Below are 72,089 nucleotides of genomic sequence, written 5' to 3'. Positions count from 1 at the left end.
TACCGATTTTTGGTTTTGGGACGACCTCTCCATGGTGAATGATTTTCACCATTTTTGAGGTCGCTTAAGGTCGCTGGTAAGTGTTACACGCTGCGATATCGTTAATGACGCCGTATGTGCGTCACTAACAACGTGACCCTGGCGATAAAACATTAACGATATCGTAGTGTGTAAAGCCCCCTTTAGATTCTATACGAACATGTTGTTTATTGTTATTAACAACAGAAATATCAACTTATCCAGATAAAGAGTAGTTTAAATAGATAAGGTGTGAATAATATATAAAGGCCAGTATAAAATGAAACATAAGGCCACATAAGACACTATGCCCATATAAATTAAATAAGGGGTAAGCGTGAAAACTACATACTGCTGCGGCTGTAAAGGCCTGGCAAAGCATTAAGAAGGAGGAAACCCAGCGTTTGGTGATGTCCATGGGTTCCAGACTTAAGGCAGTGATTGCCTCCAAAGGATTCGCAACAAAATATTGAAAATAAAAATATTTTGTTTGGGTTTGGTTTATTTGTCCAATTACTTTTGACCTCCTAAAATGTGGAGTGTTTGTAAAGAAATGTGTACAATTCCTACAATTTCTATCAAATATTTTTGTTCAAACCTTCAAATTAAACGTTACAATCTGCACTTGAATTCTGTTGTAGAGGTTTCATTTCAAATCCAATGTGGTGGCATGCAGAGCCCAACTCGCGAAAATTGTGTCACTGTCCAAATATTTCTGGACCTAACTGTATCTCAAAAAAAGTATATATAATGAAAAAAAAAAGGGAAATGATCCAACATGCTCCAAGATGAGTATGATGAGAAGAAAAGGGTCCATGCTAGGCGACCCTGGATAATCAATAATGACTTGGAAAGAAGCCAACAGAGGGAAGGGAATTAGTGTCCATTTAGAATTGTAGTCAAATCACTCAGCTTGAAAAAAATGTTTCTTCTTGATCGGTATCAAGTAATGCATAGATCATCCATGATGCATGAATCTTGAATTATCACAGAAAAGGTTGATAAGATGTATAGACACATTTATAGCTCGCCACCAGAGAATTAAAGTCTGGTTCATCAGGCGTGTTCATAATGGAGTTCAAGATCCCTAAAAAAGAGGGGAAAAGGAAAAACAGAAGCAAAAAGAAAGCCGTCAGCCCAAAAATCCAGTAAACAGTAGGTCCACATTCAGACCCCCTGAAGCCACTGAATTTAAATTATAGATCCATTTGGCCTCATTCTGGAGTAGCCATTTGTGGCAGGAGCCGCCTCTCCCATTACCTACAAATTTCTGCAGTCCTAGAATGTGAATCTTAGAACAAGATCCACGATGGTGTGCCAAAACGTGTGCTGCGACCGGAGTGATGGGATTGCCTTTTTCCTTGTCGGTAGCTGCCAAATTGATAGTGGAGATGTGCTTTTGTGCTCTCCTCCTCAGTTCCTGAGATGTCTGGCCGACATAAATCTTATTACATGGACGAACCAGAGCGTAGATAACATTTTTCGTTTTACAGTTAATGTAGAATTTTAAAGTATGTACTGAGGAGTTCTGTGGATGACAAAAGGTATTTGAGATTGGGTGCATGTGTGACGCTCTGGACTAGCCAGGTTGTCACGGGAAGTCCCATTCACACACAGGCCCCCCATCTTAATAAGGTGACAGCAGCCAAACTACAAAACCCTTGTCACCTCCGTCCGGGTTTGATGTTCACACCAGGGGGGCGGAGCCAGGTGGTTGGCTCCGCCCACCGAGGAATTTACAGGCTCGGAGGCGGGAAAAACAGCAGTCGAGTAGAGATTAGTCTTGACAGTGGAGTGGAGTGAAGTTCATTGGCAGACCTGTGTCCAGGACTGCCATAGTCTACACAGGGGTCTGGGTAGGAGCCCAGTCACCTCTGGCAAGGAGGCAGACGGTGGTGGCCGCCTGCAGAAGCTGGGATTACAGCCGGTGGAACCGTAGGGACTGGGGACTGGCGGTGGCCCACCGGTACCGAACCGGAGAACCGATTGATAACTGGAGCACCAGGAGGAGTACTCAGACCCAGTACGAGGCCCAGAAACAACCGGGCTGAGTCAAATCAACTTATTGAGAACTGGACTTAAGGACCTATCCCACCTAAGACCCGACTGAAGACAACAGCCCAACCATTAGGGTAATGCCACCGCCCAGGCATAGAGACCCGAGGGGCCAGCGTCTGCGGGCAAAGAGGGCTCTCCCGGCACATACCAAGCTGGGGAGCAGACTACCATTGCTCAGCCATAGGAGTCGAGGTCTTCTATATAAGTAAGGTGCAGGAGAAAGGCGGAAACCACCAACCTGATAAGGGGAAAACTGCATCCGGCTGCGGGCACCGTTCACCATCTCGTTTGGTTTACCAGAGATTCCAGCATGTTTGTAATAGTGAGTACAACAGTGCCTTTGGGCCGCGCACGCGCCGCACCGCACCGACACCCCAGCACGCATCCATTCCCCCGCCTCAGGCCCCCGGGACCATCATCTTCCTACCCACGGAGGGGTCAACACCAAGCTGCGCAACACCGTCCCCGGGAGCCTAGACAACGGCAGCAGTGGTGTCCATCCATTCACCACACGTCACGAACTCAAATCCCCTACAACCAACCGCGGCTCCGGCCGTGGACCTCCCCACCGAAGTCCCTACGTGTAGCGCCAACCCCCTTTCAGAGCGACGTGACCCCCGGGTCCGTGAGGAGCTCGAGCCACCCACCGATGAGCACGGATCCGAGCGACTCGGCAGCCGGCCGAGCCCCGGGGCGGTACACATGCGTGACGCCCTGGCAAAACCAGGTAGTCACAAATAGGCCCCTGCATAACACCTTCCCTCATTAGGAAACACACAGCCAACCAGTAATCCCTAGTCACCCCCCTTAGGGAAAGATAGACACACCAGTGGGCGTGACCAGGTGGTTGGGACACGCCCATCCAGGGGTCCAGACAGCCTGGGACTGGAAAAAGGTCAGGCCTGTGTGTCAGGCCTGAAGATGACTGACAGGTAAGAGGGTAGGAGCCCTGGTGCCACTGGCTAGGAGGCAGATGGTGGTCTCCATCAGCAGGAGACACGGGAAGACAGCTCGGTGGAACCGAGGTGGACCGGGCCAGGGTTGGAGCCCGCCGGTAACGACACGGGGAACCGACCCAGAAACCGTAGCTCAAAGGGGGGGTACTCGGACCCTGAAGCCAGGAACCAGAAACAAGTGGAACTGATTAATTAACCGATTGAGGCCAGAACTAGAGGTCCTGTCCCACCCAAAGTCCCTCATAGAAGACAACAGCCCACCAATTAGGGATAAGAGGTCACCACCAGGGCCCATAGATCCCACGGGCCAGCGTCTGCGGGCACAGCTCCTTAGGCCATATCCGGACGGGAGCGGACTCCTGAGTTTCAAACTGGGAAAGTCCACCTTATACAGCAGTGCAGGAAAAGGATAGAGACCAGCAGCCAGGTGGGGGATCCCGAACGCAACCGACTGCGGCACCGGCCACCGCCACCTTGGTTTACCAGAGACTTGTGTGTTTTCCTAACAGTGAGTACATCAGCACCCCCTGCGGTCTTCATCTCCCCCGCACGCACCAACCGGGTTCCGGGGCCACCATCCCTGCCCACGAAGGGGTTAACAACTTGCTGCACAACATCTCCCCCGGGTGCCCCGTAACAGCAGCGGTGGTGTCCCACCTCACCACACACCGTGGGTGGCGTCACGAACTTACTACGGCCTAGCCCGTACATCTACATCCCCCCATTTATTCGGCATGTCCGCGAGACCCCCGGGTTCGGAGACCCTCAAGCCACCACCCCTGAAGGTCCAGGCTCGAGCAGCGACTGGCTTCTGGCACGGGGGCGGCACACATGTATCTATAAATGCTACAGTTACCACAAGGAAAAGATCCCCTGAGTGTAATGCTCTAATTTAATACATAGCTGACTCCCGAAAAATGGCTATTCACCAAAACATCCCTCAGATTAGAGGCTCATCTTGCTGTTAATAGTGGATATGGACTGACCACCTGTGATGTCTGAGTATCCGCCACCAAAATATCCCAATGCTTCTGTAAAATGCTTTTTATATTACCCCATTGGTCATTATACGTGGTGATAAACCTGGTCCGATCATCATTTTTCCTGAGTTTTGGAGTACCCAGTGACAATTGAGATTCTGGTTTGGCCCATTGGAAAGCTTTAGAGATGGTACTCCTTGGATAGCCACAGTCAAGAAATCTATGGGTAAGTTTTTTGCCTTTTTTTTATAATTATCATCATCAGTGCAGTTGCGTCTAGTGCATAAAAATTGGCCAATCGGAATACCTTGCCAGCTGTGAAGAGGGTGAAAGCTTTGGTATTGGAGGAGGCTGTTGGTGGATGTAGCTTTTCAGTACAAGTTGGTGGACAACATATTCCCTTAGTCGACACTTCCAGGTCCAAGAAGGTCACTACAGAGGGAGAGATGGTATGAGTCAAAAATATATTGAACCTGTTGTTGTTCAGAGAAGTGAGAAAGTTCAGACATTCTTCCTCAGTACCCCTCCACACAAAAAAGACATCATCGATATCAACATGGGTACCAAAGAAAGGCAAGGGATAGACAATCGTGGCCTCCCACCACCCTAGAAACAGACTGGCGAAAACGGGTGCGCAACGTGCACCCATGGCCACACCAGAGATCTGTCTGTAGAATTTCTTGTCAAACAGGAAATAGTTATGTTGGAGAATAAACTCCAACAGTTCAATCAAGAAAGAATCATGCATGCGATGGGATCCTCCCTGAAGATCCAGAAAGTATGTGACCACATGCATGTCATCCGTGTGCCTAATGTTGATGTACAGTGATTCTACATCACAGGTGACCAATAGGTCACCTGGAATGACTTTAATGTCCTGACAGATCCGAATAAAATGTGAGGAGTCCTGGACAAAAGATGGAAGAGCACTAACTAGTGGTTGCAAGAAGAAGCCTATATAGACGCTGGCTTTTTCACATAAGCTACCAATACTTGCCACTATAGGTCGTCTAGGCGGCTTAGTTGTGGATTTATGCACCTTCGGCAGCATATAGAAAGTAGGCATTATGGGCTGGTCAAACCATAAGTACTTCTTTTCGCTCTCATTAATAATTCCCAAATGCCAGGCCGAGTCTAGTAGATGATGACATTTTGATGTGAAGAAGTTCGTTGGGTCAGATGGAAGTCTAGAATAGAAACTGCTGTTATTTAATTGTCTGTTAGCCTCTTCCAGATACATTTCAACGGGTCAAATGAACACATTGCCTGCTTTATCCGCTTCTTTGACAAGAAAACTCTTATTATTCTTCAAACTTTGTATGGGTAGTCTTTCTGGCCTTTTAAGATTGGGAGCTCTTGGTGTATGGGATTTCAATTTACAGATATCCGCTTTGACCAATTCAAAGAAAATACGGACAGGTGGTACCAAGGAAAAGGGAGGCTTGGCCATAAATTTGTTTTTGAATGTGAATCTGGGCTTACCTGGACAATTCTCATTTTCTTGTAGTAGATCCAAAAGATTCCGGAAGGTTCTTTGCTCCTCCAACATCAAATTATCAACCACAGCTAGTTTATTATAGATTACCTGAAAAATTAGATTTCTGCAAAACAGATAGAGATCCTTGGTCAGGGTGAATTTGTCTAATGTGTGTGTAGGGAAAATGGTAAGCCCCCTTTCTAATACAGATGTTTCATACACAGTTGGTGTGTATTGAGACAAATTAATGATCCGAAGTTTATCATCCTCCACCTGTGTGTCCATCTGTGATGCAGAAGCAGTCTCCAAAGTAGCTGTTATTGTTTGAACTTCCCAGTGTTCACCCGCTGGGGTGGACGATTCTTGGATCTGGTAAATTTTGGTGTGCGACTAACCCTGCCGGCCCCCTCTTCTGGTTCGGTGTCCGGGTCATTGCCCAAAGAGGTTAAAAAATCACTGTAACTGTTGCCAACTGTTGGTGACTGGCCAACCTGATGTGAGTTATAATTCCTAGAACGTGTAAAGTGTCTAGAAATCCCTCTATGCTTCCACTTGAAGGCAGTTCTATCGTGGCCTGGATGCGCTGCTGCAAAAGGCACGTTTGCTGTGTGCTCATTCCCGTCATTCGCACCTTGTGGCTCATCAACTTGCATGGCTACAAAGGTCTTTCGGCCTACAGGTTACCGGTTAATATGCGATGTGCCAGCATGGTGGAGTTCTACTGTACATGTTGCAGCGACTGTGGGAGCAGCAACGGGTCCCGGCGCACTGTCATGACACATAGCCTGCCACTAATCCACCTCTTGATTTTAAAAATGGAAATGTTGGGCCACATCCTGGTGTGTTGCATGAAACATATCTAAGTGCAGTGTAAAGACACTATCGGGTACTGGGGCGGGGGCAATTGATGCCCCTGTCTCGCTGCCTGCCCGAAATGTTTTTAAATGTTAAGACTACAAGATGGGTCTCCAAGTTGTGTCTTGCTGTACTGGCAGGAGTGTTGGAGCAACTGGCCTAAATCTGTCACTCATTCACCTCTTGATTTTAAAAATGGAAATGCTGAGCCACATCCTGTGTGTTGCATGGGCCATACCTGGCTGCTGTGCAAAGACACTATGAAGCAAAAGGGAGGGGAGGGCAATTGATACTACTATTCTGCAGTCTGCATGAAATGTTTTTTAATGTGAAGACTCCAAGACGGGTCTCCAAGTTGTGACTTGTCTGCACTGGCATGGGTCTGGGGTCTGGGAGCACCAGCCCTAAACCTGTCTTTCATCCAACTCAATATTTCTTGTTAATAGTCTAGGAAGCTAATGGCTGTGCCACAACAGTGGCACTCCACTGTAAAGTGTATTTTTGCTGTTTTGGAAGCTTTTTGATCCCCATAAAGGAGTTTTCTCTGCCTTAGATTTGACCTTCGATTGAATCAAATGGGGTTGGAAAATGTTCGACGAACATTGGGAAGTTCGTCAAAGATCTGGGAACCTAACTTTGAAAGGTTCATTCATCTGTAATTTTGACTCCCAAACTATGAAAGAACATGTACTCAGTGAGAGGCCTAGCTAAAATGTGAAGGAGATGAGATAGCTGTGGAAAGATAAGGTGCAAATAGGGTCTTACCCGGTAAAACACGTGGGAGTGAATGCTGGCAGGTACACTCACCTGGTGCGGTTGTGCCAGTCACAACCCCTTTCTGAGCATGTAAATCACGAGGAGATGGTGTGGGAGGCAGCGGTCCCGCGGTGAAGAGACGATTCAAAGAGCAATGGAAAGCAGGTTAATATACTGTGCCAAACCACAGGAGTCAAAATGTTATTAGTAAATCCCTTTTTCTTTATTTGCACAGGTCTACACGTTTCAGGGACATATCCGTCCCCTTCCTCAGGACAATGTACAGAGAATTAGTATTCTCTGTACAAAAGCGTTGAAATCGTATCATCGGTGTAGCGTCGGTCATTTCCATAATTTCAGAAGGACCGATGTTACGCTGTTGTTCCTCGTTCCTGCGGCAGCACACATCGCTGTGTGTGAAGCCGAAGAAGCTCCTACCTGCGTCCTGCGGCTCACAGCGGCTATGCGGAAGGAAGGAGGTGGGCGGGATGTTTACTTCCCGCTCATCTCTGCCCCCCTGCTGCTATTGGCCGCCTGCCGTGTGACATCGCTGTAATGCCACACGACCTGCCCCCTTGGGAAGGAGGCGGGTCGCCGGCCAGAGCGACGTCGCAGGGCAGGTAAGTCCATGTAAAGCTGCCGTAGCGATAATGTTCGCTACGGCAGCTATCACAAGAGATCGCAGCTGCGACGGGGGTGGGAACTATCGCGCTTGGCATTGCAAGCATCGGCTTGTGATGTCATAGTGTGCAAAGTACTCCTTACAGTAGTTAAACATATGGTGTGTCCCAGAGGATCATGCTACAGTCACACTCTCTTCTGAGCACACTAGTTAAGGTTTATGAATATTGTTCCCCTGCCCATCCTCTGTGCCAGTATCTGTGATTGGTTGCAGACTGCTATACACGCCCCCCCACCCCATGTTCACGTCTGTGATTGTAGTCAATTTGCTGTATAGTAGTGTAAAATAAATAAATAATATGACAAAAAAGACGTAGATTCCCTCCCTATTTTGCCAGTGCGAGTAAAACAGAAGCCTCCCCCTATCAGTTTTACCATGGCTAAATATCAAAATAGAGGGGAAAAAAGACATATCGTCCCCCCTATTTTTGCAATCCAGCCATGGTAAAGCAGACAGTTGGGGGCTGGTGTTATAAGGATGGGAGGAGCCATGTATATTGGTCCGTCGAGCCTAAAAATACCAGTCCACAACTGCCCAGAATTGGCACATCACATTAGATGGGCCAATCCTGGTGATTTATCCAGCTCGTCCTGATTGGTGATGCGATGGCAATCGGGGTAATATGAGGGGTTAATGACAGCTATGATTTGTCAATAAATGACAGATCCCATCAATCCCTAGATCCCTAGATTAGTAATGGGAGGCATTTATGAGACTCCCCCATTACTAAACTTGTAAGTGAAAAGAAATTAAACACAAAAACTGAAAAATCTTTTATTTAAAATAATTTGCCCCTTTATTAACCCCCAAATACCCTTGCAGATCGGGCGAAATCTATACGAAGTCCCACAATGATCCTCAGCTCTGCTACATCCAGAATCTGCAGAGAGAGAAAACATGTCTGTTCTCCACATGCCCCAGGAAACACTGACAGCACTTTCTTTCTTCTCTAGTATTTGAGGTGTACTTGGTGCTTCTTCTCTTGGTTTCAATGGTTCTGGGTATTTCTTCAATTGATCCTTTGAAACAGTTGATGACGTTTTTCCATGATCCTTACTGATTAAGCTGGTGTTCTTGTTGTTAAAATTTGAAGGTAGTACGCTTTAGGGTTCTTTTTCACATTGATCATCAAGTTTGTGAACTTTCCTTTTTCTTTTTAGAACTATTTCTCCAGGTGTTAAACTAACAGCTTGTGCTTTCTTGTTATAGTCTTTTTGTTTTTTCTCGACTTTGCTTTAGGCTCTGTTCAACATATTCTTGGATTCTTTGGTACTGTGTCTGACGATTAGACTCCCAATCAGCATTTGGTGAATTGGTTTCTGGAATCTCAACTTCCATTTCAAGATCTACTGGCAATCTTACAGCTCTTGCGTGTATCAGATATGCTGGTGTACATTTTATAGAACTTACAGAATGTTATTGTACATATCCACTAAGTCAGGTAACTTTTCTGGCCACATGTTCCTTTCTTCTAGTGGTAGGGTTTTCAACAGGTTGATTACCAAATGGTTCATCTTTTCACACATTCCATTTGTTTGTGCATGGAAGGGTGTAGTACGTATCTTTTTACAGTCACACAGGTTGCAGAATTCTTGGAATATTTCGGCTTCAAAAGCTGGACCTTGATCCATCAATACCTGGTCTGGGCATCCGTGTGGTCTACAAAAGTGAGCCTGAAAGGCTTTTGCTGCAGTACTTGCTGTTAAGTCCTTTACAGGTACAACCACTAAGAATCTGGAGTAGTGATTCACCATAGTGAGAGTGTAATGCCCCTGCAACCGGGTCGTTACAGGGCATTAAATGTTACCCCATTTTTCCCAGGAGGGAGAGGAGTCCACACACACACACTGGCAAGAAGGAGTTAAAAGTTATTCAGCATGTAGTTTGAGCCTGCATGACTCATCCTGTCTCCTTAATGAGCAGGTGTGCAAGTCCCCATGACAACCCAAGGGGAGGGGGGAGCCCTGAATGAGTGAGTTTAGTGCAGACCAGACTGAAGTTTTGGTCAGAACGTCAGAGGCTGCAAGAGAGTGCAGACCTCCACAGAACAGCTCCCTGCTGAGGAGATGCCAGAAGAGACCAGGGCTGATAACATCTGAGGAAGGGAATGGAGCTGAGGACTGGGGATCTTTGGAGAGTGTTGTACCCGATGGCGGATGTTGTGCACGCTACCGGAAGAGAGAGACAGAATGGCGGCGGGTCCCCAAGATGCTCCATGCCACGGGGATAGCATTAACGCACCGAAAGAGAGGGACCCCCAGATCACCTCACCGTACCCCTTCCTCCTACCTGCCCGGGACCGACCAGAGTCTACAGGTGGGGAGGACCAGCACCCAGGTGCAATGTGGGACGGACTTTAAATAAAGAGAAACTGGAACCCGCACTCCGTGAATGGTGTGAGTAATGCCGCCGCCCTGTGCCCCCGGTGTCCCTGAGGACTGTTACCCTGGGTCTCATTAACCTCCCGGGGCTCCCCTGCTCCACCTGTGGGGAGCGATTCCATCTGGCTGCTTATAACACCTGCCCCGGAGAGAGACTGTGCAGCAGTGGCTGAACACTTGGCCGCATACCACGGGTGGCGCTGCTAGCATCCCCCGTTCCCGTCCCATACCGTTTCATGGGGGAGAGTGGCAGCAGAGGAGGCCGAGACCTCAGTGGCCACTGTGAGTGATGGAATTCCCCCAGGAACCCTTTCACCCTCCTTCCATCCCCTTGTCACACCGGACTGACTGTCGGACTTTCCCTTTTATTGAAACCCGCCATGGTTATGGAATCCGGGTCGGGCCACTCACAGCCTGACCCCGAATACCACCGGCCCAGTGACCGTGCGAGGTCTGCAAGCACCGGCGTGGGCATTTCAAGAGCGTAGGTATAACCTGTTTGGCTAGGTGTTAACATTATATGGTCCAGGGCGACAATCTCCAAGGGCTGCTTGGTGACAATGGGTTGCAGTGGTGCTTTTTGACTGTTGGCATCTTTCCTTCTCAAAGCACAAGGACCACAGTTTCTGCACCATTCTTCTTTGGTGGTTCTCATTCCGATCCAATAGGATCGATCACGCAGCAATGTTTCCAGCTTCTACCTGAAGTGTCCTGCTTGATTATGGTACACTTCCAAGACTAACTGGACATGTGCTTTAGGTATCACCACTTTACATAGCCTTTCATGAGTTTTAGGGTTAGTAAGACTTCGGCACAATTTACCTAGATAGAAATATAGCCTGCTTCTCTCCTTCCACAACCGTTGGGCTTCCAGTGGAGCTTCGGGACCCAGGTACGAATCTGGTTGGGCTATCAACTCTTTGATCAGTCTTACTGTAGGGTCATTGTCCTGTGCTTCCTTCCAACCATGGTGAGGTAGCGAATCCAGCGTGGTTTCTTGGCGCATGCTGTAAGATTGATGGTTCTGTAGAGTACTTTGATGGTGAAATGCTGGCAACTCGATTTCCTCCAGTTCGTCTTTGTCCTTTCCCTCATCTGACGAGGTGAGGCATCCTGGATAATGCGTCTGCTTTGGCGTTCTTGCCACTAGACCGATACTTGATGGTAAAGTCCTAATTTGCCAGTCCAGCCACCCAACATTGTTCTAATGCGCCAAGCTTTGCCGTATCCAGATGGGTCAGGGAATTTTTGTCTGTGTAGATGGTGAACTTCGCAGCTGCCAGGTAATGTTTAAAACTTTCTGTCACTGCCCAGACCAATGCCAGGAACTCCAGCTTGAAGGAGCTGTAGTTTTCTGGATTCCTTTCAGTAGGATGGAGCTTCCTGCTTGCGTAGGCAATGATTCTTTCCTTGCATTTTTGCACTTGAGACAGCACAGCTCCTAATCCCACGTTGCTGACATCAGTATACAGCACAAAGGGGAAGTGATAGTCAGGATATGCAATAATCTCATCACCTGTTAGGGCCAACTTCATCTGGCTGAAGGAATTTTCTTCTCCTTCACCCCCATTGAAATGGAGGACCAGAAGTCTTGCCCTTCTTGGCCTGGCCTACCAGGGTGCAAGGGTGCTGCCATTTTTGTGTAGGCCTTTATGAATCTCCTGTAGTATCCTACCAGGACCAGGAACTGACGTACCTTTTTGACGGTGGACGGTCTTGGCCAGTTCTTGATGGTAGTAACCTTTTCTGGATCCGGTGCCACTCGTTCTGTGCTGACCACGTGCCCGAGATACTGGACCTTGGGTTTCAACAGGTGACACTTGGACGGCTTTAACTTTATCCCGTAACTTGACAATGCTTCAAATACCTTTGCTAGATGTTCAAGATGTTCTTCGTAGGTCTTCGAGTATACGATCCCATTATCCAGGTAGAGCAGTACGATCTCGAAGTTGCGGTGTCCTAGGCAGCATTCCATTAGCCTCTGGAACGTTCCTGGTGCATTACACAGTCCAAACGGCATGCTGTTGAATTCACACAATCTTCGGCGACGGAGACCTGCCAGTAGCCACTGATGAGATCTAGGGTAGAGAAGTAGTTAGTGTGATGCCCTGAACTAGCCAGGTAGTCACAGATATAACAACACACACACCCCCTCCCCCGGATAGTAACACCAGTCAAACAAAAACCCTTGTTGCCTCCCTCCAGGGTCTGATGTCCACACCAGATGGGGCAGAGCCAGGCAGTTGGCCCCACCCACCGAGGAGTTCACAGGCCTGGAGGCAGCAGAGATCCACTAACTCCTGCAGACGGCCACCACCGTCTGCCGACCTTGCTGTTTGTGTATGGGCCCCTTCGGTACCTATACACCGGGGAGCGGACTACCGGTGGGCAACCACAGGGGTCAGAACATTCTAACCAGGTGCAGGGAAAGACAGCCACCACCACCCTGTCCGGGGAGAGCACAACACTGCAGCCGGCTGCGGGACCCATCCATCCAGCCGTTTGGTTTACCAGAGACTCTGTGCATCTGTTTCTGAGTGAGTACAACAGTGCCATCCGGCACTGCACCGCGCTGCCCCTGCAACCGTGCACCCCAGCCATCCAGCCTTGCCCATTACACCACCGGGCCCCGGGATCACCAACCCCGGACGGGAAAAAGACGGGAAAAAGATGTGCGTGCCTGGCGGAGGAGCACTGGCCGCAGGAGCGGCGGTGCTTAATGACCACATGTAATTAGTGCTACAGAGTGCAGGGACGCCAGGACTCTGCCAGAACACGTTCCTGGATCCAGCAGCAAGATGTGCCAGGAACTCCAGGCCAAGGCCCACTCCATGATGGCGGAGTGGACATCGGAGAAGAAGGGCCTGGTCGCAACCGTGCGGGCATCTGGAGTGGAGGTGGTCTCAGAGGAGTGGGTAAGCGACCCACGCCCCTATGTCCCCGAGGGAACATCCGCTGCGTCTGAGGGGCCCGACCTGCTGCCATCCAATACACCAGCTTCCTCACTGCGCATGCTCGTGGTCACCGCCCCGACTGACCCGTTATCCCTGTCACCGGTAGCGGAGCCCACAGCATCTGTGGGAGCAGGCCCGGACCCTACCATTGTCACCGCCCTGGCACCCGTCCCGGCTTTCATCCTGGCCGCAACAGAGGCGATCCTCGATCAGACGCGAGCACCGCAAGTCACGCTGACCGTTCCCAGACACCCAGCCTCGGCCGAGGCACCGCGGGGATGTAGCTGCCAAGCGGCAGAGCAGGCCATGTCACAGCGGGGCCCCTCCCTACTGAAGGTGCCGGTCGAATCCGGCACGGAGGGACTCCAGCTGGACCCATCCCCCACACCGACTGACCCGGAGCGGCAGCTACGGCAGCTGTGCCATAAGACTGCTGCTTGGAGAAAAAGGATGCTGATGCGGTAGCGGTTCCCGGCTACCTTGCTGTCGGTCCCCGTTGGGACCCTGTTGATGTTCCAGTTGGCCCTCAAGATTAAAGAGTCCGGTCGGAGGAGCAGTCGTACCTGCACCGCCGGCAGCTGAAAATGGAGTCCTGTGAGACAGTGTCACCCCTGAGTGAGGGTGGCATTGGGGACTCGTGCTGTCCGGTGGTGGACTGTGGGAAAGCTACAGGAGGAAGCTGTACCAGAGTCAGGTGTTATGGATAGCCCCTGGGACCCAACTGACGTCCCCGTTGGGACCCTACAGCAAGTCTCCGTTGGGACCCTACAGTTTGTTTGTGGTAGACCGTTGGCTATGAAGAGCCCCGTCCCCGTTGGGACCACTGTTGCACCGTTCCCTGTTGCGTGAGTGACCGCCAGACAGAGACAAGGCTGAGAACTTGCAGGACAACCACGAACTTGTGGCCTTGTAAATAAGTTGTGGGCCGTTTTCCGTTACCGCCTCCGGAGAGGCAGATTCGAGGAAGGACCCGCAGCAGAGCAGGGGGTGAGGGGTGAGGGGTCCTCCTGGACGTGGGATCCCCTGAAGTGACAGCCGGGTGTGAGATACCGTACCCGTTCCCGCTTGGGTGACCTGGAACCGAGTTCCTGCTTTCGGACTGGGGAAGAGGGGTGCTGCCCCTTTCTTAGGGGCAGTATTAGGGTTTAGGTTGCTTGGGTGGGGAAGCGGATGAACATGAACCCGTCCGTTATTATTAAAAATGTTTTCTTTACATATGTTTGCAACGTTAAAGTGCCATGCCTCCCGTAAGGGAAGAACTAAAGATATGCTTGTGTTAAATGTTTTACATGTTAAATTATATTTTTCAGAAAAATAAAACCGGTGATGGACGATCAGCCCGCGGATGGTCTGCATTTCACCAAGGGGGAATGTGACGCCCTGGACTAGCCAGGTAGTCACAGACATAACAACACACACACACCCTCACCAGGATAGTAACACCAGTCAAACAAAAACCCTTGTTGCCTCCCTCCAGGGTCTGATGTCCACACCAGATGGGGCAGAGCCAGGCAGTTGGCCCCACCCACCGAGGAGTTCACAGGCCTGGAGGCGGGAAAAGTGACAGATTAAGTTTGGAGGTGAAAGTGAGAGGTCAGAAACTGTCGGTGTCTGGGTAGGGGCCCATACACAAACAGCAAGGTCGGCAGACGGTGGTGGTCGTCTGCAGGAGTTAGTGGATCTCTGCTGCCGCCTGCAAAACCAGGTCCGGTTCTTGATGGAGCGCTGGGTGGCCGTGATGGAGGAGGTGGCGGCGGCCGTGCGGAGACGCGAGGTGGAGGCAGTGTTGGAGGAGCGGGTAAGCGACCCACGCCCCTATCTCCGAGAAGGACCGGTCGCTGCGGCCGAGGGGCCCGGTCTGCGTCCGCTCACCCTCCTGCCTCCCCCGCCATCGTACCAGTTGCTGTGGCCCTTCCACTCGGTCCACTACCCCCAACATCGGTAGCGGAATCTAACCCGCCCGCCTTAGAGGACCGGCCTGTGGGCGTTGACCGGAGACGGCCCGTACCGATTCCACTGCCGTGGAAGGTCCCTATGGAGGTGCCCGTCCATGGAGCGAAGCCGTCGGCCCCGGAGGCAGCCGCACCCGTGACCGTCCCGGCCCTGGCAGTCCGCCTGGCCGTGGAAGAACCGGCTGCTGCTGGCCCGAAGGCCCAACCGGTGAGGCCAGCTGTCCCTGAATCCCACGCCTCGGCTGAGGCTGCGCGGGGCCGCCACTGCAAAGCGGCAGTCCAGGTCACGTCACCGTAGGACCACCACAAGAGAGTACCGGTTGTGGCCGGTGTGGGCGCGGTCCAACGGGGCCCGACCCAAGCACAGGGGTATGCCAACGCCCCTTACTGGGACAGGGAACCAAGCCAGTTGGGCCGAGAAATTGCCGCCAGGGAGCAGCAGAGGGCCGAAGTGATGGCGCGAGTTATCAAGGAGAAAGACGCTCTCCGCAATGCCACCTTTCAGGTGTGGGGCCCGGTGTATGAAGGCCAAGTCCGGCAGTTTGACCCGCGAAGAGGGTTCGGCTTTATTTATGAACTGGGCCTGGAGGCCAAAGTGTTTGTGGCTCGCCGCGACGTGAACTCGCACCTCCCAACGGGCCACCCAGGTCGCGATCTGTTGCCAGGTGACCTGGTGACCTACACCCGACACTGCGGGGAGAGGGGCTGGTTCGCCCTGGACTTTAAACAGAGGGAAAGCCGCAGTGTGCAGATGCGGCCCCAGCCCCCTCCCCCACCGTGCCGTCCGGATGTCGAGCTGGAGGAGGTCCTTGATGAGTATGACCTCAAGTAGTGGCAGCGGTCCTCCGTTGCAACCAAAGTTGTCCACGTTGGGACCCTCAGCACTTTGAATGAATGAATGAATACAAATCAAACCGAGTTTTCATCTGATTGTCGACAGTGATTATTCCGGCCGTTGCCAGCAAGTTATCCCCGGAGGAACTCTATGTGTTTACCGCCCACATGAGAAACTGCTCATGAACATGGCCGAGAACTGGCAGGCCACCCACGAACTTGTGGGCCTGTAAATAGTTTTGTGGGCCGTTTTCCATCCGTGCCTCCTCCGGAGAGGCAGATTGGAGGAAGGGCCCGCAGCAGAGCAGGTTGGGGCCCGGCCACCACCAGGACCGGTGGCCATCCTCCGGGGGTCAGGGGTCCCCCTGGACATGGGGTCCCCTGAAGTGACAGCCGGGTGCAAGACACCGTACCCGTTCCCGCTCGGGTAACTTGGACCAAGACTGGGGAAGAGGGGTGCTGCCCGTTTCTTAGAGGCAGCATCAGAGATTAGGTTATTTGGGTGGGGGAACGGATGACCACGAACCTGTCCATTTAATAAAAATGTTCAATATATGAAACGTTAAAGCACTGCACCTCCCGTAAGGGAAGACTTGGAAATATACGTATGTTGAATATTTTCATATGTTAATTTATCTTTTACAGTTTGAAAAATAAAACCGGTGATGGACGGGCAGCCCGTGGACGGTCTTCATTTTACCAAGGGGGAGTGTGACGCCCTGGACTAGCCAGGTAGTCACATACATACCAACATACACACCCCCACCCTAGGAAGTTACAACAGTCAGACAAAAATCCTTGTTGCCTCCTTCCAGGGTCTGATGTCCACACCAGGTGGGGTCGAGCCAGGCGGTTGGCCCCACCCACCGAGGAGTTCACAGGCCTGGAGGCGGGAAAAGTGTGAGATCAGTTTTGGAGGTGAAAGTAAGAGGAGTAAACACTTGAGGTGTCTGGGTAGGAGCCCAGGCACTGACAGCAAGGTTGGCAGACGGTGGTGGCCGTCTGCAGGAGTTGGTGGAACTCCGCAGAGCCGTAAGGACCGGGGTCGGGCGTCAGCCCGCCGGTACCGGACCGGGGAATGGAGTGGAGCTAAGCACACAGGCAGGGCCATCGGACCCCGACCAGGCTTGGAGCCGCCGTCAATAGTCAAATCCGAATGTGACCGGAACCCCAGGGGTTTCCTAACAACCAAGTCCCGATTGAAGGCAACAGTTCACCCAGAGAGGATATACAGCCACCGCCACAGGCGGGCAAAACGGACTCCTACGGCACCTATACGCCAGGGAGCGGACTACCGGTGGGCAACCACAGGAGTCAAGAAGATCTTCAAAAGTGCAGGGAAAGACAGCCACCATCAGCTGTCCGGGGAGAGCACCCCAGCCATCCGGCCTCCCCGTTACACCACCGGGCCCCGGGATCACCAACCCCCCTAACCACGGAGGGGACAACATCCTAGCTGCACCCTACCATCTCTCCCGGGATCCCCGTTACCAGCAGCTGTGGTGCCATGGGTGGCGTCACGAACAATCTCCCTAAACATACCACCCCCTTTTCACTCACGGGTGAGGAGAGCTGCTCGAGTCCCCCGGTCCGGTCCACCGCTCGAGCCACCGAGCAGCAGCAGCAGAAGCCCCGGACCCGAGTGTGGCGAGCGCGTCCCCTCCGCCCGCGACAGAGCTAAGAGGGGCAGTTCAACTACAGGTTTAGTCTGCTTCCTCAGTGCAGTCCAGGTTGGTTACTGGAGTACCTGAACCTAAGCTGCCTCTTCTGGAGTAGTTTGCTGGGAATTTCAGTCGGCTTGTTTCCTTCCCAGAGGTATGTAAGTTGTACTTCCGGTTGCGTCCTCTTTCTTTCGGGAGTGAGACACCACAGTGCATGGGTATTGTGGTCTCTCTTCTGAATGGTGACCCACAATCATGGGAATTTTCTTTGCCTCCTGATTCCCCTGTTTGAGCCTGTGAACTTTTTTTATGCATTTGGTCTCATATATAACGATCCTGATAAAGTGTCGTTGGCCGAGTCTAAGATCCCTTCACTTCAACAGGGAAGTTAGCAGGCTGAGGATTACTGCGCTGAATTTCGGCGTTGTTCAGTGGACACACAGTTGAATGACCCTGCTCTCAAGAGCCAATTTTTTCATGGTATTTCTGAGATGAGTTTGCCAATGCTCTGATAATCCGAATAGACCTCCGATTCATCAGAGATCTGATAAGACCCAGCCTATCTGGGAAGGTGTAGCAGCACTTCCATCACCCCCAGAGACCACGAAGCTTGGTTTGACGTCTCAGGCAAGGAGAGAGTCCCCAGCTCCTAGAAGGAGAAATTTATGTTTTTTTTGCTACAAGAAGGGACATTTTATCGGCACTTGTCTCTTGGTGCCGAAGAGAGGTCGCCTGTCAGAAAAATGTTAGACCTAGTGGGATTGGGGGAATCTACGAATCTCCTCCACCATGGTACCTTCCCCTCTGCCTTTAAACATGCAACAGTCACACCTATCCTAAAGAAACCTTCCCTCGACCCAACCTCTACTAACAGCTACCGCCCCATATCACTACTCCCGTTCACCTCAAAACTCCTGGAAGAACATGTCCATACTGAACTTTCCTCCCATCTCTCATCTAACTCTCTCTTTGACAACCTACAGTCCGGCTTCCATCCACATCTTTCTACCGAAACTGCCCTGACTAAAATCATGAATGACTTACTGCCAAAGCTAACAAGCACTTCTCCATACTCCTACTTCTAGACCTGTCCTCAGCCTTCGATAGTGTCGACCACTCCCTGCTATTACAGATCCTCTCTTCCCTTGGTGTCAGAGATCTTGCCCTCTCTTGGATCTCTTCATACCTTTCGAACCGCACTTTTAGTGTCTCCCACTCCCACACAACCTCTTCATCCCGCCATCTCTCTGTTGACGTCCCTCAAGGCTCTGTCCTGGGACCCTTATTTTTTTCTATCTACACATTTGGCCTGGGACAACGCAAAGTCCCATGGATTCCAGTACCACCTATATGCCAATGACACTCAGATCTACCTCTCTGGCCCAGATGTCACATCTCTGCTGTCCAGAATCCCGAAATATCTATCTGCTATATCCTCCTTTTTCTCCTTTCGCTTCCTAAAGCTCAATGTGGCCAAAACTGAACTAATCATCTTTCCTCCATCTCACCTACACTCTCCACCTGATCTATCTATTACAATAAATAACACCATGCTCTCGCCAGTACCCAAAGTTCGCTGCCTCGGAGTGACCTTTGACTCTGCCTTGTCCTTCATACCACACATCCAATCCCTCACCACCTCATGCCATCTTCAACTCAAAAATATTTCCAGAATCCGCCCTTTCTTCAATTCGCAATCTACAAAAATGCTAGTGCATGCCCTCATAATCTCCCGCCTCGATTACTGTAACATCCTCCTCTGTGGCCTCCCTGCTAACATGCTCGCCCCTCTCCAGTCCATCCTTAACTCTGCTGCATGACTGATCCACCTCTCTCCTCAATACCACCCCGCTTCTCCTCTCTGCAACTCCCTCTACTGGCTCCCAATCTTCCACCGTATCCAATTCAAACTACTAACACTGACCTACAAAGCTGTGCATAATATGTCTCCTCCATATATCTCTGAACTAATCTCCCACTACACTCCAACACATCACCTCCGGTTCTCCCAAGATCTCCTTCTCTCCTCCTCTCTCATTCGCTCCTCACACAACCGACTCCAAGACTTCTCCCGAGCATCCCCAGTCTCATGGAACTCGCTGCCTCAACACGTCAGACTATCTGCTATCCTTGCAAGCTTCAAATGGAACCTAAAAACTCATCTGTTCAGAAATGCCTATAATCTATAATGACCTCACTCCTTCACCACCGTGCGGAGCTGCCGCTCGACCACCGTGTGGAGCTTCCGTCCGACCACCATGCGGAGCTGCCGCGCGACCACCGTGTGGAGCTGCCACCTGACCATCGTGCGGAGCTGCCGCTCAATCTACACCCCACCTACTGTCTCCACCCCAAAATCCTATAGAATGTAAGCCCGCAAGGGCAGGGCCCTCTTCCCTCTGTACTAGTCTGTCTACTGTAACTTGTATATGTATTCTGTATGTAACCCCTTCTCATGTACAGCACCATTGAATTAATGGTGCTCTAGAAATAAATAATAATAATAATAATAATGGTATCTCAGTGCCTTTTACCTGTCAAGGTAAAAATAGGGGGGGCAAGAGGTTGTGTAGCGCCCCTGAATACATCAGGCTTCTACAGGGAACTGCAGGGTGCAGGGCCTACCCCCCCAACAATGGTGTCACTAACATCCGCACTACAAATCCCAACCACACCTCAAACCATGACCTTTACAGACACACCAGTGGGTTGGTCAAGTTGGAGCAGGGCCACCCACTTAGGGGTTAGGCAGACTGGTGGGAGAGGAGACAGCCAGTGGAGTGTTAGCCCTCAAAGAGTGAGGAACTGGGGATTTGTTAGTCCCAAGAAGGCGACAGGTTGGGTCGCAGACGGTGGTCCGGGACCACAGGAGTCGGGGACCGCTAGCAGGGACATTGGACAGGGGTGTGATGGACGTAGTCTAGGAGGACTGTCGACACCAGAAAGCCCAATTACCTTACCTGTACCGAGAACGACGGGGTACAGGACCCTAGGTCAGGAGCCAATTCAACGTCCTGGCAATTACCCTGCAGAAGAAGGAGACCTTCAGGGACCTTCTCTGGAGCTCAGAGATTGAAGGCGTCAGCACAACGCAGGGGATATGGTTCACCAAAATACACAACCCACTAAAATCCCAAGTGCCAGCCATCAAGAGCACAGCTACACTACACATAGTGATCGGGGCCCCGAAAGCTTCAAGCCGAGGGGCCACAACGGTCAATCAATTTGTGCACGGAGGCAGGGCTCCGGACTTACCAAGTGACACCAGTGGTAACGGGACCTGGACGGGCTCCCCCGCAGAAACTGCGGTACCTAGAGACTTTGGTTTACCATCTGTGTGAGTGTCTGCTTATTCCACATAATCCAGCATCAAGACTACCGCAGTGAGTAACTTGACCCCTGCACCCTGCTTTCCCAAGGCCAAGCCACCGGCTCACCAAACCCCCCACTGTCCTGGGCCTTGCCTACCTGCGGAGGGACTTACACCTTGCTGCCCCACACCATCTGCCCCGGTACTCCCTTTGGCAGCAGCGGTACCTCCCTTACTGCAATCTGCAGGTGGCGTCACGAACATTTATCCTCTGTAAATACCCCTTACATTTGAGTGGCTGCAAGCCCCCGGTCCGGAGACCCTCGAGCCACGGCAAACCCCGGATCCGAGCAGTTCGACTGCTGCAGGGGCGGCACAGTTGCTATTAAGGTGTTTCTTTATAGTGGTCCTGGGGCCAATATTATCGATGAACAGTTTGCTCGCTTCCCTGGGTTAAGGGTTGACGAGTTACCCAGTCCTATAGCGATTTTTGTCACCGACTCGTCACCTCTCTCCCAAGGGGTCTTCAAGGAGTGTGTACAGAGGTTGTAACTCTGCATTGGGGTACTCCATTCTGAGTGAATTACTTGCCATGTGCTCAAGGACCTACCTGCACAAATTGTATTAGGGTTCTCACGGTTCATATTACACAGCCTGATAGTGAACTGCCATCGAGAAAAGAAAAAGGACCATATAAAGGCCCATATAGAGAAAATAAATAATGCAAAGAAAATCCTCTTTACTAAAATCGAAAATCTTTATTTATCAAACAATAATATTACAATATTACAAGCGGTTAAGAAAATGTTTTTGACACATACCAAAATATATGGTATAGTCACAGGTGCACAGAAAAGAATCCGAAAAAGACCTCATACCAGTCAGCACACCCATGGTTTAAGTCCTACAAGTCCATTGTAATATCCATATAAGTAAATGGGTCTTCGGCATAGACATCTTGATCACTTGTCTCACCACAAAATAACCACTAGATGGTGCCAGAGGTTAATGGGTGTTCTGCATGGCGGGGCGCGTCATCACCATTCAGCACACCTATAAAGTACTCCCTGATTCTGTGACTTATGGTTAGTTCACCGATCCCGGCTTTGTGTAATTGTTATTTTTCCTGTACTAGTTTTTAGTCCTGAATCACCTGCATCGCTATGCTATATATTTGTGCGTGTGTCTGTCGCGGGCGGGGAGGATGCCGTCGCTACTGCGCTCTTGCTAACGCTTGGGTCCGGCGCTGCCACGGCTGCTGCTGCTGTTCGGTGGCTCGAGCAGGGGGCCGGATCTGGGGGCTCGAGCGGCGCTCCTCGCCCGTGAGTGAAAGGGGTAGTTGGTTTGGGGGATTTAGTCCGTGACACCACCCACGGGTCGTGGAGAAGATAGGCACCACCGCTGCTGATGACGGGGATCCCGGGAGCGATGGTAAGGAGCAGCTGGGATGTTGTTTTCCCCCTCCGTGGGTAGGCGTCGGTGGTCCCGGGGCCCGGTGATGTTGTTGTGACGGGGAGGCAGGGTTGGCGAGGTGCAGGGTTGCAGGGACAGTGCGGCGCGGTGCCGGATGGCACGGGTGTACTCACTCAGCAAGAAAGCTACAAAGTCCTCGGTAAACCAAAGGGCTGGATGGACGGGTCCGGCAGCCGGCTGCAGTGCTTCTCCCCAGACAGGTGATGGCGGCTGTCTTTCCCTGCACCTTAATGTTCTTTTTCTGACTACTTTGGATTCCCAACGGTAGTCCGCTCCCCGATGTATGGGTACCGGAGGAGCCCGTTTACCCGCAGACGCTGGCCCTTGGGTCTCTAGCCTTAGGTGGTAGCTGTATACCCTCACGGTGTGGGCGGTTGCCTTCAATCGGGACTTTTGCTGTTGTGAAACCCCTGGGGTTCCAGTCACATTTGGATCTGACTATTGTCGGCGGCTCCAAGCCTGGTCGGGGTACGATGGCCCTGCCTGTGTGTGCTGGCTTCACTTCGCTCCCCGGTCGGTACCGGCGGGCCATCGCCCGTCCCCGGTCCTACGATTCCGCGTTGCTCCACCACTCCTATTGGGGGGTGCTACTGCTATGGACAATAAGAAACACGCTGCCACTTTAAGAGACAGAAACCTCCCCGTGTTGAGGGGTAATGGAATGTTCTGCTCCCCCTGCAGAAAGTGTGCTAATGGACAGCCCGAGTGTAAGAAGAGAAGTGAGTTTCTGTTTTGATTTTAGAAGCGTGTGAAGGAACACACAGGCGGTGTGTCTCGGAGGATTGGAGTTTTTCTTCTGAATCGAGAGAGAGACTTGCAGATAACAGGGAACCAGCGAGGAATCTGAAGCAAGAAGAAGATTTTGATCTCCTTAACCCGGCCCAGGAGACGTGCGCACCTTCAAATGAGACTGTTGTTGGAGGGCCCCCGGGACTGGATCCACGTCCCCAGCATCACTGTGAGTTGAATATTGTGCACATACTAGGGGCTAAAGTAGGCTTCAGTAGGTAGAACACGGCATCCGTGTGGCCCATTTAGCAGAAGCCAGAGAAGGTTACGTGTAGAGTAGAATTGTACCTGACTGGTTTTGTGTTTCTTGAACCTGTAATAGTTGGAGCACCGTGCTATTGAGCGGACCAGCTAGAGAATACAAAAGTGTTGTTAAATCACGTTTTGCCACTGTATACCCCGTGCCTGAACCTGCCTTCTCCACATCTTTCCCCGCCTGTTAATAAATACACCCTTGTTGTTCGCACCTCGTCTTGTGTACTGTAACCTACCCTGCACTGCGGTGGTCCTCTCGGCCATCGCTTCAAGTGGCGCTGCGAGCAGGGTACGGTCACCAAGATGGAGGCAGCAGACAGCAACGGCGGGAACGCTAATATTAATGGGGGTGCTGTGGGCAATGGTGGAACTCCTGCAAGGACACTTCCAATGGGCACCATATTTAGTGTGCTACCAAAATTCGATACCAATAACATGGCACTGTGCGACTGGGTGTCCCGGCTGCAGAGCACCCTGAAAGTGTATAACATCGGCCCAGAGCTTGAGGTGGACATCGCTTTGACTGCCCTAGAGGGAGAAGCACGTAGAAATGTCTGTCTACAACCAGAACCCACCCGTAGTACCCTGAGTTAGTTGGATTCTTGGAAGAGATCTATGGCGAGACTGATAGCGCGGGACATCTTCGCGCCAAATTTTTTTCGAGGCTGCTGCGGGAAGAAGAAGGGATCTCTCAGTATGCAACAGCACTACAAGAAGTGTTAGCGGAGGTCCAGAGAAAGGAGTCAGATGGACTCGGCGGCATAGGCTCTACCGACCGGATACTCCGGGAACAGTTTATTCTGGGATTGCATAGCGTATCCTTGCGGCGAGCCCTGGCAGAACGGGTCCGAGCGAATCCGGCTCTTACTTTTCGTCAAATCCTAGCAGAAGCAGTAGCCCGAAGTAAAGAAGAAAGTTGCGCATCTGGAGTGGTGCGCGTCCAAATCGCCAAACTGCCAGGTGGGACTGGTCCAGGTGGTGCAAGATTTACAGAAATCCATTCTCAACGTACAGGAGAAGCTGACCCAGATGGAGCAAAGAATGAGGGACTTGTCTGGTGAACATCCCTACCCAGCTGTATCCTCCTCCTTCCAATCTTTCCCATCATACTCACGCAACAATTCCTCGGCTCTACCAATGGGGGACTGGAGGCTGCAGGCTTCTTCTCGTCAGCCACCAGAGGCACGAGGTATTCCCCAGCGAGGAGAAGACATCCACTGCTGGGGATTTGGAGGTCGGGGGCATATTGCCAGGGGGTGCCGGAATAACACTCAAAGCCAACGGAAGCCATCGTTAAACTACCAACCCCCGCAGTAGTGCGGCACTCTGCGGGGGAGGCGAGAAGGGAGGTCGCTCCATATCATAACGAACATTTGATCGCTGGTTGTCCCATCCTACGTGCTGAATTCGAGAGTGTCCCAGTGAATTGCTTGATAGATACTGGGTCACAAGTGACGACGATGCCAGAAGCATATTTCAATCAACATTTCCAGACACTGGCCAGGCCAGAGAAAGAGACCCTGATCCGGGTGATTGCTGCTAATCAACAACCGATCCTGGTCACAGGAGTTGTGTGGATGAATGTTCGAATCTGTGGGCAAGAAGTGGGGAAAAAAGGGATCCTACTAGTCCCCGAGCCCATCAACGAAGATGTACCTGTAATATTGGGGATGAATGTCCTACGTGAATTAGATCAGATTATGTTCACCAAACGGGGACCCGGATACTGGAAGCAAGCTACTACACATAAGCCTACACAGGAAGCACTTCAACGGCTGATCCGCGTCTGTGGGACGCAGAAGAGTGTGCCATCTCATCAGATGGTAGGGGTCATCAGGGCTCCTGGGAAGGAACCTATAATCCTGCCTCCCGGCCGAGAAAGTATATTACACCTCCCAGTGGGAACCTATCGCAATCTCGATGAGATAGAAGTGATTGTTCAGCCTGTAGCAACTGGAAGAGTGGACCAAGAAGTTATGATAGCTCGTACGGTAGCTGTGGTCCAACAAGGACGCGTCCCTATCAGAGCCTTGAATGTGGGCCCCGGTGAGGCCACCTTGCCTCGAGGGACGGATCTGGCCCTGGTGTACGTACATAAAGGCGAGGTAATGAGTCATGAAGAGATATCCTTATCGCCGATAGAAGGTGTGGGGTGGACCCTAGCAGTCTCTGCGAGGGCCAAAGAGATGCCATCCCCAGAGTGGAGTGGAAAGGCCATCCTCAATCAGATGGAAGTGGATGTGAATTCGCTGGGCCCTGAGCGTGTGCAAGCAGTAGAAGCTATGCTGTGGGAGAACCAGGCCGCATTCGCTCGCCACGCTGAAGATTTCGGCTGCACTGAAGCCATCATGCATGAGATACCGACCGGGGAAGCTCATCCGATTCGAGAACGGTACCGACAGATCCCTCCCAAGATGTACCAAGAGGAAAAAGACGTTACTGAAGCAGATGCTGGATTCAGGAATAGTGCAGGGCAGCCAGAGCCCTTGGGCGGCCCCGGTGGTACTCGTCAAGAAAAAGGATGGAACCATCCGGTTCTGTGTAGACTACAGAAAACTCAACGCTTGTACCGTTCGCGACTCGTACCCATTACCACGAATTGAAGAATCCTTGACGGCCTTGGGGAAGGCCAAGTACTTCTCCACCTTGGATCTAGCAAGCGGGTACTGGCAAGTACCTGTGGCGGAAAAAGACAAAGCCAAGACCGCGTTCATCCTCCCGATGGGATTGTTTGAGTTTAACCGGATGCCCTTCGGACTCTCCAATGCTCCGGGCACGTTTCAACGGCTGATGGAAAAGTGCTTGGGAGACCTAAATTTTGAAGCGACCCTGATCTATCTGGATGACATCATCGTGTTCTCGGCCACGTTCAAAGAACACCTTGACAGGCTTGGACAGGTACTCGGGAGACTGCAGGCTCATAACCTGAAGGTGAAGCCCAAAAAATGCCACCTCTTCAAGAGAGAGATCGAGTACTTGGGCCACACAGTGTCACAAGATGGAGTCCTACCCTCCGCAGAAAAGGTGCCGGCCATTCAGAAGTTCGTCAAAGACTTCGCAAAGGTGGCGGGTCCTTTGAACGAGCTGTTGAGGGGGACCGCCGGAGTGTCGAAGAACCAGGGCATCTCTTGGGCTCAGAGACAAGATGAGGCTTTTCAGGCTATGAAGAATGCCCTTACTTCAGCCCCGATCCTGGCCTATGCGGACTTCGACCGACAATTCCTGCTGTACACAGATGGTAGCCTTCATGGACTCGGTGCCGTATTGTCTTAGATGCAAAATGGACATGAGAGAGTCATTGGCTACGCCAGTAGGTCCCTGCGGGACAGCGAAAGAAACCCACACAATTACAGCTCCTTTCGAAAAGAGCTCCTGGCCCTAGTGTGGGCCATGACAGAGAAATTTTGCTGGCTTCCTGACAGGAACCAAGATCCAGGTCCGGACAGACAATAATCCTCTGGCCCACCTTGAGAATACCAAATTGGGAGCCTTGGAACAACGGTGGGTGGCTCGCCTTGCAAAGTTTGACTTTACCATCTGTTATCGCCCTGCTACCGAAAACGCAAATGCGGATGGGCTGTCAAGAGTGACGGTGGAGACCCCAGTGGGGGATCTCGATGAACGATTAGAGGAGGAAGAAACGCCAGACTTTAGCAAGTTTGGGCCCTCGGTGGTTGCGTCCCAGTTGAGTAGGCAGGCTTGCACACTGCCCCGGTCCCTGGGGAGAACCAATGAAGAATGGGGACGTGCTCAAGATGCAGACGAAGGGCTGCAACAGATGAAACACTGGGTAACTGAGAAGCAGAAGCCAGACAAACAAGAAAGAGCTAACCTGGACGCCGAGATGAAGAGTGTCTTACACCAGTGGGATAGACTGGAAGTTCGAGGATCAGTGTTATATCGTAAGAGACAACAGCCAAAAGATATAGAAGCAAGATGGCAGGTGGTCATCCCCGGAAAAATGTCTCAAGAGGTAGCTAAAGAAGCTCACGAGTTTGGCGCTCACTTTGGACCTGCAAAGACCTACCAATGGTTACAGCAGTACGTGTACTGCCCCAGGATGGAGTCTTTGGTGGAAGAGGTTTGCCGGCAATGTCGAGTATGCGACCTCGTTAAAAGCACCGAACAAAGGGCACCCGTTCAGACCATACAGACCAAAGAATCGCTAGAACTGTTGATGATTGATTATCTCCTCGTGGGACACTCCACTCGGGGACTACAATACTGTTTGGTTATGACCGACCATTTCTCCAAGTTCGCTGTAGTCACCCCGACTAGAGATCAGACTGCTGAGTCGGCGGCACGGGCCATCTGCCAAGACTTCATCCGGGTGTATGGATGCCCGAAGCGGATCCTCAGCCTTCCGGAAACGGAGATCCCATGGATGAGCCACTACTGCCACGGGAAGAAGAGACCAGCCAAGATTCCACTGCAGCTCCCACAGCAAGTGTTCCTCCGGAAGCTAGTCAAGCCGGGCCTGATAGTCAAGATCTTAGAAGATCTCAGAGGTCTACTGCAGGGGTTCCACCAATCCGATATGTTGAACAATGTACTAGGTCTGATGTACTGCCATTGTTGTCTCCTCTACAGGTTTGAACCTTCCTTCAAAACACAGTGGGCTCGAAGCTGTGATGGCCGAGGACGACCATCATTAAGTGGGGAGGCATATTGAGGGGTACTACTGCTATGGACAATAAGAAACACGCTGCCACTTTAAGAGACAGAAACCTCCCCGTGTTGAGGGGTAATGGAATGTTCTGCTCCCCCTGCAGAAAGTGTGAACCTGTAATAGTTGGAGCACCGTGCTATTGAGCGGACCAGCTAGAGAATACAAAAGTGTTGTTAAATCACGTTTTGCCACTGTATACCCCGTGCCTGAACCTGCCTTCTCCACATCTTTCCCCGCCTGTTAATAAATACACCCTTGTTGTTCGCACCTCGTCTTGTGTACTGTAACCTACTCTGCACTGCGGTGGTCCTCTCGGCCATCGCTTCACTCCTGCAGACGGCCACCACCGTCTGCCAACCTTGCTGTTAGTGCCCGGGCCACTACCCAGGCACCCAAGTGTTACTCCTCTCACTTCATGCCTGTGAACTCCTCGGTGGGTGGGGCCAACCGCTTAGCTCCGCCCCACCTGGTGGGGACATCAGACACTGGAGGGAGGCAACAAGGGTTTTTGTTTGGCTGATGTCCCTGTCTGATGGGGGTGGGGTGTTTGTATGTTATTTGTGACGACCTGGCTAGGCCAGGGCGCCACATGTCAAACACATACTCTTAAGGGTGCTTTACACGCTACGACATCGCTAGCTATAGCTCGCATTGTCGTGCAAGATAGCACCCGCCCCCGTCGTATGTGCGACATTTGGTGCTCGCTGCCGTAGCGAACATTATCGCTACGACAGCGTCACACGCACATACCTTGTCAGCAACATCACTGTGACCGCCGAACAATCCCTCCCTCAAGGGGGAGGTGCGTTCGGCATCATAGTGACGTCACTGTGGCGTCACTGAGCGGCCGGCCAATAGAAGCGGAGGGGCGGAGATGAGCGGGCCGTAACATCCTGCCCACCTCCTTCCTTCCACATTGCTGGTGGACGCAGGTAAGAAGATGTTCATCGTTCCTGCGGTGTCACACATAGCGATGTGTGATGCCGTAGGAACGACGAACAACATCGTACCTGTGCCAGCAGCGATATTAAGGAAATGAACGACGTGTCAACGAGCAACGATTTTTCACGTTTTTGTGCTCATTGATCGTCGCTCATTTGTGTCATACGCTGCGATGTCGCTACCAGCGCCGGATGTGCGTCACTAACGATGTGACCCCGACGATATATCGGTAGCGATGTTGCAGCGTGTAAAGCACCCTTTAATCCTCTTGTATTATTATTGTTTGATAAATGAAGATTTCCTATTTTAGTACAGCATTTTCTTTGACTTATTTATTTACTCTATCTTAGCCTTTATATGCTTCTTTTTCTTTTCTGGAAGACGGAGGACATTGTTCACTGGAGCTCTTCCTGTAAGAAACGCTTCCTGGGGACCTGTGTCTCCTCCTTAAAGGGAACCTGTCAGCAGAAATTTCGCCCAAAACCTAAAAGATTCCCCCTCTGCAGCTCCTGGGCTGCATTCTAGAAAGGTCCCTATTATTATTGTGCCCCCTGTGAGACCAAAATAAAGACTTTATAAAGTGGTACCTTTTTGTATTCAGATACTGTAAATGTGACACGGGGGCGAGCTTTCTGGCGTCCGTTATTCTGCCTCCTGGTCCTGTATGCCGCCCCCATCGCTCCTTTCCATAGCTGATGCACCGCCCAATGCTCCAGCCAGCCCCGCGCATGCCCAGTGCCAGTCTCACGGGACTGCGCAGTGTGACCGCTGGTGATGTGTGCGCGCAGGCAAGTGATTATGGGCGGGGCTGTGATTGTTATCAGCAAGTACCCGCCCATAATCTCATGAGCGCGCAAACCTCACCAGCGGTCACACTGTGCTCAGGTTAGTGCTAGACTGTATGGGCTGCTTCCAGGGATGACGTCCCTTTTGTCACATGATAGTATTTTGAACACGCCCCTATCACGTGACAAAAGGGACGTCATCCATGGAAGCAGCCCATACAGTCTAGCACTACCCTGAGCACAGTGTGACCGCTAGTGAGGTTTGCGCGCTCACGAGATTATGGGCGGGTACTTGTTGAACTTCTCCTCTGCTGGAGCTACTGTGACGCCCTGAACTAGTCAGGTCGTCGCAGGTAGTCACACACACACACCACCCCCTCCCCGATTAGGTGACAGCAGCCAACCTAGAAACCCTTGTCACCACAATCCAGGGTTTGATGTCCACACCAGGGGGGGTGGAGCCAGGCGGTTGGCTCCGCCTACCGAGGAGTTCACAGGCCTGGAGGCGGGAAAGCAGACACACAAGTGGTAGTGAAGAGTAGAGAGAAGTCTACTTCAAGGGCAGACCTGTGTCCAGGCCTGCCAACAGACTACCCCGGTGGCTGGGTCGGAGCCCAGTCACCTTTGTCAAGGAGGCAGACAGTGGTGGCCGCCTGAAGGAGCTGGGATTACAGCGGATGGTTACCAGCGAACATCGGCTCCCGGCACACATGTGCAGGGAGCCGGCATACGCTGCGGTCAATAATGAAGTGTCATGCAGCGGTGAAAGAGTTAAAGACACTGCAAGACACTTCATTATAGGCAGCGGGCACCCCCAGAAGAGAGAAGACAGAAGAAAGAAGACCCCTCAGTCATACTCACCAGACGCTGACCGGGAGCAGGTGAGCGCATCAAGGTCCTGCAGCGGCGGAACACACACACACGCACACACATAAGAACAGAAACACACACATCAGATCATACTCACTCACTCTCACACACACCTCACACACACATCAGATCGCATCCACACACTCACAACATCCAGTGATATCGCTTACTTCTCGGCGGCGATACTGTGCGTGCAGTGACCTTCCAGGACCTGCCGGAGGATCACATGGCCAGAAGCATGTGGTATCTCCGGATGTTGTGAGTGTGTGAGCGCGTATGTGCGATATCGTCAGTGTGTGTGTGCGTGTATGCGATCGGATGTGTGCGTGTATGCGATCGGATGTGTGCGTGTATGCGATCGGATGTGTGCGTGTGTTCTGATGTGTGAGTGTATGCGATCGGATCTGTGAGTGTCGGCAGAAGGCAGAGGAGCACGCCGTGCAGCACAGCTGCTGGGACCGCCCTCCGGAGGGCACAGGGAGAAGTGGGGTGTGAGTGTATGCGATCAGATGTGTGCGTGTATACTGTCTGATGTGTGACTGTGTAGCATGATGGGGGGTGCGCAGCATGGGGGATGGAGCACGATGGGGGGTGCGCAGCATGGGGGATGGAGCATGATGGGGGGTGCGCAGCATGGGGGGTGCACAGCATGGGGGATGGAGCACGATGGGGGGTGCGCAGCATGGGGGATGGAGCACGATGGGGGGTGTGCAGCATGGCGGATGGAGCACGATGGGGAGTGCGCAGCATGGGGGATGGAGCACGATGGGAAGTGCGCAGCATGGGGGATGAAGCACGATGGGAGTGCGCAGCATGGGGGATGGAGCACGATGGGTGGTGCGCAACATGGGGGATGGAGCACCATGGGGGCGCGCAGCATGGGGGATGGAGCACGATGGGGAGTGCGCAGCATGGGGGATGGAGCACGATGGGGGTGCGCAGCATGGGGGATGGAGCACGATGGGGGGTGCGCAGCATGGGGGATGGAGCACGATGGGGGGTGCGCAGCATGAGGAATGGAGCACGATGGGGGGTGCGCAGCATGGGGAATGGAGCACGATGGGGGGTGCGCAGCATGGGGAATGGAGCACGATGGGGGGTGCGCAGCATGGGGAATGGAGCACGATGGGGGTGCACACCTCCCCTCAAAACACGCACACAGCGCCACACGCGCACCGCACAACACACCACACTCACACTAGTAACCACAAACACCGCCCTACACAGACACCCACACACAGACTACGCCGCACATACACAACACCCAACACACAAGCACCGCGGCATACACAAATATACGCACATACCACGCAACACACACACTGCACAAAACATACCTCCCCCAAAACACACACACGCACTCCACACCCACACAAACCGCGCAACACACACAGCACCACACACAGACATCACTGCAGACACACAGCGCTCCACAAACAACGCAACACACACAACGCAACACACATACAACACCGCTCTCACACACCCCCACATCCAGACAACACCCAGAACATTTACAGTGCCCTACACAAACACTGGGAACTACACACAACAACATCGATATATATAACAAAAAACATACATTAACTACACAATAAATTCTAGAATACCCGATGCGTTAGAATCAGGCCACCTTCTAGTAATATATATTAGTGCTCACTTCAGTTATCCTAGTTAGTATTATGTAGTTTTTTTCTGAATGTGAACACAGCTCCGCCCCTTTCGGCCATGTTTTTTCCATCTCCTATATAAGAAAGTCCTTGGTTACCCCTCTCCACACATAGCAGTTTTTAATTGCAATGAGATGACACACAGTTAGGGTCATAAAGCTAAGGGGGTGGGCCAGGCGGTTGGTCCCGCCCACCGAGGAGTTCACAGTCCTGGAGGCGGGAAAACCAGGCAGAGGAGTTGAGGAGTGGAGAGAGATCAGTTGAGGAGTGAGGAGAGGAGGCAAGTGGCAGTTAAGCAGCCTGAAGTTGGTCCGGGTGTGTGGCCCGGACGGATCAGCAAGGTTGGCGGACGGTGGTGACCGTCTGCAGGAGTGGCCTATTGGAGCTAGCCGTAAGGACCGTGGACGGGCGGTGGCCCGGCGGTACTGGACCAGTACGCAAAGAGAAGCCAGCACCATCCGGCAGGGGCTTACGGACCCTGGCAAGGCTAGGAGTCGCCGTGAATTTGCCAAATCCGTTAGCGAAGGGAACCTCCTGGGTTTCCCAGCAGCCAAGTCCCGACAGAAGGCAACCGTCCAACCGTTAGAGGGAAACACAGTCACCGCCAAGGCTAAAGTTCCCAGGGCCAGAGCCTGCGGGCAAAAGGGGCTCCTTCAGCCCATATCCAAGCTGGGGGAGCGGGTTACCGGTGGGAACCCATTGGAACCGTACACACTTTACACAGGTGCAGGGAAAGGCGCTCACCATCAACCTGCCGGGAGGAGAAACACCGCAGCCGTCTGTGGGACCCGTCCATCCAGCCGTGTGTTTTACTGAGAACTGTGTCCTCATCATTGGCTGAGTGAGTACCACCGTGCCATGCGGCACAGCGCTGCCCCTGCGACCCTGCACCTCGCCAGGCCCCGTAACCCGCCTGCCATCCATCCCTACCCCATCACTGGGCCCCGGGACAACCAACCCACGGAAGGGAGAACTAACATCTAGGCTGCTCCCTGTCATCGCTCCCGGGGTCCCCGTCCGGAGCAGCAGTGGTGTCACCAATATCACCACAACCGTGGGTAGCGTCACGGACAATAACCAAATCCCCACAATCCAATCCCCACCCTTTTCACTCGCGGGCGAGGAACGCCGCTCAAGTCCCCGGGATCCGGCCCACCGCTCGAGCCACCACCGAGCAGCAGCAGCAGCCGGACCCGAGCAGTGGGAGAGCGCAGCGTCCCCTCCTCCGCCCGCGACACGGGCCCCGTTCACCACCCCGTTTGGTTTACCAGAGACTGCAGTGTATTGTGTCATAGTGAGTACACCAGTGCCTTCGGGCCGCGCACCGCACCGCACAGCATCAGCACCCAGCACGCACCCGCTCCCACGCCTCAGCACCTCCCTCGGGCCCCCGGGACCATCGCTCCCCTACCCATGGAAGGGTCAACACCAAGCTGCGCAACACCGTCCCCGGGAGGCCTAGTTAACAGCAGCGATGGTGTCCATCTATTCACCACAACCCGTGGGTGGCACCACGAACTTACATCCCAAAACCAACCACTGCGGCCCCGGCCATGGAACACCCGTCAAGTCCCTGCGTGTAGCGCCAACTCCCTTGCAGAGCGACATGACCCCCGGGTTCGTGAGAGGCTCGAGCCACCACCCACTGTACGAGCACGGATCCGAGCGGCTCGGCGGTCGCAGCCGAGCCCGCGGGGCGGTACACTACACTTAGCTCCAGCCTCCACTCCTCTCAACTTGAACTACAACTTCATTTGTTTGTTTTCCCGCCCCGGGCTGTCTAGACCCCTAGGTGGGTGTACCCTAACCGCCTGGTCCCGCCCACTGGTGTGCCTGTCTTGCCCTGAGGGTTTCAGGTCGGCTGTATGTGACCTAGGTGAGGAAAGGTGTTATGCAGGGGCCTATTGTGTGACTATCTGGTTTTGCCATGGCGTCACATTAAGCACTCACTTTTTGGATTAATCTCTATTATATACGCTAATTAGCAGTAGCTAAACTGATAGATTTATTTATGTACCTATACTGCTGACATGCCCAGCTCCAGGGCCGGGGGTACTCGTTACCGGGCCGGACTAGTTTGGTGATGTCGCGGTGGCGTGGCCCGCTTCCATGACCCTGGCCGTGTCTTTCGATAACAAAGGGATGATTATTGTGATGATGGGAGTTGTAGTTAAGAGTATAAGTTTGTGATGCCACCTGTAGTACTACAGCTATGTGGGCCGCCGCTGCGCTGTTTATTCCCCGGGGCAGATGTTGATGGTGCAGCTGAGGTGATATTGCTCCCCACAAGTAGAGCTGGAGGTCCGGTAATCATGGGAGGGTGCGGGAAGGACATAGACGACACTGGGGGTTGCAGTCAAAGTCTTTACTCACAGTACCAGTTCCACAGGTGTACAGTAAGCTGGAAATCCCCCGCAGTATGCTGGGATCCATCGTGATGGGCTCCCGCCGATCCCCGGCAGGTCAGAGGTCAATACAGTGCACCCCTCAGATGTGCCTTTTGTGCCGCCCCTGTGCCAGCAGCCATGCTGCTCGGATCCGAATCTGCGGTATGGCTCGAAGGACTCTACCGGACCCGGGGGTCACGCGGACACTTCGAATAAAAAGGGGGACGTATTTGTATGGGGGTTGTTAAAACTGTCGGTGACGACACCCATGGTGTGTGGTGAGATGTAGCACCACCCCTGTTGTTGTGGAGCTCCCAGGGGCGATGGGCTGGCAGCTGGATGTTAACCCCTCCGTGGGCAGGGATAGATGCCCCGGGGCCCAGTGTCTCTGTGCAGGGGATGATAACGGCAGGGGGCCGGCGCACCCGGTCAGTTAATGAAGGAGGGAAGACCTCGCATCACCTCCCATAGGTGCTCAGGAGAAATTAGACAGTCACTTAAAGGTTAACTCCGGCACACTATTAATTTCCCATAAACCAAAAATAAAACACAGTAATTGGATGTCAAAATCCTTTTCTTTTATTTTGTTAGTGCAAGACGTGAAAAAAACGGTGCTGTACAATTGTCCGCCAGGTGTCGACGTTTCGGCTAACAAGCCTTCATCAGGTCGGACAGGCTGAATACATTATATACAAAATGAGAAAACAAAACAAAGAAAGGAGATCAATCAATTGTAATAAATGGCTGCATTGTCAGGGTACACAAGGCTAAAATTGTACATCAGATTACATAGGTAATGACAAAACCATAGAAACAAAGGTACATGAATAAGTGCATACAGTTTAAACCTGGAGAAAACCATGCATAAAGGTTCACATAACCTGTTGATTGTTATTGTACTGTAACCCAGTGGATATAGGATGAGGAAGCAACGTGGAGTGACCGTAAGGTATGAAGAACATGGTAAGAATGCTCACCTTGACCTACACTGGAATAACCAGCCTGGTGAATATGTAGGATGGCTGTAAGAATGTAAAGACCTCCGTGTGGAGACAGCTGAAGGAAGAAAAAACAAATATAAGGGAAAAGGAAGAGATTATGATAAAAAGAGAAAAAGAAGGTGTCTGTTGAGACATACCCTCTGTAGGATCCCTGGGCGATGCCGGTGTGTGGGGTCCGGCCCTAGGAATATGTGTGGGTCCTAATGAGGAAGTCTGGAACAGAGAACATGAGATATACTCAAAGAGGTATGGGAATTGGGGATGACCTATTAGGTTAAGTAACAGAGTGGTACTGATCCATAGGTAGGGTCCATCAGGGGAAGTAAAGTGTTAATTACTTCAGTAGTAGTATATGTCTCTTGCTGGAGCGTCCAGATGCTTGGAAAATATGGCGACCACAAGTGTGTCAGAGAAAAGGTAGCTCCTGTAATGTGATATCAGTGTCCAAAGCTCATTAAATGGAATAGCGGGTAAGAGACGGGAGAGAGGAAAATGAGTAAAAAGCAAAAGTCATGTTACCTATTGACTTCGGTGATATGATCTGGTGTATGGTCCGTTGGGCTCAAGAAGTACTATACTCATAAGATTGTCAAGGGCAGCTCCTGCGGTATGGAATCAGGGTCCAGGGCTCATGCTAAGAATCAGGAGATTGTGCCTGATTGTTATTTGGCTGCACCAAATGAGATGACATTAGGGTTGTTAAATGGTAACCATAGAGCAAGGAGTAGAAGAGAAGAGGGGGGGGGGGGAGATAGAGGAGAGGAGAGAAAATGAGAGACATGTTACCTAGTGGCTTCAGTGGTGTAGCCTGGAGGAAGATCCGTAGGGTTAGGAAAACATATCACTCATGGGAGAGTCAAGAAGGGCAGAGAGCCCCATAGGGGTGAACAGGCCCATGACGATCGGGAGGGTGCAGGGTAGTAAGGAGTTAAGGGTTTGGTTAGGATGGGGAGGTATATGGGGGCATAGGATTGGTGGATGGTACTGGAGGGGGGATTGGAGGAGAGCAAGGAGGGGGTGGGGGGTACTAGGAGGTATAAAAGGAGGTGTAGGAAATGTTACCTCCCTTTTGTCGCCGTGAACTTTGTGCCCCAGGACGTCCGTGCTGCATCCCCCTGCGATGGCTGACCTGGCCGCTTTGATGGACTTGGTGCGTGGGGCATCAGAGGTCCTGGGTGTGGACGTGCTGCGGGAGCAGCTGGCGGCGGTCTGCGGTGCTGGAGCAGTGATGCCTGCTGCTCCTGCGCCCGGGCCTATCCTAAGTGCTCGGCGGGCGCGGCCGCCGGAGCGCTACTCCCCCAGCAGGAGGGGGAGCAGGAGATCAAGGAGCCCCTTCGGGGACCCTCCGGGGCAAGGGAGCCCCGCATCTGCTGCTGTGGAGCTGCCGGCCGCCGGGAGGAATCCTCGCCGGAGATCCCGCGGGTCGGAGGTGGGCGGAGCTTCGGCGAGGCCTACTTCCGGTCCGCGGCCTGCCAGGCCCCGGACCAGAGTAGCGGCAGCCCCCGGTGATGTGCGGGCCGGGGGTGGAGCCCAGCGTCCCGGATCAGCGGTGGAGACTCCCTGCAGGCAGCAGGGGAGCAACTCAGGATGGGCAGCAGATGTGGAGCTCGGCGGCAGCCAGAGACGAGCGGGGGAGGAGTACGGTGGCCCGGAGGGCCTGCTGCGGTCCCGGATTACGGTCCCCTCCGGCGATGATCGTGCTGGGGGGGTTCCCAGCGTGTGTCAGGAGCAGGACGGCTTTCCTGCAGTCGGCAGGGAGGGAGCCCACTGAGCGGGGAGGACGCAGCAGCGGCGCAGCAGTTACACAGGAGACCGGCAGGGATGGACGGCGGTAAGGCGCCACGTCGCGCCAAAAGAATGAGGTCCAGCAGGAGACGCCCGGAGGAGCGGGGTGTGGTGACCGTAGGGGTCGACGGCCGCCAGGTGCGGGCTGTCCCCTCGCTGGTTTCCCCTATGGCCTGCGGCGGCAGTTCAGACTCCGGAGAGGAAGAAGGGTCGATGGCAGCGGCGGGTCGGACGGAGCGGCAGCAGGAAGATCGTGGTACGGCTGTTCCGACGTCGGTTCAACGGCAGCCTGGTGAGCGGACAACAAAAATGTTTAATGCTGTGGGTAGTGCGGGCGGGGGTTCCTCCGCAGGAAGTGTTACGCAGGGGGAGGGTGCGGTCGGACAGTCAGGTTTACCGGGCCCGGAATTTTGGGGGCAGCTTTTGGGGGTGTTGCAGGGGTTGTCTGCGGAGCGGGTGAGTCGGAGTGGGCCTGGGGCTCCGGTGAGGGCGTGGGTGGGCCCCTCGGATGTGGTGCAGACAGAGACGCCGGTGCGCGAGGATGCGGCGCAGGACACTACCTCGGCGGCAGGTGCAGGACAGGTGGTCGGTGGGGCGGCTGAAGTGGGTGCGAGTAAGGAGGCGGAAAAGGAAACAGACAAAGAGGATGAGGTTGTGCGGTTGGATGATAGGGCACGGAGTGAAATTTATGTGTGTTTTGAAAGTCCGTTAGGGGTCCATTTGAGAAAAGAGGTGAGGGAAAAGATATGGAAAGGGGAGTATGTGGAAATTTTTTCCCTGCTTCCCTTGGAGAAGTTTAATTTGGATAAAGTGAAGCCTAGTGATTCAAAAAAGGAGAAAGAGGACGAAGAAAAACGACGGTATAGGTTGATCCCGAGGACGTTTACTAACTGGCTACAGGCCTTTGCGATCTTAGCCAGCGTGATCGGGGAAAAGGAGCCGGAGCATTGTTCCGCCCTATTTGGATATATGGACGCGATAGGGGAGGCGTATAGGGTGTACGGTGGTTTAGGGTGGTTAAGATATGACGAGGAGTTCCGGCAACGGAAGGCTCTGTGGCCTGGTGTCCGGTGGGGTCACAAGGATATTTCCTTGTGGATGCGGTTAATGACGGCTCCGGCTCAGCCCTTTTGAGGGTGTGCCGGGAGCCCGGGTGCGAGCGGCGGGTCCCCGGCTGGGCAAAAAAAGGGGGCTTGTTGGCAATATAATGAGGAACAGTGTAAGTTCGGGGCCTCATGTCGGTTCAAACATGAGTGTTCCGGATGTGGAGGTTCCCACTCCTTGGTCAGGTGCTTTAGGAAAGGTAAAGGAAAGGCGGGGGAGGGGTCTGGAAAAAGGGAAGACGCCAGTGAGGGTAGAGGCGATGCTTCCCTATTTAAATAGATACCCGGATGTTCGGGCGGCAGAGTTGTTGGCAAGTGGTTTTACTGAAGGTTTTCGGATTCCGTTTGAATCTGAGGCGCCGGTGTTTCGCCCGGGGAATTTGAGGTCCGCAAAAGAACATCCGGAGGTAGTGAAGGAAAAGCTGCAAAAAGAGGTGGAGTTGGGGAGGATGGCGGGCCCATTCCAGGACCCGCCATTCTCCAACTTAAGGATTTCCCCCCTTGGGGTGGTACCTAAGAAGGAGCCGAACAAATTTCGGCTCATTCATCATTTATCTTATCCGGCGGGACTGACGGTGAATGATGGGATATCACCAGAGTTGTCGGCGGTATGTTATGTATCGTTCGATAAGGCCTTGGAGTTGGTAAGGGTTGCAGGACGGGGGGCCCTGATGGCAAAGGTGGATGTAGAAGCAGCTTTTCGTTTACTCCCGGTGCATCAAGAGAGCCTTCATCTCTTAGGGTGTATGTGGGATGGGGATTACTAGGTGGATCGTTGCCTGCCGATGGGCTGCTCCATTTCGTGTGCTTATTTTGAGGCATTCAGTACTTTTGTGGAATGGGTAGTCAAGGATGTGGCAGGAGTCCATTCAGTGATTCACTATTTGGATGATTTCTTTTGCGTTGGTCCGGCGGGCTCTTCGGTTTGCTCCTTGTTGTTATTTACGTTAGAGCGGATCGCGCGGAGCCTAGGTATTCCATTGGCGAAAGAAAAAACGGAAGGGCCGGTGACGGCTCTGTGTTTCTTAGGTATCGAAATTGATACACTGGCGATGGAATGCCGGTTGCCGGAGGGGAAGCTTCTGGATTTGAAGGCGTCAGTGCGGGCTAAGAAGGTGCGGCTGCGGGATTTGCAGTCAGTGCTCGGGAAATTGAATTTCGCTTGTCGCATTATGCCGATGGGGCGGATATTTAATAGGAGACTGGCGAGCGCAACCGCGGGGGTGAAAGCTCCAAATCACTTTGTCAGAGTGACCAAGGTGATGAAGGGGGATTTGTTGGTTTGGGAGGAGTTCTTGGATATATGTTGGTATAACGGTCGGACCCTTTGGATGAGCGAGGCATTGTCCAATAGCCAGCTGGAATTGTATACTGATGCGGCTGGCGCGACAGGTTTTGGAGCAATTTTTCAGATGCACTGGTGTGTGGGAAAGTGGCCACGGCTTTGGGTGGAAAAAGGTTTGGTAAAGAATTTGGCGCTGCTGGAACTGTTTCCCATTATTGTGGCGGTGGAGTTGTGGGGCCCCGCTTTTTCCGGAAGAAGGGTTTGCATGCATTGTGACAACATGGCGGTGGTGCATTCCATCAATGCGCTGTCGGCAAAATCCCCACCGGTTGTGGGGTATTTAAGGCATTTGGTGTTGCGTTGCTTGGAGTTAAACATTTGCGTGGTTGCTCGGCATGTGCCCGGGGTTCAAAACGAGGTGGCTGACGCGCTATCACGGTTTCAGTTTTGCAGATTCAGGAGGCTGGTGCCGGGAGCGGACGCGGATGGAGAACCCTGCCCGGAATGGCTGTGGGACCTGGCATCAGTATAGAATTTGAAGGAATTAGGAGATCGGTGGCCGAGGCTACTTGGTGCCGATATCAGACGGTTTGGAAGGAATGGGCAGAGTTGGAAAGTGGGGACTTCATGGAGCCGGGTTATAGGGGCCGAGTGTTGGGGGTCCTGACGTTGATTAGTGGGGACTTTTCGTCAGGTCGGTCCGTTTCGGTGATTGGTTACAAGTTGGCGGCGTTGGCTTTCTTGTTTCAGATGCAGGGGGTTCGGGATGCGACTAAGGATTTTCTGGTGCGACAGGCAATGAAGGGTTTTCGTAAAGGGGCCCAGTCGCGTGACATGAGGCGGCCGGTGTCATTGCCATTGTTGGTTCGTTTAGTGGGGTGTTTAAGGGAGTTGTGTTCGTCCCCTTATGAGCGGGTGTTGTTTTCGGTAGCTTTTGTATTGGTGTTTTTTGGGGCCTTTCGCATTGGTGAATTGTTCAGCCCGACTAAGCAAGCGATGGGTGGTTTGCTGTTGGAGGATGTACTGCTGGGGGAGGACAGGGTGGAATGTCGGCTTCGTTTTTCAAAGACGGATCAGAGGGGCCGGGGGCGCTTAGTAGTGTTGTTTGCATTACCGGGGCACCAGTTATGCCCGGTGGTACAGGTTTCAGAGTTTTTAAGGGTGCGCGGTGGTTACCCCGGCGTTTTCCTTCGGCATATGGATGGATCTGCTTTATCGCGTTACCAATTCATTGCGGTGCTGAAGATGGCTTTAGCACGGGTGGGGGAGGAGCCAAGTGAGTACGGGTCTCACTCCTTCCGGATTGGGGCGGCAACGGAAGCCGCCAGGTGGGGTTTGAGTGAGGATTGGATCCGGCGGATTGGGAGGTGGGAGTCTTCCAGGTTTCGCTTGTACATTAGGCCTCACCTGGTCAGGTGATGGTTCGTAGGTGGGGGAGTTCTTGTTGGCGTTTTGATTCTGGTATGCAATGTTTTTCTTCTTCTGTTGCTGTTTTTATTCGTGGTTTTTTGTATTTTATAGGTCCATGTCTTGTGTGGATCCTCGGGCACTCCTATGTGTATTGGGGAGTGTTGCGGGCGGACGTTCGTCGCGACGGTCGGCAGCTCGGAGTGGCGGTGACGGAAGCCCGAGTAAAGTGGCTTGGAATTCGGGGCATGACCTGGGGTAGAGTGCGCCCCGAGGTGGCTTATTATAGCCGCATGGATCGTGACCCGGATGTGTTGATTTTACATGTGGGAGGGAATGATTTGGGAGTGAGGTCGGCGAGAGAACTAAAAAGGGACATAAAGCTGGATCTGTTACATTTGTGGAGGGCGTTCCTGGGCATTGTTATTGTTTGGTCGGATATCATAGCTCGGACGCAGTGGCGTTTTGGTAGGTCTGTGGACCGTATTAACAGGGCTCGGAGCAAATTAAACCAGGCGATAGGCAAGTTTGTGGCACGGAATGGTGGTTTGGTGGTTCGGCATAGAGAACTGGAGGAGTCGACTGAACAGTATCTAAGGCGAGATGGGGTCCATCTCCGGATGTGGGTTTAGATTTGTGGATGTTGGGGTTGAGGGATGGTCTGGAGCAAGCGCTGGGGGTGTGGAGGGCCCGGGCCAAGTAAGGTGTCACTTGGCCGGTCTGTGGCGGGGTGATAGGTCCGTCTGAGAGGTTGGGAGTACCGACAGTCGGTTTGTTGGTACGAAGTCGCTCAAGGGGAGTGGCTTCGGATTGGATGGGAACTTGTGGGCGGAGGTCCTGCAGGTTCTGGGTGGGGGTAATTAACGATGGAACGTTATTACCCCTCACCTCGGGCCGGTTGGTCACGGCCGAGGTGGTCCTCTGGGCCGGTTGGAGGTTACGGCCGGGGGGTTAAGAATGATGGTTTCCCTCTCGGATGGATCTATCGGTGGTTTTTGGTTATAAGGGGGTATATATGTATAAGGTTATGTTTAACAATGGGTGGCATGTTTGAGCCACGAGTTTGGTATACATATATACGGTTAAAATAAAGCTGTGGCCATTCCTGCAATAAAGTCGTGGTTATCGTCTTTATTTAAGTAAATAGGGTACGGGGGGTGTTTAACATGGTAAACTGCTTATCCCTTATAGATGCGTCAAGAAGGGCAGAGAGCCCCATAGGGGTGAACAGGCCCATGACGATCGGGAGGGTGCAGGGTAGTAAGGAGTTAAGGGTTTGGTTAGGATGGGGAGGTATATGGGGGCATAGGATTGGTGGATGGTACTGGAGGGGGGATTGGAGGAGAGCAAGGAGGGGGTGGGGGGTAGTAGGAGGTATAAAAGAAGGTGTAGGAAATGTTTCCTCCCTTTTGTCGCCGTGAACTTTGTGCCCACCCGCCCGCCCTTATATATAAAAAAAAAAAAATGGAAAAGGATATAAAAAAAAAGAAAAGGGTGATGGTTTTTATAAAAAAAAAAAAAAATGGATGGTTTTTGTTTTGTTGTCACAGCGGGGTGATAGGTCCGTCTGAGAGGTTGGGAGTACCGACAGTCGGTTTGTTGGTACGAAGTCGCTCAAGGGGAGTGGCTTCGGATTGGATGGGAACTTGTGGGCGGAGGTCCTGCAGGTTCTGGGTGGGGGTAATTAACAATGGAACATTATTACCCCTCACCTCGAGCTGGTTGGTCACGGCCGAGGTGGTCCTCTGGGCCGGTTGGAGGTTACGGCCGGGGGGTTAAGAATGATGGTTTCCCTCTCGGATGGATCTATCGGTGGTTTTTGGTTATAAGGGGGTATATATGTATAAGGTTATGTTTAACAATGGGTGGCATGTTTGAGCCACGAGTTTGGTATACATATATACAGGTTAAAATAAAGCTGTGGCCATTCCTGCAATAAAGTCGTGGTTATCGTCTTTATTTAAGTAAATAGGGTACGGGGGGTGTTTAACATGGTAATCTGCTTATCCCTTATAGATGCGTCATGTAGAGTGCAGCTCCTACAGTACAGAGACAGGGTCCAGGGCTCACGCTTGCAATCAGGGTGATGTGCCTGATTGTCACTTCAGCTACATAAATGAAACCAGGGGTAATAACATGGAAACTGCGGGGTATGGAGGAGAAAGAATAGAGGAGAGAGAATATAGAGGATAAAATAAGGATGAAGTTACCTAATGACCTCAGAGGTATGGCCTGGAGGAAAGTCCGTGGGCATGGAGGGAGTCAAGGCTATGGAGAAGAGGGAATCAGTAAACAAATATCCTAATGTAGTGTTGTGGGTCCAGTAATGTCCAGGTGAGTCACCTTACCATGAGCCTGTGGTGCCGCAGAGGTAGATCGCTCGTCCTGTGGGATATGTGGTTAATGGGAAAGCTTCCTTTTAACATGAAAAGAGCCGCGACGTCACTTCCGGTTTCGTTAGAAGTGGTGCATGATGGGGCGTGGTGCACTGCGCATGCGCGAGTGGTTGATCCAGTGTTAGGAGTGGAGAGCGCGTCACTGCTGCTGGTGGAACGCGGAAGTGAGGTGTTGGAGCGCACATGTGACAGGGAGGGCGTGTTAGTGAGTCACATGACCGTGTTGGTGGAGGATCCAGGTACGGAGATCACGTTTCAGTGCAGGGGTGTGTGACAGGCTGGATGTGGTTGTCACAAAGTGGTGCTAGTTCTGTAATACAGAAAGAGAGAATTAGGATACCATATAGTAAAATAATCGCGTATATAGATGGAGGTTATACTGTGAGGTTATATAGTGAAATAGCAATCTCAGCATAGTTAGTCGTATTAATCATTAATGTTGATAGGGGACAGTAAGCAAGTTATTCATAAGGTGACAACACTCTAAATCCCAAATGTGGGATGACCATAGTTCTATATAGGTACTCACATGTACTTAGAGGAATAAAATGGGTACATATACGTATTCACATATATATCAACATTTACAATAATGACATAGGGTAAATCATAGAAAAGAGATGGGAATAGATGATGGTGATTATTATAAGGAGAGGATTATTAGAAAACCTGTTCATATCTCCGGTTCAAGCCGTGAGGTTCAAGGGAGCCCAGAGTGTGAATCCATCGGGCTTCCCTTTCTCGGAGGATTTTAATCCTGTCACCACCTCTACGGTTTGTGCTAACCTGATCGATGACCTGAAACTTGAGTTGAGAAATCCTGTGACCCGCTGTTATGAAGTGAAATGGAACGGGTAGTAAGGTGCGACCGCATCTAATGTCGGATTTGTGTTTATTGATGCGGTCTCGGATATGTTGGGTTGTCTCCCCAACATATCCGAGACCACAGGGGCACTTGATGTAGTAGACAACAATGGAGCTGTCACAAGTAAAAGAGTCCCTGATGGGAAAATATTTTCCAGTTCTGGGATGTGTGAAAGAGCATCCCTTGGTGATATTGGAACATTGGGTGCATCTAAGGCATGGGAAGGTGCCAAACTGTGGATTGTTGAGGAATTTTTGTCTGGGGGTGTGATGGTTGGAGCCTATGTCTGCCCGAACGAGTTTGTCCCTGATATTTGGTGATTTCTTGTAACAGAATAAAGGGGTGTCTTAAATTCACTGATTTGTGGATAGGAAAGGCCAAGGAGTGGCCAATGCTTTAAGACAATTTTTTTGACCAATGGAGAAAGGGGATGGAATGTATTGATCAGGGGCATACGATCGGATTGCGTTGGTGACTTATGAGATGAGGATCTCGTTTTGGTAGCTATGTTGTTGGGATAACCCCTCTGTCGGAACCTGCTGCTCATTTCATCATGTCTTACCAAGCGACTATCCTTGTTACTGACGATCCGGTCGACTCTCGTATGTTGGCTAATCGGCAAAGAGTTTTTCGTGTGTTTCGGATGGTTGCTGGTGTAGTGGAGAAGGCTATTCTTATCCGTGGATTTGGTATAAATATCGGTTGTGATGGTACCGTCACTATTTTTGATAACCCAGCAATCCAAAAAATGTATCTTGTCAGTACTGTGGTTGATGGTAAAAGTTAGACCGGGTTGATACGTATTGACCTCTTCAAAAAATGAGAGTAGAGAATCTAGGTCACCGTCCCAAATCAAGAAGATATCATCAATGTATCGACGCCATAATAAGGCGTGGCGTAAAATCAGAGGATGAGAATGTATATATTTATCCTCAAAGGAGGCCATGAAGATGTTACCGTAGGGGGGCGCGACGTTAGAACCCATCGCGGTCCCCCTACGCTGCACGTAAAATGTATCCTGGAATAAAAAGAAGTTTCTTTCCAGGATAATCCTGAGTAGATCCATACAGAATTTCCTGTTTTCAATTGGTAAAGTGGTGAACTGTTCGAAGAACCACTGTACCACTTCTAAACCATCCTCATGGTTTATGCTGGTATACAGCGAATTGACATCAAGTGTCACTAGTAGAGATGTATGTGGAATCTGATGTAGATCCATTAATATCTCTAAGAAATGGGACGTGTCCTTGAGATAAAAGGGGGTCAGGGGGATGAATGGTGAGAGAATTTTTTCCACTGTACGGGCCAGTGGAGAAAGGACCGAGTCCGTTGAGGCCACTATGGGTCTACCAGGGGGATGAGTGAGGTGTTTGTGCACTTTTGGGAGTGTGTAGAAAACCGGGGTAATCGGATGTGGGTTGCTGAGAAAGTCTCTTAATTTGTGATCAATGATGCCACCCTCAAAGTGATATTGGGCCGTGGTTTTGATCAGAGAGGCAATTTCAGTTGTTGGATTATGGGAGACTGGTTCATAAGTGGACCTATCAGATAGTTGTCCTATGATTTCTGAAATGTAGTATTGTCGGTCAAGGACAACGATGGCTCCACCCTTGTCGGCCGGCTTCATGATAATGGTCTGATTGTCCTTCAGGTTTTTTAGGGCCCTGGACTCGTCTATGGATAAATTATTTTTAATGTGAAATGTGCCTGCATGAATCTGTTTATTCAGATCCTCAATGTCATTGGAAACCAGTGAGAAAAAGGTTTCGACCGGATGATATGACCTCGGGGGCATGAAAGAGCTCTGTGTTTTCAGCTGTAGAGATTTAAGTGAGAAGCAGGGGGAAGTAGTAGATGAGACCGTGACAGCATTATTTCCATTATCGGCAGTATTAACATTGTTAAAGTGCACTTTCAGTCGTACAGATCGAAAAAAACGATCAAGTTCCTGTTGTACAGAGAAGGTGTCATATGTCGGAGTAGGGCTAAATGAAAGCCCTTTCTGGAGGACCAAATATTCAGCAGGAGACAAGTTATATGCAGAAATGTTATAAACTAAGTTTGCATTACCTGTGACCTGGTCCATACACGGTCTACCCGATGGTTGCGATTGCCACCTGTGTCCCCTCCTCGTCTTCTTGTGGGAGGTCGTCGCTGGCGTAAAAAACTTGGCTGTTGGCGTTGGGGACGGGTGTCGAAATCCGAACTCCCGGATGAAGAGTAGCCTGTATAACGAGAAGGGCGTCGTGAGAAGGAGGAGGACTCCCCTGAGCGCCATTTATAGACGGTCCCCTGGGAGTAGTCCTCCTGATCTCTAAGGAACTTGTTACGTTTTTTTGCCTCTAATGTTCTCCTGAAATTTGAAATATAGTCGTCGGTTTCTTTTTTGAGTTGTTCAAGGTCTGTAGCTGATAGAACTTGTTTTAGTTGAATTTCGGTTGCTGAGATATTAGCGGAAAGTTGGTCGACCTCTTTTTGCAGGAAGTCGATCATCAAGGTGATGATGTCCATTGAACATTTGTTTAGAATTGCTTCGAACCTGTCACAAAACTCATTGTTGTCTGCAAAAATCGTTGGTCTTAATGAGACCCGTAGGCCCCTTGGGATGCGCTTGGTCCGATGATATTCGCCGAGAGTGGTCAAGTGGAGGTCTAGGGAAGCGTGTCTCTGTAACATCTTCTCAAGATCCCTTTTCTTGGTTTCTTCAGCTGGTATGTTGAGAAAAGAACTGGGCTTCGTGACCCTTGATACTATGCTGTTTGTCTCTTCTTCGTTATAAGAGAATGTGGTGAAGCTGGATTGCGACATCGGCAGGTCCAGAAAAAAGGATGGCCTTGTGGGGAAATGAGGGAGCTAGGTCAAAAATTGGTCAGTTAATGAAGGAAGGAAGACCTCGCATCACCTCCCATAGGTGCTCAGGAGAAATTAGACAGTCACTTAAAGGTTAACTCCGGCACACTATTAATTTCCCATAAACCAAAAATAGAACGCAGTAATTGGATGTCAAAATCCTTTTCTTTTATTTTGTTAGTGAAAGACGTGAAACAAACGGTGCTGTACAATTGTCCGCCAGGTGTCGACGTTTCGGCTAACAAGCCTTCATCAGGTCGGACAGGCTGAATACATTATATACAAAATGAGAAAACAAAACAAAGAAAGGAGATCAATCAATTGTAATAAATGGCTGCATTGTCAGGGTACACAAGGCTAAAATTGTACATCAGATTACATAGGTAATGACAAAACCATAGAAACAAAGGTACATGAATAAGTGCATACAGTTTAAACCTGGAGAAAACCATGCATAAAGGTTCACATAACCTGTTGATTGTTATTGTACTGTAACCCAGTGGATATAGGATGAGGAAGCAACGTGGAGTGACCGTAAGGTATGGAGAAAATGGTAAGAATGCTCACCTTGACCTACACTGGAATAACCAGCCTGGTGAATATGTAGGATGGCTGTAAGAATGTAAAGACCTTCGTGTGGAGACAGCTGAAGGAAGAAAAAACAAGCTGTCTCCACATGGAGGTCTTTACATTCTTACAGCCATCCTACATATTCACCAGGCTGGTTATTCCAGTGTAGGTCAAGGTGAGCATTCTTACCATGTTCTTCATACCTTACGGTCACTCCACGTTGCTTCCTCATCCTATATCCACTGGGTTACAGTACAATAACAATCAACAGGTTATGTGAACCTTTATGCATGGTTTTCTCCAGGTTTAAACTGTATGCACTTATTCATGTACCTTTGTTTCTATGGTTTTGTCATTACCTATGTAATCTGATGTACAATTTTAGCCTTGTGTACCCTGACAATGCAGCCATTTATTACAATTGATTGATCTCCTTTCTTTGTTTTGTTTTCTCATTTTGTATATAATGTATTCAGCCTGTCCAACCTGATGAAGGCTTGTTAGCCGAAACGTCGACACCTGGCGGACAATTGTACAGCACCGTTTTTTTCACGTCTTGCACTAACAAAATAAAAGAAAAGGATTTTGACATCCAATTACTGCGTTCTATTTTTGGTTTATGGGAAGTTAATAGTGTGCCGGCGCACCCGGTCAGACCGGGAAAGTTACTCACTGTTCAATCAATCACACTAGTCTTTTGGTAAATCAAGGTGATGGGGGCCGGCTGCCGCAGATGGGTGTATCTGGTCCCACACCCGGGCTGATGGTCACTACCCCTTTCCTTTGCACTTTGTGTTTTCTTATGTAGACTTCCCGGTGTGTAATGCAGGAGTCTGCTCTCGGTCCTCCGGTTGGGAGCCGTGTCCGTCAGACACTGACCTGTGGGATCTACCAGACCCTGGCGGATGCCCTATTTCTCTCTGTGGGTGGTTGTCTACTTTTCGGGACTTAGGTTGAGACAGGACCTGGAATCCTGCCCTCAATCGGTTGATTAGCTAGGCCGTCGGTGCCGGTCCTGGCTGCAGGGTCAGAGTGCCCCCTTTTGTGCACGGTTTCCGGGTCGGTTCTCAGATGTCAGTACCAGCGGGCTACAACTCTGCCCCGGTCCACCTCGGATCTGCCGACCCATCTTCCCATCTCCTGCTGGCAGTGACCACCGTCTGCCACCTAGCCAATGTGTCAGGGCTCTGACCCTGACACCTGTCAGCTTCTCCTCCTAACTCCTCTCCACTCAACTCCACTTCACTCAACTCCTCTTGAACCTGTTTTTCCCACCCCGGGCTCTCCAGACCCCTAGGTGGGCGTTTCCTTTCCACATGGTCCCGCCCACTGGTGTGCCTGTCCTTCCCTGAGGGGGGTGGCTAGGGTTTCAGGTCGGCTGCTTTAACCCTGTGTGGGAGCGGTATTATGCGGGGGCCTATTTGTGTGACTACCTGGTTTTGCCAGGGCGTCACATCTTTCCTGGTCGTCTCTACTGCACTGACTCTCGCACACCTGTCTTGCGCCTCCGCACACAGTGCCCTGAGCCAGAGGCCGTGGACCTTCAACGGGTTTTCTGCCTGCTTGGTCCCCTGATCCTCTGTGGCCCCCTTCCAACGGATTTGTGTGCTGATTATTGGCCCTGGATGCTTGTAGCCACCCAGGCCCACAGTGTTACTAAAGAGTGCGTTAGTTTTCTTTTAGTCTAGGGACCGGGTCCCCGTTTTGCGGCCAGATCCTTCCACCCCAGTGTTCTGTGGCAAGCCCATGGGTGCTTCCCGTATTCCCGTGTCTCTAGGATCCCTTCTTCTGTGTCACCCGGGTCGAGCAGGATCCCCAAGTCTCTACGCTCTCTGTGAGACGCCCCTGGACTATCAGGTCGTTACATGGTACTACACAAGCTGCCCTTCTGTGCAGTATTCCACCTCCCTATTGCTTCTGGGTCCCTAACTAAATGGTGTTGCCTCCAACAGCAAATCAAATCCTTAATACACCCTGCACCACACCCACCAGACACACCAGTGGACGGCTTGAGTGGAATAGAGTCACCCACCTGGGGGTCGGGGAGGGGAGGTGAGGAGTGTAGTCAGTGGAGAGTGGAGACTGTAGAGGAGAATTGAAGGAGAGAGGTTGGGAAGTAGCCCCCGAGCTGTGAGGAGCTCAGAGGAAGTCGGGAGTGGTGACTCCTGAAGGCACTGTCTAGGTTGCAGACGGTTGTCTGGGCCTAGAGGAGTCGGACCCCCGGTCGCAGGGGATTGTGGCGAGGTGCTTGAACCTGTTGAGGAGGACAGCTGGCAGCCTAGCACTATCACCGGTCTGGGACCAAAGGCACGATGGGGTACACGGACCCTAGGTCGGGGAGTAGCTTCAAGCAACCCGATAATTTACCTGAGGAGAATGGAGTCTTTATGATCTGTTCCCACCCACTCCAGAATCAGGGCACTAGCGCAAAGAGGGAGATAGTACTTTCCAAATCCAAAAACGGTCCAGAAAATCCCAAGCGTGAGCCCTGAGAGCAAGCTCCCATACTTAGCCATAGTAGGGAGCGGGGCCCGGCTAGTTCCATGCTAACAGGCCATCAAGTTGAAGTCAAACTAGTGCCAGGAGGCAGGTTACGCATCACCAGGCAACACCATTGGGGACGGGACCCGGACGAGCTCCCCTCAGTGGCAGTGGTACCCAGAGACTTGGTTTACCTGGTTGTCAGTGTCTGCTTATGGACTGAGTGAGTACGAGAGTGACCCCTGCACCCCACGAAACCCCTACACTGAGTCATTCCCCTAACCGTGGAGGGTTGCTAAATCTTGTTTCATCACCTCGGGTACTCCCAGCGGCAGCGGCGGTACTCCCCAACTTACTGCACACCACGGGTGGCATCACGAACTATATACTAACTCTCCTGTAAATATCCCCCTTACATTTGAGTCCGGAGACCCTCGAGCCACAGTGAATCCGGATCCGAGCAGCTCGGTGGGGGCGGCACACCTCCTCACCACACCACTAACTGACACTGTCAACGTCAACTGTCAACTCAGCTCCACCCACTCATCTCATACACATCCACCCACTAAGCTCCACCCCCGTACTGGCTTCGGGGATGGTGTTAGCCACTATACAAGTCCAGCTGCACTTGGCCCTAACCACAGTTTAGTGTTGTGATGAGTCTGTCTGTGTGCGTGTGTCATGTGAACCGGTGGATGACCCCTTCCTTACCCTGGGATGGGATACCACACCCCTGTATCAGGTTCAGTACCTCTGTGGCGATGGAAGCCTCAGGGGCGCCACACTGCCACCTTGTGGTGAGCTAGAAATGTGTATGTATTTATTAGCAGCAGTGAATTAGGCAGTAACTGCACAAAAACATGCATTATTGTTACTATCTGAGGGTTTTTCAACATAATAGCATGTCTTTTAAATCTGTGGGCTTGGAATGCTGCACATTGATATACAAGGAAATCTCAATAAGTTAGAATATCAGCAAAAAGTTAATTTATTTCAGTAATTCAATACAAAAAGTGAAACACATATATAGAGGCATTACACACAGAGTGATCTATTTCACTTGTTTATTTCTGTTAACGTTGATGATTATGGCTTACAGCCAATGAAAACCCAAAAGTCATTGTAGCACCCCTGAGGTACCAGGTGCCACAAATGGAACCCGTGGAAACCAAAACCCCGGAATATCCGTGCCAGAGTAAACACACCAGCACCATCAGGCCACACACACAACCCCAACACCAAACTGGGAGACTGCCTAGTAACAGGTAAAATGGGAGGGCACTGATTGGACGGTAGCCACTCAACCTGAGGGAGAGACCCAGCGAGGGGGAGGGAGTTTGAAAAGGCGGGAGGAAGTGGTGTGCACTCAGTCAGAGACGGTTAGAGAGAGAGAAGGAAGTGAAGGAGAGAGGAGTAGTAGTGAAGTAGTGGAAAGTACTGAAAAGACCTGCAGTAAGAACGGAGTGCTGTAAAAGCAGTGAGAAATGTGGAGTATGGAACGGGACTCCAGGCACCGTGGGTTACCTGTGGAAGCAGCAGACTCCAGGTACCACGGAGGGCTTGTGGAAGTTTGCAACCAAGGCTCATGGAACTCAGCACAAGGCGGGGTGCAGACCCTAGGACAGTGGGACACTTTATGGTCAGCTGTTAACTCTGCCAGGCGAGAAAATCTCCAGGGTCCATCGCCAACCCAAAAAGTCTGAAGCACAAGCAGCAAAAAGGGGACCAGAGACTGAAGCCCTTAAATAGTCCAGGCTGCTTGCAATAGGACTAAGACAGAAACAGAGGGGTTCCCAAGTTGCTCTAGCTCACGGACGCCCATCAGCAACAAGTGTGCACGGAGGACAGCCAACCCAGGTCACATCTGGCACGGAGAACAAGGGGAGCGGATACACCTGGGACTGGCACTCGCGGATTCATGTACCACCACAGCAAAGTAAACAAGGCAAGTTAAACTACAACACTGGTGTGGACTGTTTCCTTGACGGCGTGCACTCACATAGACTGTTTTCCCACTACAACCTCCATCATCCACAGCTGGGGCCTTTCCCTGCTTGTGGAGGGCTCTAACCATCCAGGCTGCATCACTCCATCAGCCCCAGCAGAAACCTTCACTGGCGGCCTCAAATAACCTGGCCGCACACCGCAAGTGGCTTAGTCGACAAAAAGTATTTTATTTCTATTTTATTTTATTTAAACCCCCTTTTATTATTTCAAAAGACACCACCAGGGTCACGGAACTGGACCCCGCCATGGCTGACGTCCCCGGACTAGTCCGGCCCGTTTCTGAGTCCCCCGGCCCTGGGGCGGGCGTGTCATCATTATCTCGGAAAACTAGAATAATTACCACAAAACACCTGCAAAGACTTCCTAAGCATTTAATATGGTTCCTTAGTCTGGTTCAGTAGGCTACACAATCAAAGGGAAGACTGTTGAATTGACAGATGTACAGAAGGCAGTCACTGAATCACTCCACGAGGAGGGTAAGCCACAAAAGGTCATTGCTAAAGAAGCTGACTGTTCAAAGAGTGCTGTATCCAAGCATATTAATGGAAAGTTGAGTGGAAGTAAAAAGTGTGGTAAAAAAAAGGTGATTCACAAGGAGTGCTGCTGGAGTCAGTGCTCCAAGAGCCACCACACACAGACATATCCAGGACATGGGCTACAAGTGTTGTATTCCTTGTGTCAAGCCACTCATAACCAATAGAGAACGTCGGAAGTCTCAAACCTGGACAAAGGAGAAAAAGACTAAAGAAAAAAATCCCCTAAAAAATACTTTATTTAATACTAATTAAAACAGTATACCCTAGAACCATCAATATAGTCCCACCAGACTGTGGTCAAGTGAAGGGGGGTGCAAAATACAAAAAATAAGGTACAGGAGAAGGGGTAGTGGTGAAAGGGATAACAGTATTCACCGATACTTTCAAGAATTATGATGGTTATAAGGGGCGCTATATCTGACAATTAGCCCTCACTGTCACCTACTTACCAGCGGAGTTGCACCATGATGTTTTGGGTGCCCCCACTCCTCGTCGACTCTTCCCTATCTTACACTAAAAGAATATTTGCCAAAGATTAACCCCCATCACCATAAATAATTGTGGAAGTGAATCGTTCCAAAAATCTTCAGAGGTCAAAAAAATGAGGCAATAATTAAGTGCTCCTCAGTTGTTAAAGACTCAAAGTCAAATTGCCTCAGTCTACAAATTAGACTAATACTCGTAAAGCACAAACACCAGATGTATAAAGTATAGACGGATAATATAATAATATAAAATTTCCCAGCAGGGACTTATCTGCCAGTATCCGCAAAAGCCTAGTCCCAACGCGTTTCCTCCCCCAGACTTCTTGGGGTTTATCAGGGAACCTTCACAGGACAATAGTCCAGGAACAAAAAAGCCATCTAGTGGTGTCCATTCCAGGAGCAAGCAAACAATACAGGTGCCTGGATAAAGTCCCAGGATTGACACTATTTCATGCCCACAGTGGGATAATGGGACACTCCAACTGTCAGGTAGACAATATCAAGGAGAAAAAGAAATAAACTGTTGCTCAGTGGTCCAAGGTGTTGTTTTCAGATGAAAGTAAATTTTGCATTTCATTTGGAAATCGCGGTCCCAGAGTCTGGAGGAAGAGTGGAGATGCCACAATCCAAGCTGCTTGAGATCTAGTGTGAAGTTTCCACAATCAGTGATGGTTTGGGTGCCATGTCATCTGCTGGTGTTGGTCCACTGTGTTTTATCAAGACCAAAGTCAGCGCAGCCGTCTACCAAGAAATTTTACAACACTTCATGCTTCCCTCTATTGACAAGCTTTTTGGAGATGGAAATTTCATTTTTCAGCAGGACTTGGCACTTGTCCACGCTTCCAAAAGTACCAATACCTGATTGAATAACCACAGTATCACTGTGCTTGGTTGGCCAGCAAACTTGTGGGACCTAAACCCTGTAGAGAAATCTATGGGGTATTGTTAAGAGGAAGATGAGAGATACCAGACCCAACAATGCAGATGAACTGAAGGCTGCTATCAAAGCAACCTGGGCTTCCATAACACCTCAGCAGTGCCACAGGCTGATCGCCTCCATGCCACATTGCCGCATTGATGCAGTAATTCCTGTATAAGGAGCCCCGACCAAGTATTGAGGCATTTACTGTACAGACTTTTCAGTAGGCGCCAATATTTCTGAGTTTAAAATAATTTTTTCATTTGGTGTTATATAATATTCTAATTTTCTGAGATAATGACTTTTGGGTTTTCATTGCTGTAAGCCATAATCATCAAGATTAACATAAATAAACAATTGAAATAGATCCCTCTGTGTGTAATGACTATATATACTATATAGAAATAGATCCCTCTTTGTGTAATGACTCTCTATAATATATAGAAATAGATCTCCCTGTTTGTGTAATGACTCTATATAATATACTAGACGGTGGCCCGATTCTAACGCATTGGGTATACTAGAATTTATTGTATAGTTAATGTACGATTTTTGATATATATATATATAGATGTTGTTGTGTGTAGTTGCCAAGTGTTTGTGTAGGGCGCTGTAAATGTTCTGGGTGTTGTCTGGGTGTGGCGGTGTGTGAGAGCGGTGTTGTTTGTGTGTTGCGTTGTGTGTTGCGTTGTTTGTGGAGTGCTGTGTGTCTGCAGTGTTGTGTGTGTATGGTGCTGTGTGTGTTTCACGGTTTGTGTAGGTGTGTGTGTGGGATGCGTGTGTGTGTTTTGGGGGAGGTATGTTTTGTGCAGTGTGTGTGTGTTGCGCGGTGTGTGCGTATATTTGTGTGTGCCGCGGTGTTTGTGTGTTGGGTGGTGGGTGTGTGCAGCGTTGTCTGTGTGTGTGGGTGTCTGTGTAGGGCGGTGTTTGTGGTTCCCAGTGTGTGTGTGTTGTGTTGTGCGGTGCGTGTGTGGCGGTGTGTGTGTGTGTTTTGGGGGGAGGTGTGCACCCCCATCATGCTCCATCCCCCATGCTGCGCACCCCCATCATGCTCCATCCCCCATGCTGCGCACCCCCCATCGCGCTCCATCCCCCATGCTGCACACCCCTATTGTGCTCCATCTCCCATGCTGCGCACCCCCATCGTGCTCCATCCTCCATGCTGCGCACCCCCATCGTGCTCCATCCTCCATGCTACGCACCCCCATCATGCTCCATCCCCATGCTGCACACCCCTATCGTGCTTCATCCCCCCATGCTGTGCACCCTCCATCATGCTTCATCCCCCCATGCTGCACACCCCCCATTGTGCTCCATCCCTCATTGCACACCCCCCATTGTGCTCCATCCCTCATGCTGCAGGGGGCGGGGCCGAGCAGCCAATGTGTGCGGGGGGGCGGGGCCGGGCCGAGCCGAGCGGCCAATGTGTGCGCGGGGCTGGGCCGGGCCGAGCGGCCAATGCGTGCTGGAGGCGGGGCGGGGCCGGGCCGAGCCGAGCGGCCAATGCGACGGTTGTCACTGTAATGACGTCATTTTGGAGCAAGACAGACAGACAGACAGAATAAGGCAATTATAAATATATAGATAATACACACATGAAATAGATCCCTCTATAATGACTCTATATAATATATAGGATTAGATCATTCTGTGTGTAATGAGTCTATATAATATCTATATAATATATAACATGTGAAATAGATCACTCTGTTTGTAATGACTCTATATAATATATGCATTTTCCTTTTTGTATTGAATTACTGAAATAAATTAACTTTTTGAGTATATTCTAATTTATTGAGATGCACTAGTAAAATAAGGAGACAAAGGCTTGGAGATAACCCAACTATGGGTAAATATTAAGATTACCTTATATATTCTTTACGCATGGATTTCCTTGTGTATGTAAGGTATAGCAGGTTTGCAAGCACTGATATCCACTTGCTCAGTTTAAGTTGTTGCTGCATTTATTATGTGAGGTTTGCCATAGAGATCTTTATGTACACTGCATGTGTGCTGCCCCTGAAGCAGATCGAACCGCTCGGATCTGGGGGTGGTGATTACTCGTGGCTCAAGGGTCTCCGGACGCGGGGGCCAGAGGCCACACTTAAATGTAAAAGGGGGTTATTTACAGGGGAGAGGTATAGTTCGTGACACCACCTGTGGTGTACGGTAATTGGAAGTACCGCCGCTGCCGTTGGGAGTACCCGGGGTAATGGAGTGGGGCAGCAAGATGATGTTACCCTCCACGGGTAGGGGTAAGCCCCGGGACTCTGGATAGGAAGGAGGGGCTGCAGTGCAGGAGTCAGTCGGTTACTCACTCAGCAATGAAGCAGACGCTGACAACAGGGTAAACCAAGTCTCTGGCTGCCGTTGCCTCTCGAGGGGAGCTCGTCCGGGTCCCGTCACCTGCGGTACTGTCTGGTGGTCCGTAACCTGCCTCATGGCACAAAAGTTTAGATTGTCTGTTGTGGCCCAGTAGCTTGGAACTTTCCGGGCCCCGCTCCCCACTGTGGCTAAGTGAAGGAGCCTGCTCTCAGGAGCTCATGCTTGGGATTTCAGTGGGCCGCTTGTTTGGAAAGCCCTATCCTCCTCGTTGCACTAGTGCCCCCGATCTCTGAGCTTGGTGGGAACAGTCCATAAAGGCCCTGTCCTCCGCAGGTTAATTGCCGGGTCGCCTGAAGCTTCTCCCTGACCTAGAGTCTGTGTACCCTGACATTCCTTCGGTCCCGGACCGGTAATAGGATCAGGCTGCTGACCGTTCTCCTTGACAGGCTCCAGGCACCTAGCCTCAATCCCCTGTGACCGGGGGTCCGACTCCTCTAGGTCCAGACCAACGTCTGCGACCTAGTTTACTTCTCCCCTGGGAGCTCCAACTCCCAGCTTCCTCAGAGCTCCTCACAGCTCGAGAGCTACCACTCGACTCACTTGACACCTCCCACCTCCCTGCCTGACCCCTAGGTGGGCGGCCCTATTCCTGCTTAAGCAGCCCACTGGTGTGCCTGACAGGTGTGGTGCAAGATGTATCTAGGATTTGTGAATGCTGGTGGAGGCAGTACTGCAGGTTAGTTTCCCAGAACCATGGGGGTTTGAGTCCTGCCCGGGAAGGGCAGATTGTGCAGAACCCTGTGACAACCTGAATAGTCCAGGGCGTCACACATGCATTGGCTAATATTCGTATTGATACCACATGTAGTGGCTAATATCTATATTAAGCACTTGCACTTGTCGCGGGCGGAGGAGGGGACTCTGCGCTCTCCCACTGCTCGGGTCCGGCTGCTGCTGCTACTGCTGCTCGGTGGTGGCTCGAGCGGTGGGCCGGATCCCGGGGACTCGAGCGGCGTTCCTCGCCCATGAGTGAAAAGGGGAATGGTTTTGGGGATTTATTGTCAGTGACGCCACCCACGGTTGTGGTGAGGTTGTGACACCACCGCTGCTCTGGACGGGGATCCCGGGAGCGATGACTGGGAGCAGCTTGGATGTTGGTTCTCCCCTCCGTGGGTAGGGGGTTGGTTGTCCCGGGGCCCGGTGAGGGGATGGGAGGACAGGCGGGTTACGGGGCCTGGCGAGGTGGAGGGTCGCGGGGGCAGCGCTGTGCCGCACGGCACGGTGTTACGCTCACCGAGGAGCGGCGAACGTCCGGAGGTGGACCCACTGGACCGTGCACCGGACTCCCCTGAGAAGACGGCCAGCAGCGAACCCCTATACAGGGACTGTGCGGCGCCTCCCCAGAAGGCCTAAATGCACGGCAGCCAGGGACCGGAGGTAGGAGTCTCTGTACGGCCGGGCGTGGCTCGGGTACGATGTTCGCGGCAGGCGGAACACGGAAGTGGCACCGGAGATGTTTCACAGCAGGTGACGTCCACAGCCGGTACGGTACAGATAGTGTCCACGGCAGGTATGGCACGGTGACGTCCACGGTAGGAATGGGTGGTGACGTCCACAGCCGGTACGGTACAGATAGTGTCCACGGCAGGTATGGCAAGGTGACGTCCACGGTAGGAATGGGTGGTGACGTCCACAGCCGGAATGGTATGGATGGCACTACGGTGAGACACAGGATTAGAATCAGGAACAAATGTACGGATCATAAACAATAGCATAAACAGATTAGGACACTGGCAATGCACTAATAGAGGCGTTGCTCGGGCGCCTGCTGCCGGGGGAAGTGAACTTAAATACCTATTAGGCAGCAGGTGACCTCTGAGATCACTTCCAGGATTTGGGGCATGCCACTTTAAGAAAGGGGGCGTGGCCTCGCACGCAGCCTAGAATCACCTACAGCAATTCTGTGTGAGGAGGAAACTGCAGCAGGCCTTGGAGTGGGAGCAACGTCTGCAGAGCCCTGGGGCCGGTAAGTGGAAGGCCTTCTCTGCCTGGGAGTGGGGGCAGGAGTGCATGTGGAAGCCATGCTGGGACTGGGCAGATGTGAGGGAGAGCTCCCCCCCTGGGGTCTGGTGGGACCAGGCGTTACAGTACCCCCCCCTGAAGCCCCCTCCTCCTCAGGAAGCTCCGGAGGAGACGAGGAGCATCCACGTCCTCCGCAGGTACCCACGTCCTCTCCTCAGGACCGAACCCCTTCCAGTCCACCAGATAGTAGGTTTTACCTCGGACCGCCTTAGCCGCAAGGATGGCTTTTACCTCAAAGACGTCATCATCACCAACAGGAGGAGGCGAGACCCCAGGATCACCATGGAAACGACTCAGGACCACCGGCTTGAGGAGGGACACATGGAAGGAGTTCGGGATTCGAAGTGTCGACGGCAGCTTCAACTTGTAGGATACCTCATTGATTCGGCGGAGCACTTCAAAGGGACCAATGAAGCGGGGACCCAGCTTGTAAGACGGCTGTTTCAGGCGGACATACTTGGACGAGAGCCAGACTTTATCACCGGGCCGGAAGAAAGGAACATCCAGACGTTTCTTGTCAGCGTGTTTCTTCATGCGGACAGAGGACCGTTCCAGAGCCGACTTGGTCTCAGCCCAGACGGCGGAGAAGGACCTCACGAGGTCATCAGCCGCAGGGTTGCCTGAGGAACTCGTCACAGGACACAGCACCTTGGGTCGCCGTCCATACACCACCTGGAACGGAGATTTAGCAGAGGACTCACTTACATGGTTGTTATAGGAGAACTCGGCCCATGGAAGCAGTTTGACCCAGTCGCTGTGGTGTTCGTCCACGAAGTGGCGGAGATAATTAGTCAGGATTTGGTTAATGCGCTCCACTTGCCCATTGGACTGAGGGTGGTAGGCAGAAGAAAAGTCCAATTCTACATCCATCATCTTGCAGACTGCTCTCCAGAACCGAGCGGTGAACTGGACCCCTCTGTCGGACACGATATGGAGAGGCAAGCCATGAAGCCGGAAGATGTGTTGGATGAAGTAGTCAGCAAGAACCGGAGCGGACGGTAGCCCGGAGAGTGGTGTGAAGTGGGCCATCTTGGAGAACCGGTCCACTACCACCCAGATGACTGTGCAGCCAGACGACTTTGGCAGGTCCGTGATGAAATCCATGCCGATATGTTGCCATGGAGCGGATGGTATCGGTAAAGGCAGCAAAGGGCCCGCCGGAGGGGTCTTCGGGACCTTGTTTCGGGCACAGGAGGAACAGGGTGAACAAAAGTCCTGGACGTCTCGACGTAGCCCTGGCCACCAGTAATATCGGGATATCAATTGCAGAGATTTCTTTTGACCCACGTGACCTGCTATTCTGGAAGAGTGTCCCCACCGGAGTACGCGTTCTCTATCGAACTCAGCAACAAACGTCTTGCCGGGAGGAAGGTGATGCATGCCGACTGGAGCCGCCATTAGTTTGGAAGGTTCAATGATGTGCCGAGGTTCATCCTCCTGGTCCTCTGACAGGAATGATCGAGATAGCGCATCGGCTTTTAGGTTCTTCTCGGCTGGACGGAAATGCAGAACGAAATCAAAGCGGGCGAAGAATAATGACCATCGGGCCTGTCGAGGGTTTAGCCTGCGGGCTGTCTGAAGATATGCCAGATTCTTGTGGTCAGTATAGATGGTAACTGGATGCAATGTCCCTTCCAGCAGGTATCGCCATTCCTCCAGAGCCAGCTTGACTGCCAGCAACTCACGGTCTCCGATTGAGTAGTTTCGTTCTGCTGGGGAGAAAGCCTTAGAAAAGAAGCCACAGGTTACAGTCTTACCCTCTGACGTTTTCTGTGTAAGGACCGCACCGGCTCCGGATGAGGAGGCATCTACCTCAAGGATAAACGGCTGGGTAATGTCGGGTCTGTGTAAGGCTGGAGCAGAAGCAAAGGCACGTTTAAGGGACAGGAACGATTCATCAGCTTCCGGTGTCCATTTCTTTGGGTTCTCCCCTTTGCGAGTGAGAGAGGATATGGGGCGCACCAGAGATGAGAAATGTGGAATGAATTGCCGGTAATAGTTGGCGAATCCCAGGAATCGCTGGATAGCCTTCAACCCTTCCGGACGGGGCCATTTCAGTACGGCTGAAACCTTGTCAGGATCCATCTTCAGGCCGGTATCCGAGACTATGTGGCCAAGGAAGGGTAACGAGGTCAGCTCAAACAGGCACTTCTCGAGTTTGGCGTAAAGGCGATTCTCTCTCAATCTCCGCAGGACCAGACGGACATGTCTTCGATGGGTATGCAAGTCCGGAGAGAAGATAAGGATGTCATCTAAATACACAACTACGCAGGTGTAGAGAAGATCACGGAAGACGTCGTTCACAAACTCCTGGAAGACCGCCGGTGCGTTACTGAGCCCGAAGGGCATCACTCGGTATTCATAGTGCCCATCACGAGTGTTGAACGCGGTCTTCCATTCGTCTCCCGACCGAATGCGAACCAGATTGTACGCACCCCGGAGATCTAGTTTGGAAAAGATCTTGGCACCTCGGAAACGGTCAAACAGTTCCGGTATAAGGGGTAGTGGATACCTGTTTTTCACCGTGATCTTATTCAATCCGCGGTAGTCAATGCAGGGCCGTAGACCCCCATCCTTTTTTCCCACAAAGAAGAAGCCCGCTCCGGCGGGAGAGGAGGATTTCCGGATGAAGCCTCGTGCTAAATTCTCCTTTATGTAGTCAGACATGGCTTGGGTCTCTTCACGCGACAGTGGGTAGATGCGCCCACGAGGAGGGGTTGTACCTGGGAGCAGGTCGATGGGACAATCGTAGGGTCTGTGTGGCGGCAACGTCTCAGCTTCCTTTTTGTCAAAGACATCTGCAAAGGACCAGTAGGCAGGAGGTAACCCGGGAAGGTTGACCGGTTTGACTGGTGGGTGCGGAGGATGCACTGGTGTCAGGCAGTGACTGTGGCAGGAAGCACCCCATTGCAGGATGTCTCCGGAATCCCAGTCGAGCACAGGCTTGTGTGACCGAAGCCAGGGTATTCCCAGAAGAAGAGCATGTGCCATGCCAGGGAGCACGTGAAAGGCGATTGTCTCAGAGTGTAGCAACCCCACTTGCATAGTACAGTTCTCAGTGATGAACCGGATGGGTTCGGAAAGCGGTTTTCCATCCACGGAAGACAGACTGATGGGGGTAGCAAGACATCGGACGGGAATCTGATGTAGATCCACCATGGACTGCTGGATAAAGTTCCCGGCGGAGCCTGAATCCAGGAACGCATGTACTGACAACCGGATGGAGCCGCAGGACAGGGATACAGGCACCTGGAGAAAAGGAGAGGACTTGGCATGACCTAGGGTGGCCTCTCCGATGGACCCTAGGCTCTGTAGTTTCCCGGCTTTACTGGACAGTCTTGAATCAGATGTTTGGCACTTCCGCAGTAAAAGCACTCTCCTGCCATTCTCCGATTCCTCTGTCGCAGTCTGGACTCAGTGACGCGGTCGACCTCCATGGGCTCGTGCGGAGCAGTAGGCCTGGTGGAGGAAGGTAACATCGGCCTTTGGAAGGTGGGCGCAAGGCGCGGGGTTCTTCTTGCCCGGGTGACCTCTCTGGCACGCTCTTGGAAGCGGAGATCAATACGGGTAGCCAGAGAGATCAGCTCTTCCAGGGTGGTAGGTACATCCCGGCCGGCCAGTTCATCCTTGATTTTTCCGGATAACCCTTCCCAAAAGGCAGCTACCAATGCGTCATTGTTCCACTTGAGCTCGGAGGACAGAGTGCCGAACTCGATTGCATACTGTCCCACGGTGAGATTCCCCTGGTGGATTCTCATGAGTGAAGAGGCAGTAGATGAGAGACGGCCTGGCTCATCGAACACCTTACGGAAGGTGGTCAGAAAGACGGACAGGACTTGGACGGTCGGGTCATTCTTTTCCCAGAGCGGATTCATCCAAGCCAGAGCCTGACCAGTCAGATGAGACATGATAAATGCGATTTTCGAGCGATCGGTCGCTTGCTGCAGTGGCGACAGCTCAAAGTGCAGGGAGCACTGGTTTAAGAAACCGCGACACAAACGGGGATCCCCTCCATACATGGGTGGGGAGGCCAGGCGAGAAGGAGACATGTATGTCGATAATCCTGCAGAGTCGGGAGTTGTAGAGGAGGCCGGATTCTGCAGGGCATTTAGACGGGAATCCACGGCCGCCATATCTTCAGCCATGCGTCTCTGGGCCTCATGCTGGCGGGACAGTTCCTGCAGTAGTTCACTCAACTGGGAGCTGTCGGAGGATACGGAGGTTTGCATGGATGCCAGATGGGATTCCACAGACTTTATGTAAGCCACGAACCTTGCTTGGGTCTCACGTTGGCGGGAGAGCTCCTGTTGCAGGTCATTCAGCGGGTTAACCGTGATCCCGGCGGAGTCCATGGCCCGAGCAAACTGTTACGCTCACCGAGGAGCGGCGAACGTCCGGAGGTGGACCCACTGGACCGTGCACCGGACTCCCCTGAGAAGACGGCCAGCAGCGAACCCCTATACAGGGACTGTGCGGCGCCTCCCCAGAAGGCCTAAATGCACGGCAGCCAGGGACCGGAGGTAGGAGTCTCTGTACGGCCGGGCGTGGCTCGGGTACGATGTCCGCGGCAGGCGGAACACGGAAGTGGCACCGGAGATGTTTCACAGCAGGTGACGTCCACAGCCGGTACGGTACAGATAGTGTCCACGGCAGGTATGGCACGGTGACGTCCACGGTAGGAATGGGTGGTGACGTCCACAGCCGGTACGGTACAGATAGTGTCCACGGCAGGTATGGCAAGGTGACGTCCACGGTAGGAATGGGTGGTGACGTCCACAGCCGGAATGGTATGGATGGCACTACGGTGAGACACAGGATTAGAATCAGGAACAAATGTACGGATCATAAACAATAGCATAAACAGATTAGGACACTGGCAATGCACTAATAGAGGCGTTGCTCGGGCGCCTGCTGCCGGGGGAAGTGAACTTAAATACCTATTAGGCAGCAGGTGACCTCTGAGATCACTTCCAGGATTTGGGGCATGCCACTTTAAGAAAGGGGGCGTGGCCTCGCACGTAGCCTAGAATCACCTACAGCAATTCTGTGTGAGGAGGAAACTGCAGCAGGCCTTGGAGTGGGAGCAACGTCTGCAGAGCCCTGGGGCCGGTAAGTGGAAGGCCTTCTCTGCCTGGGAGTGGGGGCAGGAGTGCATGTGGAAGCCATGCTGGGACTGGGCAGATGTGAGGGAGAGCTCCCCCCCCCGGGGTCTGGTGGGACCAGGCGTTACACACGGTAGTACTCACTCAGCCAATCACGAAGACACAGTCCTTGGTAAAACACACGGCTGGATGGACGGGGCCCACTGACAGCTGCGGTGGTTTCTGCTCCCGGTAGGTTGATGGTGACTGCCTTTCCCTGCACCTGTGTAGTGTGTACGGTTCCAATGGGTTCCCACCGGTAACCCGCTCCCCAGCTTGGATGGGTGCTGAAGGAGCCCCTTTTGCCCGCAGGCTCTGGCCCTGGGAACTTTAGCCTTGGCGGTGACTGTGTTTCCCTTCACGGTTTGAGCTGTCGCCTTCTATCGGGACTTGACTGCTGGGAAACCCAGGAGGTTCCCTTCGCTAACGGATTTGATAAATTGGACAGCAACTCCTAGCCTTGTCGGGGTCCGTAAGCCCTGCCGGATGGTGCTGGCTTCTCTTTGCTTGCCGGTCCGGTACCGCCGGGCCACCGCCCGTCCACGGTCCTTTCGGTTCGCTCCAATCGGCCTCTCCTGCAGACGGTCACCACCGTCTGCCAACCTTGCTGTACCGTCCGGGCCACACACCCGGACGCCGTCAGACAGTTGCTCTGCTACCACTTTACTTCCTTCTACTTCCACCTCAAACTCTATCTCTCAACTCCTCTGCTTTTCCTGCCTCCAGGACTGTGAACTCCTTGGTAGGTGGAACCAACCGCCTGGCCCACCCCCTGGTGTGGACATCAGTCCCTGGAGGAAGGCAACAAGGATTTTGTGTTTGGCTTTGGTGTGCCTAACCGGGGTGGGGGGTGTGTTGGCGTTGTTCTGTGACGACCTGGCTTGTCCAGGGCGCCACATTCCCCCTTAGTAAAATGCAGACCGTCCGCGGGCTGCCCGTCCATCACTGGTTTTATTTTTAACTGCAAAAAGATAAGAACAGGTAAAACAAGCATTTTCAATCTTCCCATAACGGGAGTTACATTTCTTAAACGTTACCAACATTTTAATAAATAACGGTTATGGCTTCCGCTCTCTCCCACCCAAGCAACCTGGCCCTGATGCTGCCCCTAAGCAAATGGGCAGCACCCCTTGACCCCAGTCCAGCACCAAGTTGCCCGAGCGGGTTCTGTCCCTTTCAGGGGACCCACGTTCTTGGGGACCCCTGAACCCCCCGGAGGATCGCCACAGGTTCCGGTATTGGCGGGCCTGGGCCATCACTTTCCTCCAGGCCCATCCTCCCAAATCTGCCTCTCCGGAGGCGGTCACGGTTTTAGCCAACAAATATTTTTATTTACATACCACAAGTTCGTGGCTGCCCTGCTAGTTCTCGGGCTTGTCCGTAGCAGTTTCCACGCATCGGTTTCAAGGGGTCCCAACGGGGACAACTGCAGCGAAGCTCCGCTGCCATCACTCTAGGTTTTCTGCTGAGGTGGGCTCATCCTCTGCTACCAACATGTCGAACATGCAGTGACAGGCCGTTCCCGCCGGTGCGCGGGATGTAATAAACCACCGGGTCTCCCTCATAGCAGAGACGCTCACTCGCCTTCTCAGATTCGGAGGTGGGCTTGGCACCGGAGCCGGAGTCACTATCACTTGTCTCTGCGCCAGGCGGGTTGCCGCCAGCTGCCGCAGTCTCCAGGCTTCCAGCATCCAGCACATCAGATCCTTCTGTAGTAGCGCGGGGCAGTAGGTCAGGTTGGTCAACGCTGAGGCGCCCTAAGAATAATGGCAGGGACGATGCGAGGGCCGAGACCGGGCCGGGCCCCCCCAGCCGCAGTGGCCGGTCCTGGTAGGGCATGGGAACGTGGGCTACCCGTCGGCTCCGTCACATCTGCTCCCATCCCATACATTGGGGCAGTCGCAACCAGCATCTCCACCTCGTTGGTCCACTGCTCCATCATGAGGGATATGTTGGTTGAACTCAATTACTCGAGCCTTCATCCATGCCGTGGTCCCGGGCTCAGGCACAGCACCTGGGACCATCCCGGTTGGGGCCTCCGATACATCTTCGTCAAGGGGCCGCAGTCTCGGCGGCTCCCACAGGAGCGGTTCAGGGCGATCCTGAGCGTCTGCAGCTGGTCGGTCTGCCGGGGCGGATTGGCAGGGTATCGCTACCGGTTGGACGGGTAGCGGGCCTAGTGGCGGGGCGGCAGCGGCTAACACGGGCAGCGGGGGAGGCAGCAGGGTGAGCGGGTGCAGGCCGGGCCCCTCAGCCGCAGTGGCCGATCCCTCGGGAATACAGGGGTGTGGGTCTCTTACCCGCTCCTCCAGATCTTCCTCCACCTCGCGTCTCCGCATAGCAGCCACCACGTCCGCCATGTCGGTCTCCCACTCCTCCAGGAGGAGCTGCATGCGGACCTGCAGACGGTTACTCAGCGGGGCGGTCCAGCCCCTCACCCACGCCGCAGTGCCCGGCGCGGGGACTACGGGGTTGCTGGTGGGGCTGTGCATCTCGGCCATGGTGCTTTCCAGGAACCCAGTATCGCTGCAGAGTCCCGGCGTCCATGCTTTTAAAGCCACGGGCTACATGCGGCCAGACGCCATCCGTCCCCCTTAGTCTTTTTCCGGCTCCTCCTCTACAGGGGCGGGGTTTAGGCCTTCGCGCCGCCATTGCTCGAGGAGACGCTCGAGCGGGAATTTTTCGCGCCCAATATGGCGGCTTCTCCAATTTTTCGGCCGGACACCTCCGGCGGTCACAAGGCGCACCTCTACCAGACGGCAGAGCGGTAAGATCCTGTTCGTGACGCCAAGTTGTCGTGGGCGGAGGAGGGGACGCTGCGCTCCCCACTGCTCGGGTCCGGCTGCTGCTGCTACTGCTGCAAAGTGGTGGCTCGAGCGGTGGGCCGGATCCCGGGGACTCGTGCGGCGTTCCTCACCCGTGAGTGATAAGGGGAATGGTTTTGGGGATTTATTGTCCGTGACGCCACCTACGGTTGTGGTGAGGTTGTGACACCACCGCTGCTCTGGACGGGGATCCCGGGAGCGATGACTGGGAGCAGCTTGGATGTTGGTTCTCCCCTCCATGGGTAGGGGGTTGGTTGTACCGGGGCCCGGGGCCCGGTGAGGGGATGGGAGGACAGGCGGGTTACGGGGCCTGGCGAGCTGCAGGGTTGCGGGGGCAGTGCTGTGCCGCACGGCACGGTAGTACTCACTCAGCCAATCAGGAAGATACAGTCCTTGGTAAAACACACGGCTGGATGGACGGGGCCCACTGATGGCTGCGGTGGTTTCTGCTCCCGGTAGGTTGATGGTGACTGCCTTTCCCTGCACCTGTGTAGTGTTACGATTCCAACGGGTTCCCACCGGTAACCCGCTCCCCAGCTTGGATGGGTGCTGAAGGAGCCCCTTTTGCCCGCAGGCTCTGGCCCTGGGAACTTTAGCCTTGGCGGTGACTGTGTTTCCCTTCACGGTTTGAGCTGTCGCCTTCTATCGGGACTTGACTGCTGGGAAACCCAGGAGGTTCCCTTCGCTAACGGATTTGACAAATTGGACGGCAACTCCCAGCCTTGTCGGGGTGCGTAAGCCCTGCCGGATGGTGCTGGCTTCTCTTTGCTCGCCGGTCCGGTACCGCCGGGCCACCGCCCGTCCACGGTCCTTTCGGTTCGCTCCAATCGGCCTCTCCTGCAGACGGTCACCACCGTCTGCCAACCTTGCTGTACCGTCCGGGCCACACACCCGGACGCCGTCAGACAGTTGCTCTGCTACCACTTTACTTCCTTCTACTTCCACCTCAAACTCTATCTCTCAACTCCTCTGCTTTTCCCGCCTCCAGGACTGTGAACTCCTCGGTGGGTGGGACCAACCGCCTGGCCCACCCCCTGGTGTGGACATCAGCCCCTGGAGGAAGGCAACAAGGATTTTGTGTTTGACTTTGGTGTGCCTAACCAGGGTGGGGGGGGTGTTGGTGTTGTTCTGTGATGACCTGGCTTGTCCAGGGCGCCACATTCCCCCTTAGTAAAATGCAGACCGTCCGCGGGCTGCCCATCCATCACTGGTTTTATTTTTAACTGCAAAAAGATAAGAACATGTAAAACAAGCATTTTCAATCTTCCCATAACGGGAGTTACATTTCTTAAACGTTACCAACATTTTAATAAATAACGGTTATGGCTTCCGCTCTCTCCCACCCAAGCAACCTGGCCCTGATGCTGCCCCTAAGCAAATGGGCAGCACCCCTTGACCCCAGTCCAGCACCAAGTTGCCCGAGCGGGTTCTGTCCCTTTCAGGGGACCCACGTCCTTGGGGACCCCTGAACCCCCCGGAGGATCGCCACAGGTTCCGGTAGTGGCGGGCCTGGGCCATCACTTTCCTCCAGGCCCATCCTCCCAAATCTGCCTCTCCGGAGGCGGTCACGGTTTTAGCCAACAAATATTTTTATTTACATACCACAAGTTCGTGGCTGCCCTGCTAGTTCTCGGGCTTGTCCGTAGCAGTTTCTACGCATCGGTTTCAAGGGGTCCCAACGGGGACCAGTTGCCGGCAACGACCGGTTCAATCAAGTTGCAAATCAGGTGAACTTCTCAGATAATCATCTTTACTTATCATTCAGAAACCTTTAAACAACGTTGCTGGTGGTCCCAACGGGGACAACTGCAGCGATGCTCCGCTGCCATCACTCTAGGTTTTCTGCTGAGGTGGCCTCATCCTCTGCTACCAACATGTCGAACATGCAGTGACAGGCCGTTCCCGCCGGTGCGCGGGATGTAATAAACCACCGGCTCTCGCTCATAGTGGAGACGCTCACTCGCCTTCTCAGATTCGGAGGTGGGCTCGGCGTCGGAGCCGGAGTCACTATCACTTGTCTCTGCACCAGGCGGGTTGCTGCCAGCTGCCGCAGTCTCCAGGCTTCCAGCATCCAGCAAATCAGATCCTTCTGTAGTAGCGCGGGGCAGTAGGTCAGGTTGGTCAACGCTGAGGCGCCCTAAGAATAATGGCAGAGACGATGCGAGGGCCGAGACCGGGCCGGGCCCCCCAGCTGCAGTGGTCGGTCCTGGTAGGACATGGGAATGTGGGCTACCCGTCGGCTCCGTCACATCTGCTCCCATCCCATACATCGGGGCAGTCGCAACCAGCATCTCCACCTCGTTGGTCCACTGCTCCATCATGAGGGATATCTGACTCCGCTGGCGTTGGTTGAACTCAATTACTTGGGCCTTCATCCATGCCGTGGTCCCGGGCTCAGGCACAGCGCCTGGGACCATCCAGGTCGGGACCTCCGATACATCTTCGTCAAGGGCCCGCAGTCTCGGCGGCTCCCACAGGAGCGGTTCAGGGCGATCCTGAGCGTCTGCAGCTGGTCGGTCCGCCGGGGCGGATTGGCAGGGTATCGCTACCGGTTGGACGGGTAGCGAGCCTAGTGGCGGGGCGGCAGCGGCTAACACGGGCAGCGGGGGAGGCAGCAGGGTGAGCGGGTGCAGGCCGGGCCCCTCAGCTGCAGTGGCCGATCCTTCGGGAATACAGGGGCGTGGGTCTCTTACCCGCTCCTCCAGATCTTCCTCCACCTCGCATCTCCGCATAGCAGCCACCACGTCCGCCATGTCGGTCTCTCACTCCTCCAGGAGGAGCTGCATGCGGGCCTGCAGATGGTTACTCAGCGGGGCGGTCCGGCCCCTCACCCACGCCGCGGTGCCCGGCGCGGGGACTACGGGGTTGCTGGTGGGGCTGTGCATCTCGGTCATGGTGCTTTCCAGGAACCCAGTATCGCTGCAGAGTCCTGGCGTCCCTGCTTTTATAGCCGCGGGATACATGCGGCCAGACGCCATCCGTCCCCTTTAGTCTTTTTCCGGCTCCTCCTCTACAGGGGCAGGGTTTAAGTGAATGGTTTTGGGGATTTATTATCCGTGACGCCACCCACGGTTGTGGTGAGGTTGTGACACCACCGCTGCTCTGGACGGGGATCCCGGGAGCGATGACTGGGAGCAGCTTGGATGTTGGTTCTCCCCTCCGTGGGTAGGGGGTTGGTTGTCCCGGGGCCCGGTGAGGGGATGGGAGGACAGGCGGGTTACGGGGCCTGGCGAGGTGCAGGGTCGCGGGGGCAGCGCTGTGCCTCACGGCACGGTAGTACTCACTCAGCCAATCACGAAGATACAGTCATTGGTAAAACACACGGCTGGATGGACGGGGCCCACTGACGGCTGCGGTGGTTTCTGCTCCCGGTAGGTTGATGGTGACTACCTTTCCCTGCACCTGTGTAGTGTTACGGTTCCAACGGGTTCCCACCGGTAACCCGCTCCCCAGCTTGGATGGGTGCTGAAGGAGCCCCTTTTGCCCGCAGGCTCTGGCCCTGGGAACTTTAGCCTTGGCGGTGACTGTGTTTCCCTTCACGGTTTGAGCTGTCGCCTTCTATCGGGACTTGACTGCTGGGAAACCCCGGAGGTTCCCTTCGCTAACGGATTTGACAAATTGGACGGCAACTCCTAGCCTTGTCGGGGTCCGTAAGCCCTGCCGGATGGTGCTGGCTTCTCTTTGCTCGCCGGTCCAGTACCGCCGGGCCACCGCCCGTCCACGGTCCTTTTGGTTCGCTCCAATCGGCCTCTCCTGCAGACGGTCACCACCGTCTGCCAACCTTGCTGTACCGTCCGGGCCACATACCCGGACGCCGTCAGACAGTTGCTCTGCTACCACTTTACTTCCTTCTACTTCCACCTCAAACTCTATCTCTCAACTCCTCTGCTTTTCCCGCCTCCAGGACTGTGATCTCCTCGGTGGGCGGGACCAACCGCCTGGCCCACCCCCTGGTGTGGACATCAGTCCCTGGAGGAAGGCAACAAGGATTTTGTGTTTGGCTTTGGTGTGCCTAACCGGGGTGTGGGGTGTGTTGGTGTTGTTCTGTGACAACCTGGCTTGTCCAGGGCGCCACACACTTTTTTGGATTAAGCTGTTATATATACGCAAATTAGCAATAGCCAAACTGATATAGTTATTTATGTACCTATACTGTCATCTAGTGGTGACCTAGGAAATTGTATGCATTTATCAGCACCAGTAAATTAGGCAGCAACTGCACAAATATATGCATTATTGTTACTATCTGAGGGCTTTTGAATCAAATAGCACGTCTTTTGAATCTGTGGGCTTGGAATGGTGCAAACTGCTATATATTAATGATATATGTCATCTCCCTTATCGATCAAAAAGCCAAGTATGTATTGCTGGAATTGGGATTTCTTGTACAATTTGTATGTTTTTGTGTGTATAAAATTAGTATTTTTGAATTCAGTCAAAATGACTCAGTTCTCCAGCATATCAGAATCTATAATCTGTCTGGTCCGGAGAGACAAGCTCTCAATTAGAACATAACTGAGAATTTGGCCAATGGTCATATCTTCATTCCATCTTCATTCCAAGTAGTGGCAGGATTTTTCTTTGTAAAAAAGAAAGATGGTGGACTATGATCATGTCTGAATTTCTGGGAATTTAAGCAGATTACATTTCATGACCCATACCCTATGCCTCCTACGGACCTATTTAATCAGATTTCCGGTGCAAAGTGGTTCAGTAGTGTTCCACGGGACAGGTGGTTAACCTACTCGTTGCCGGGACATTTCGGGTTGGGTCAGGCGATGTCATGGGTGGCCTTGCCCGGTTCTGTTGCCCCGAGGCATACAGTATATGGTGGGGGATGCGGGGTATTTGTCGTGACTCCACCTGTGGTATGCGGCCAAGGAATAGCCGCCGTTGCCGGGTACCTCGCCGGGGCAGGTGTTATGGCAGCAGGGTTGGTGTCACTCCCCACAGGCGGAGTGGGCCCCAGGGTTTTAATGGCCGTTGGTGCCTAAGCGCTGGGCAGCGGTGCTGGTAAGGACAAGCCAACACAGTCTCTGCAGATCCTGAGTGTAGTTTACTCACAGCTTCAGCTGCCAGCCCAATCACACTGATCCCTGCTGTGATGGGCTCAGGTCGATCCCGAATCCGCGGGAGGTCAGAACCGGTCCGGTAGTCTGCGGGCCCTTCCTCACTGTGCTTTTTAGTGTGAGTCCCTGTGTCTTGAAGCAATTAGAGTCCCTTCTGTACTAGGTAGAGTACTGTTCCTATGCCAGTAGCGGGGATCCCCTTGAGTCTGACCATCTGACCGTGATCTAGGTCACGGGCGT

This window comes from Anomaloglossus baeobatrachus, chromosome 4, assembly GCF_048569485.1.
Source record: "Anomaloglossus baeobatrachus isolate aAnoBae1 chromosome 4, aAnoBae1.hap1, whole genome shotgun sequence".
NCBI lineage: Eukaryota > Metazoa > Chordata > Amphibia > Anura > Aromobatidae > Anomaloglossus > Anomaloglossus baeobatrachus.
Note: the sequence above shows the minus strand (reverse complement) of the source record.